Raw genomic sequence first — 72,089 nt, forward strand, 5'->3', positions numbered from 1 at the left:
GATAAAGAGAGAGACTTTAGTGAGTTCAGGATGTCGCCAAAGGGCGAGTGCTGAAAGATGTCCGCGGCGGTGAACTCCATGACCGGCACCCAATCAGATTTGATTGGCAGGGGCGCCGGAGGTTCGGAGTCCGGAGAGGAGTCCGACACCTTGGAGTTATGAGCTTCGCAAAGGATAGGGTTGGTGTTCGGCTCAACCTCCATAGAGATAGCAGCCCCCGAGGCGGCGTCCAGCCACCCGTCCTCGATCGGCGCAGTCGGCTCCGAGCTAAAGGTCAGAGGGGACATTGGTGCGGCCTCCAAGGCACTGTTTAGCGGCAGAGATAGATCATGCCCATCGTGATAGTGCGGCGCGCTTGGCTGTGGCTCGAACCCGTCAAAGATCAAGTCTCCGCGGACGTCAGCCGTATAGTTCAAACTTCCAAATCTGACCTGATGGCCAGGGGCGTAGCTTTCAATCTGCTCCAGATGGCCAAGCGAATTGGCCCGCAGTGCAAAGCCGCCGAATATGAAGATCTGTCCGGGGAGAAAAGTCTCACCCTGGATCGCATCGTTGTTGATGATCGGAGGAGCCATCGGGCCTAAAGATGACGACACAGAGGAACTCTCAATGAAAGCACCAATGTCGGTGTCAAAACTGGCGGATCTCGGGTAGGGGGTCCCGAACTATGCGTCTAGGCGGATGGTAACATGAGACAAGGGACACGATGTTTTTACCCAGGTTCGGGCCCTCTCGATGGAGGTAAAACCCTACTCCTGCTTGATTGATATTGATGATATGGGTAGTACAAGAGTAGATCCACCACAAGATCAGAGAGGCTAAACCCTAGAAGCTAGCCTATGGTATGATTGTTGTTCGTCCTATGGACTAAAACCCTCCGGTTTATATAGGCACCTAAGAGGGTTAGGGTTACACAGAGTCGGTTACAATGGTAGGATATCTACATATCCGTACCGCCAAGCTTGCCTTCCACGCCAAGGAAAGTCCCATCCGGACATGGGACGAAGTCTTCAATCTTGTATCTTCGTAGTCTAGGAGTCCGGCCGAAGATGATCGTTCGGCTATCCGGACACCCCCTAGTCCGGGACTCCCTCAATGGGGTATTAAATTCTCAACAACAAAGTACTGGCAGTACTGAATCTCAGTGTTGATTTTATTCACAACCTGGTGTTTTCGGTTGAGGACAACCCAGAACCCGTGGAGTGACTATGACGGGGAAAGGTATTACTTCATCAGAAATTCATAAGAGGAAGTTCAATGGGTTGATATCCTTGAGATACCAGGGGGTAATACTCAAAGGTAGAGTAGAATAGATGCTTGACAGGTGAAATGAGGTGCCGAAGACAAGTAATTTAACTTGTCCGAGAAACGGGATCAAAGAAGAACAATATGGCCGTAACCACGATTGTAAAAGATCAAATCCTAGATATAAGATGAACTTATACCAAGGGGATAATTAATTTAAGAGAAGCTTCCATGATAAGATCTACATCGTGTCCATGAGCATGAACACAAAGTTCAAAGTCGACTCCCACTTCTTCAATGCATAACCTTTCATTCACTATGCTAAAAAATGATTTGAGTGCAAAGACCTACCCGGTGAATTACCAGAGGAGTATGAACCTTGGAAAACTTTCGGGTTCACACAGATTAAGGAAGGCATAGGTTCAACCCATCGGGTCATCTTAGAAACTTATACCTCAAGCTTCAAGAGAAAATATCACCAACTCGAAAGCAGAGCATGGTTGGCCAAATCAGATAATAGGACTTTTCAATGGCATTATGCATCAGGGAAAGAACTTCTTAAGGTTTTTGTATACGAAGGAGACTATCGGATAACAATCTAACAAAGGATCGGGCGATCCACAACGGAGCCGATGTGAGTATCGTTACTCACTCAGAGGAAGAAAGAATGCAGAGGCATCAGATTCAAGAATCACTAGATTAGTCTAATGCTTAAATAGAAAGAAATTATGGTTTCCAAAATGAAGGATCAGAGGCAGCCGCTCTGATCAAGGATGGATAAGTTGAAAACACTTAGTTGCATAATAAATAAAGGTTTGAAGTGCCGAGAACCAACTGACGTTCGGTATGACGTCTGAGTCGGAAAGATAATTTTTAAAAAGGATAACCTAATGACTGTGTGCGTACGCACATGTTGAATCAATAGGCTCAAGATGACTAAGACAAGGGATGTTATCAAGGACTACTAGTCATATGGAATTAACCATAATGCAAGCAAGCAAGAATTTCAAGAATAATAGGCTGCAGAGGATTTTTGAAAGATCGAAAAGTATTTCAAAGACTTATGTGAAACGCATGAACAACTGGGGATGAGCGGATACTCGATAAGTGGAAGGAATTACTCGCTGGGGTATTAAGGTGGCAAGGGACTGCAAGGCAGTAGGCTCAAAGTATTCTTGGAACAATAGAGAGAATTTCAGGGCATCTTGTAATAACAGCAACAACCGGGAACAAGTGTATCAACGGCAAGTGTAAGTAGTTATCCATAGGGATGCATCGGTGATAGGGAATTGCAAAGCCGTTGAACGCAAGTTCTCGAGAGAACATCGGAGAGTATCTTCAGAATCTTCCAGTGGAGCAGGCGATCATCTGAACTGTAGAGGCTCTCCGGGAGGAAGTATTTACGAGATCCTAATGTTAGAGTTAGCAAAATCATTTAACCCAAATAGAAGAGAGTTCAGAGTCCCAGAGTAAAGATCAAGAAGTAAAAGATTCTAATACCACCCAATGGCGATGTGGGCCCGTAAGGCACACAGCCATGTTAGTAAAAGTTTTGTAGTGACTAGACTTGACTTCGGCCAAGGAGTGTGGAAGGGGGATTCCTACAGGCAGTCGGCTCTGATACCAACTTGTGACGCCCCTGATACAATCGTACACTAATCATACACGCAAACGTGTACGATCAAGATCAGGGATTCACGGGAAGATATCACAACACAACTCTAAAATAAAATAAGTCATACAAGCATCATAATACAAGCCAGGCGCTTCGAGGGCTCGAATACAAGTGCTCGATCATAGACGAGTTAGCGGAAGCAACAACATCTGAGTACAGACATAAGTTAAACAAGTTTGCCTTAAGAAGGCTAGCACAAACTGGGATACAGATCGAAAGAGGCGTAGGCCTCCTGCCTGGGATCCTCCTAAACTACTCCTGGTCGTCGTCAGCGGCCTGCACGTAGTAGTAGGAACCTCTAGTGTAGTAGGGGTCATCGTCGACAATGGCGTCTAGCTCCGGGGCTCCAACCTCTGGTTGCGACAACCAGGTAAAAGGAAAGGGGGAAAAGAGGGAGAAAAGCAACCGTGAGTACTCATCCAAAGTACTCGCAAGCAAGGATCTACACTACTTATGCATGGGTATCTGTGTAAGGGGCAATATCGGTGGACTGAACTGCGGAATGCCAGAATAAGAGGGGGATAGCTAGTCCTATAAAATACTACGCTTCTGGCAGCCTCCGTCTTGCAGCATGTAGAAGAGAGTAGATTGAAGTCCTCCAGGTAGCAATGTATAGCATACTCCTACCCGGCGATACTCTCCTCGTTGCCTTGTTAGAGAGTGATCACCGGGTTGTATCTAGCACTTGGAAGGTTTTGTTTTATTAAGTATCCGGTTCTAGTTGTCATAAGGTCAAGGTACAACTCCAAGTCGTCCTGTTACCGAAGATCACGGCTATTCGAAAAGACAAACTTCCCTGCAGGGGTGCACCACATAACCCAACACGCTCGATCCCCTTTGGCCGGACACACTTTCCTGGGTCATGCCCGGCCTCGGAAGATCAATACATCGCAGCCCCACCTAGGCACAACAGAGAGGTCAGCACGTCGGTCTAAATCCTATGCGCACAGGGGTCTGGGCCCATCGCCCATTGCACACCTGCACGTTGCGAGGGCGGCCGGTGAGCAGACCTAGCAACCTCCATTACAAAGGAAGTTGCGTTACGCGGTCCAACCTGGCGCGCGCCGCTCAGTCACTGACGTCAAGAAGGCTTCGGCTGATACCACGACGTCGAGTGCCCATAACTGTTCCCGCGTAGTTGGTTAGTGCGTGTAGGCTAGTGGCCAGACTCGAATCAAATACCAAGATCTCGTTAAGCATGTAATTTGAAGTATCCGCAAACGCCGACCAGGGCCAGGCCCACTTCTCTCCTAGGTGGTCTCAACCTGCCCTGTCGCTCCGCCACAAAATAACAGTCGGGGCCGTTGGGAACCCAGGGCCACCTCTACTAGGATGGAGCCACCTGCCCCTTCAGCCCCCATCTCCGAACATTATCATAAGTAATGTAACAGTATAAAGTATATAGCATATGCCCGTGATCACCTCCCGAAGTGATCACGGCCCAGTAGTATAGCATGGCAGATGGACAAGAGTGTAGGGCCACTGATGGAACACTAGCATCCTATACTAAGCATTAGGATAGCAGGTAAAGGTAACAACTATAGCAACAATGATAGGCTATGCCGCAGAATAGGATTAACCGAAAGCAGTAACATGCTACACTACTCTAATTCAAGCAGTATAGAGAAAGAATAGGTGATATCTGGTGATCAAGGGAGGGCTTACCTGGAAGCTCAGCCAAGAAGGAGGGGTCGTCAACACCGTATTCGTACTGGGTAGCAGCGGCGTCGGTCTCGGTGTCTAACGAGAGAAGAGGGGGAAGAAACAATAAATATGGAACAAACAAAGCATCTGTAGGACCTTGAAGTATGTCTAGAGGGGGGTGATTAGACTACTTGACCAATTAAAAACTTAGCCTTTTCCCAATTTTAGAATTTGGCAGATTTTAGCTATCTTAGGACTAGTCAAGCAATCATCACACAAATCAAGCAAGCATGCAAAGAGTATATAGGCAGCGGAAATTAAAGCATGCAACTTGCAAGAAAGTAAAGGGAAGGGTTTGGAGGATTCAAACGCAATTGGAGACATGGATGTTTTTGGCGTGGTTCCGATAGGTGGTGCTATCGTACATCCACGTTGATGGAGTCTTCAACCCACAAAAGGTAACGGTTGCGCGAGTCCACGGAGGGCCCCACCCACGAAGGGTCGACGAAGAAGCAACCTTGTCTATCCCACCATGGCCGTCGCCCACGAAGGACTTGCCTCACTAGCGGTAGATCTTCACGAAGTAGGCGATCTCCTTGCCCTTACAAACTCCTTGGTTCAACTCCACAATCTTGTTGGAGGCTCCCAAGTGACACCTAGCCAATCTAGGAGACACCACTCTCCAAGAAGTAACAAATGGTGCGTTGATGATGAACTCCTTACTCTTGTGCTTCAAATGATAGTCTCCCCAACACTCAACTCTCTCTCATAGGATTTGGATATGGTGGAAAGAAGATTTGAGTGGAAAGCAACTTGGGGAAGGCTAGAGATCAAGATTCATATGGTAGGAATGGAATATCTTGGCCTCAACACATGAGTAGGTAGTTCTCTCTCAGAAATGATAAGTTGGAAGTATAGGTTTGTTCTGATAGCTCTCTCCACTAATGAAGAGGAGGTGGAGGGGTATATATAGCCTCCACACAAAATCTAACTGTTACACACAATTTACCAAACTCGGTGGGACCGATTCAACAGACTCGGTCGGACCGATTTAGTAAACCTAGTGACCGTTAGGATTTTCGGTGGGACCGACATGCAACACGGTAAGACCGATTTGGTTAGGGTTAGGGCATAACGTAATCTCGGTAAGACCGATCACACAAACTCGGTGAGACCAATTTTGGTAATAAGCTTTCTAGAGAGTTGGTCAGGTAAACTTGGTGGGACCGATTTGCTCTTTTCGGTGAGACCGAAATGTTACAAAAGGGAAACAGAGAGTTTACATTGCAATCTCGGTGGGACCGATCGTTCACTTCGGTTAGACCGAAACGTTATGAAGGGAAACAGAGAGATTACAATCCCATCTCGGTGAGACCGAGATCCCTATCGGTAGGACCGATTTGCCTAGGGTTTGTGGCAGTGGCTATGACATTAGAACTCGGTGGCGCTGGATAAAAAGAATCGGTGTGACTGATTTTGGCTTTGGGTTTTGGTCATTTGTGGATGTGAGAAAGTAGTTGAGGGTTTTTGGAGCATATCACCAAGCACATGAAGCAAGAGGCTCATTAAGCAACACCTCATCCCTCCTTGATAGTATTGGCTTTTCGTATAGACTCAATGTGATCTTGGATCACTAAAATGTAAATGAAGAGTCTTGAGCTTTTGAGCTTGAGCCAATCCTTTGTCATTAGTATTTTGAGGGATCCACTTTCATCATCCATGCCATGCCATTCATTGAGCTTTCCTGAAATAATAGTCTTGGAATAGCATTAGCTCAATGAGCTATATGTTGTTATGAATTACCAAAACCACCTAGGGATAGTTGCACTTTCAATCTCCCCCTTTTTGGTAACTGATGACAACATATAGATCAAAGCTTCGACAAATGATAATAAGATTGAAAAACATCGTCGCTTTGAGAAGTATGTGATAAGCAAGAGCTCCCCCTAAATTTGTGCATAGTTTAGGATTTGCTTTGGACTGCAAATGCACAAGGAATTAGGCTCATGGGTTACTCTTCCATGTCACATACATCTTGGTGGAGTGCTCAAAATGATAAAGATTGAATGCATGCACTCATCACCAAGCAAAGTGAATGATCACATATGGATAGGTAAGATAATATCATCAAACATGCATAAGTGTAGCTTATGATCAAACACATGATCATCAATGTCTCACAAAACAGCATAGTATCTCAAACAATCAAAAGCAAACAAAGTTTAACCACCAAAGCAAGAGAGAACAAAAGCAACACTCTCTCTCTCTCTCTCTTGAAGCCTATGATCTATACATTTTTCTCCCCCTTTGGCAACAAGTTACCAAAAAGTTCATAGAAAATGCATAGTGCTAGATCGACTCTCAGGCTTGATCTTCAGGTGGTGGTGTAGAGATGGCTCCTTGGACGAAGGCTTCAGTTGAAGTGGATGGAGCTGGAGGAGTTGGTGCTGGAGCTAGTTGCACTAGAGCTGTAGGAGCTGTATCTGGTGCAGATAATGTGGCTCTGGTGTCTGTCACAGGCACTGCAGCTGGCCTCTGAGCTCTAGGCACTCTGGCAAATACATTAGTTGTAGTCTTGCCCTTCCTCTCCTACATGTCATCATGTAGCTGCTCCACAACTGACTGAATCTCAGTTACTTTGACATCTAGATCATAGAATTTTTTTTCCATGATTCTTTCCAAGCTCTTCTGTTTTTGAGTGAGGGTGGCCAATCCCTTCTCAATCCTCAGTGTTGATGCTATCAAGTAACCAGGCTGCTCCTGTTTGTTCTTCAAAAAGTACTCAGATGCCTACTCTTGAGTTGGCATCTTGGCAGCCTTCTCTTTCTTTGCCTTCTCCTTCTTCTCTTGAGCTTGTACTGATGATGGTTCATTCTCATTCATGACAACCTGATTGTCCTCAAAGTCTGGATAGAGAGCAAAATGTTCCTTATCCAATAGATATTTTCCTGTGTCCATCTTTGAGTTAATCAACTCCTGGATCTGTGGGGCATATCCACAACTTCTCTTCTGGTTTGCTGCAGTCCTCTTAATGGTCTCAACCATAAGGCTCATGACCTTGAATTTCTGTGGCACATCAAACAAATGCAACATGTTGATTGCATGCCCTCTAATCATGTTGTGGTCACCAGACTTAGGCAACAGAGTGTGCCTTAGGATCCAGTTGACTATTGGCAGCCCTGATAGAATGTAACACCCCAAAAATTTTAACCTTGTTTTATTAATTAAAATTTTGCCAGGAAACTTAAACTTTTATTTTCTGGATTTTCTTTTGATTTCAGAACCATTCTTTTCCTTATTATGCTGGAGTTTTTAACCCAAGTGAAAACTTCTCAGTCATTATTGGACTTATTTCCCCTCTCAAATAAAACAATTCTTTTATCAGTGGGATTATTTATATAATTATTTTTCCCTGAGCTTTATTTCTCTAAATTGATTTTTCACAAGTTTTAGGGTTCCATTTGCACTGCAACCCTTTGATAAATTTATTTAAAAATCCCACAAAAATTTGGAGATGTCATGTGATGTTTCAAAACCACTTTTATGCAAAAAGATATTTCATTCATTGGATATTTTGAGTTCTACACCAAGTTTTCAAATCTGGTCCAGTGGGCAATTTTGCACTACAACCTATTTAAATATTTCTTTAAAACTTCTACAAAAATTAGAGGATGTCAGTAGGAGTATATTATTCATCTTTATGCAAAAACCCATTGATGTTCTTTGAAAATTTTGAGTGAATCAACCTCATCTTCATTCTGGTCCAACTTGGTGATTTGTACTGCAACCATGCTTTTGCTTGCCCACTTTCCCTTGATTCTTTCTCCTGCTTGTAGACCACCTTACCAAACCCTTAAGTCCAGGAGATTGGACCCATTGGGAGATTTTTGGTCCATGAAATGGTGCCCTTAACTTTCTATCTAGAATTGGTTTTCTTAAAAACTTCCACTAGCAAGTTTCTTCTTTTGCCCAAATGACCTTACCATCCTATTTTCCATCTAAGGAGACACTAGCCTGGAGAATTTGGCCACTCCAAGAAATGCCTAGGTGCCCTTGTCATTTTGTCAAACACCTTGGGTGCATGGCCAGTTTTGGTATGGTTTCTAGTTAGCATTGTGGACTTGACCCACTGACCCAGCAACCTTGTCCACTAAACTCCCAGCTACTCCTAACCTAGGTCTGCTAAGTGCCAGCCTCACCCAAGCCCTGTAGCATGCACTGGCATTCCACGGAGCACCTGGTGCGCGTGCTCTGGGCGTGCCCAGAGCGCGCGTTTTGCACGTGTCGCGCCCGAGCTGCCACGCCCCTGGCCTGTTCCCCAAGCTTATCCAAACCCTCTGCCGCTCGCAACGTAGGGCCAAGCCTCGACCTGTACCCCCTCACGAGCACCACAGCCCCTCGCCACGTCTCCAGCAAGCCAGAAGCTAGCCGCCACTGCCGCCCGACAGCCTCTACACTAGTCGGCGCCGCCCGAGCCACTCCCGCTCGCCAGCTCGCCCCTGGAATAGTGCCCGCTCGTCCGCTAGCTCCTGCCGCCATCCCCAGCCTCGACACGGTGCCCTGCAAGCTATAGAACGGCGGTCGCCGGCATCCTTATCCACCGCCGCGGAACCGACCTCGTCACGCTATAAAAGGAGGCCCCCGAGCTCATCCGAGCACTCAGGCGACCTCAGGCCACCCCCATGGCACCCCCCACAGCCAGCAATCATCGGGGGAAAGCCGTCTTCCCCAACTCCGGCCGGTTCGGCCGCCGCCACGTCCCAACTCCGTTCACCGCAACCAGAGCCCCTCCCGTTCGTCCAACGCCACCACCAGACTCCACATGATCTTGCGGAGCCGCCCAGACCTTCAGCCTCGACGGAGAGCCACCGTAGCGCGGATCCCCAATCGTGCCTGAAGCCATCTCCGCCGCGAAGCTCGTCGCCGGCGACTCCGTCTATTTCGGCGACCATGGCGGGTACCCACGGGTTCGTATCAACCACCTGAGCACACCCATGTGCTCAGATCCCCGAGGAATGCCTCCGTTCGCCGGCGAGCCTCGCCGGAGCTCCGCCTCTGTTCGGTCGGAGGAGACGACGCGCGCGTGGACTGGTCAAACCTGACCAGTGGGCCAGGCGGGCCCACTGTTAGTGACCCAGCGCCGGTCCACGCAGGCGTAAGTGGAAACGTATTTCCAGAGTACGTGTTCGACGTGTACATTTCGAAATGTTTTCTTTTCTTTTTCTGTTTTATTTAAAAACCAGAAATTTGACTAAAGTTTGACTGGCTATATCTTTTTAAATAAAACTCCAAATGAGTTGATTCTTTTTCCTACCTCTCTCAAATTTAGTTTTGTTTATTTTAAGTTTTATTTGAAAAAATTTCAGACAACCTTTTTGTACTGTTTTTAAAGTATGTTTTATTTGAATATTTTTGAAAATAGGAATTTGGAGGGGAGATTATAACTTTCAAAAGTTTGGAGTGCACCTCACCCCCTCCACAACTTGAAGGCAAGCATTCTGAACCCTGGCATAATAATTTTTGTGTGTTAGTTGGCACGCTTATAACACCGCCCTAATACGGAGAACGCGTTATTTTATGTGGTGACGCGATCATTTACTTGAATTGCATATTAGTGATTTTCTTGCTGTTGGAAATGAATATACTTGTGATGATAATCATCCTCATGTGCCTTGCATGCATGCCGGAAAGGAATCCGGGAAAGCCTCTGCCTTGGGTAGGCGTGAGCTTGTCGTCGGTCTCCGTCGGGACGGTTATGTCCGGTATTGGCATAGTAGGGTATAATGAGTGGTGATTCTGTTGGTTGAAATATTTTTGTTACACATATCATGCAGGGAATTTATAAACCTCCTGAGTCGACCGTAGATCGAGTCTTGTTCTAGTAACACCCATACTTGTTTCGTACTACCACTTGCCCTGCCGCAGGTAGGGTGCGGTTCAGTAAGTTGTCAACCCCTTTCTAGCACACACCGTACAGAGAGGCCACGGTGGAAGATACCGACTGCAGCCGGTAGGCAGGCCACCTGGTCCGGGGGCATGGGTGTTTCCGGTTGGGACCGAGAGGGGGGCACCCCTTAGAGCGCGCGTCATAAATTTGATCCCATGCTACGCGAGGTTGTAGCCTGCCCACTTAGAGTTTTACTTGACAGGTGTCGTGGGTGATTCCAGACACCGGTAAGTTAAGCTGGTGTGTGCAAGTCAGGTGTGTTTTCAATTAAAAGACCGTAGACGGAATTAGTCCCGATGGACTAAAGGAATCCGTTACTCGTGGGTAAAGAGTACACCCTCTGCAGAGTTAATATCTATTCGAATATCCGTGCCCATGGGTTAGGACTACAGTCTGGGTTGGGTCAAGTGTCGGTCTTAGTGTCGGTCTTCGGAGGAGAAACTACTAAACCAGAACATTGATTATGACCGGTGACATATGATGATTATGATTATTATTATTGTGGACTAACTATTTTCATTACTTGATTTGTTGAGTATCCCTGGGACGGTTCTACCTCCTGGATATTCACAGTGATTATTTTTCTGATAAGCCCTTTATGTGGTGTCGCTCAGACGCCCGACTGTGGCATGCTTGCCATTTACTTTATAAGCCCTTTATGTGGCGTCGCACAGACACCCGACTGTGGCATGCTTGTTATTTACATTATAAGCCCTTTATGTGGTGTCGCACAGACGCCCGACTGTGGCATGCTTGTCATTTATTTACCTTATAAGCCCTTTATGTGGTGTCGCTTAGACGCCCGACTGAGGCATGCCATGATCCTTTCGAGGCGTCGCTTCAGACACCCGATCGGTGCATGTTATTTCTACTCCATTATTGCATATTCAAGTTGTATATAAATAACCTGCTTGCATGCATCATGGATTTTATTTTATGACTGACGTTATGAGCATAGGATAATTCAGAGCATGATTATCGTTTGTTATATTATACCCGTGTTCATAATGTTTGCGAGTACATTCAAAGTACTCACTGGCTTGTCCCTGGCTATTGTCTTGGCCAGATTTCTTGCATGGAGAGGAGCGTTGTGATGATAGCCCCGGAACCTAAGTAACGGTGATACCAGCCTCGTGAAGATAGGAGTTAACCTGGTCAGCTGTTCCTGTTGGGAAATGGATCCCCATGGACACCGATGATCCACAAACCGCTTCCTCCATCAACCACTAGAAACCATTTGTTGTACTCATAGGCCAGAATGGTCTTGTACTACATATTTTGTATTTTGCTTGGAATTTCTGTATCAAGTTGGTGCCTCATCAGCTAACAGTAATCCTGGGGCTGGTGAGCACAAGGGCCATTTTATGGAAATTGATACCCGGAAAACCGGTCCTGACACAGAAAAAAGTGGACTGACCCAAACTTATGTGTCTCTATAGCTTTGTCTGGGATCTCCTTGTACATGTGTGCCATGGAATTGTGGTCCATCTTATTCTTGGCATAGACATCCAAGTCATCTTCACTTTCCTTTGGGGCATTGATCAGTTTTGCCCATTCCTCAATGGTTGACGGGTACCTTGTACCTTCAGACATCCAAACTATCCTCCCATCTGGATAGAAGTGTGTTGTGGAGTAGAATTGCATAATGAGTTCATCATTCCAGTTAGTGAGCTTTTGCCCAACAAAATCTGCAACTCCACAAGCAACAAAACTGTCTTGCACTCCAGGATAGTGTTCTTCATTTTCTTTCATGTAGGTCCAGTCGACCCACCTCATGTCACACACTATGGGCTTCTTGTCCAACAAGATTGTCTCATAGAAGTCTTGTTGTTCCTTTGTATGGAACCTGTAATCAACAGCAGTCCTTCTCCTTGTGGCATATGGATCTGTCATCCTCCATAGCCTCAACCCTGAGTCTCTTCTGATGTTCATATCCTCAGCCACAGGATGGGCATCATTATGGTCTGGTATCTTGGGCTTGAGCTTCCTCAGGACTTGTCCTTCTTCATCTTCCTCATCAGCAACTTCAGGCACTGGGGCCTTGTTCTTCTCAGCAGCTGGAATACTCCTGGTATTCCTTTTTGGTGCAAGCTTGGGCTTGGGGTCAGCTTTGGGTGCTTCTTTGGGTTCAGACTTTTCAAGCACTTGAGTTGATCCTCTGACCTTCAGCATAGGTGTCCTCTTGGCAGGAACCTTCCTATTGAGTCCAGGTTTAGTGTTCTTTGCTGAGGCATACTCCTTTTTGAGCACTACCTTCTTGGAGGTAGCCTCATCCTCTTCTGCACTATAATCCTCATCCTCAGAATCTGAGGTTCTCTTCTTCCTTGTCCTGGTGGCAGCTTTAGGCAGATTGCTTGGGGTGCTCCTGCTGCCTTCATCTGAAGTGCTAGAGGGACTAGTGCCCTCACTCATGTGATTGTGTTCTTCTGACCTGTTCTGACTATCACTTTGGTCTGACATGTTGCAAATCACTGACTGCTGACCCTGTGAAGAGTTACAGATGAGATAGCGTGGATGAGCATCACAAAATGCAGAGATTTTGCAAAAGAATGATTCAAAAATTCAGTTTTAGTTTTCCACAGAAAGCATTTCGGATCAACCAATTTTCAAACTCGGTGATACCGAAGCAGTTTTGGAACCTAAACTGATGAGCTCGGTTGGACCGAGTCACAGTTCGGTGGCACCGAGACTGCTAGGGTTTCACAAAGTCCTAAAATCGATCTCGCTGATTAGCAATTCTCAGTCAGACCAAGAGTTACTAGTGCAATGGCGTTAGACAAATCGGTGGGACTGAGTTTTTCAACTCGGTGGGTCCAAGATGGTTTCGGCGGAAACCTAACCCTAAATTTTCGAATCCCATCTAATCTAAGGATTGCATTGACTGGATAGGAGTGTTTCAATCGTGGCAAGAATCATTAAGAACACAATGTGCTAGGAATCGGACGAGGATAGCACTGTGATCGAGTCCATACCCTAGCTTGGCGATGAACTCACTACGACGGCAATGGCGGGGGTGAATTCCGTTGACAGCGGCGGAGACCAGCGACAGGAGGCGGCTGGCGACGAGGAGACGATCTGGAGACCCTGATGGCAGAGCGAGCTATTGCATGGGCGAAGAGGTTCAGAGAAATTTCCAAATTTTTACCCGTGAGTATATATAGCCTGACCCTGTCGGTGTGACCGAGTGAAACAACTCGGTGGCACCGAGATGCATAACTGTGTACAGTTACAGAAACTCGGTGTGACCGAAAAGTTCAAATCGGTTGCACCGAGATTGGAAACCTAGATCGACTTAGTGATCTCGGTAGGACCGAATAGAGGAATCGGTCAGAACGAGAATCACAAAGAAGTTTTGGAAGTTTAAGTCTATGACGAATCGGGGACTCCGAGTGCTCCTCACACAGAGTTGTTCAAATCTGACTTGATCAAATTTTGTGATGCAGCATGAATAGAGTTTGAGACGAGAAAAGCATAGATAGCTAGAGAAGGTTCTTAGGCATTCTTGTCCATCCACTTGGCAAAAAGAAAAGGAAGCCAATCACTCAAAACAACAAGTGGATGTCCTTGAATGAGTAAAATATGCACCAACATGCTCACACAATAAGATGGCAAATGAAATATGTGGCAAAACATGCACAACCAATTCTAGCATCTATCAAACAATTGGCGATGACTGGGTCATCTATATATGAGTATATTGACTTAGGAGTCAAATGAAAACATTTGATCATAGGTCATACTCATCGTTTAAGCTCAAGTGGGGTTACCACTTTTACATAATGCATTGATGTGTTCACACCATTAGAGTTTCTTTGACTCAATTCTTAGAGTTAAGCTCCCCCTAGATGTGAGATCCCCTTTTAGAGGGATGAACTAACCTTGGGTTTTGTCAATGATGACTTCATGTAGGTGTTGAATATGTGGATGCTCAATGTTGATGTAGATCATTTGGAGCAATCCTTTGGAGTGAGTTGCACTTTCAACTTACCTACATGGGTTAGTCCCACAAGGAACAAACATGAATATCCATAGACATAGAGTGATGCACACACAAGATGATGTCCATGAAATCATTAGGTTACCTTGTCCCTTGCCTTACCAACATGAGGGTTTGTGACTCCTTGAACTAGTGCATGATGTGAAAGTTGATTGCACTTGTCGTTGCCAAAAAGATATGAGTGAAGAATGTTGGCGGAGTCACCCTCAAGAACTCTCTAGTTCTTCTTCTTCGGGATCCACATCATCTTGATGGGAATCCTTGGAGTTGTAGTTGTACTTGATGAAGTAGAACTTGACGTAGTCTTGGGAACCCACTTGACCGAGGCCTTAGGTGCTTCTTCAAATGCATCAATCTCTTCTTGAAGCTTGTCCTTGCCTTTGTTCTTGTGGTCTTGTGGTGGAAGATCATCATGTGCTTGTGTTCCTTTGAAGAAAGTAGGATCATACTTCTCTTGTTGAGGAACAAACTTTGTCTTGGGGTATTGATCTTCTTCCCACTCAACTCCATTGGCATTGAACTTTCGGTCAAAACCAACACCTTGATTCTTCCGGTGCCTTCCTTGCTTGCATACAATTTCCTCGAATTGCTTACTCCCGGCAAGGCTCTTGTAAACACCTTTCTCTATAATTCCCTTCAATAAGCTATTTTCTTTCTCAAGTGTAAATTGGCTAAGAGAATCATTAGTGGAATCAAGAGAACTACTAGAAGCAACAATATTGGATTTGACATTATTATTGTTACTACTAGAGGAAGGATCTTTCTTGTACTTGTTACTAGACTTGACTTGAGGCATGTAAGTAGATAAGAGTAAATGCTTGGCAATGTAAGAAGAACTTTTCTTACGGAGATCGTCATTGATTGCTTTTAAGAACTCATGCTCTTGCTCAAGATTGAGCTTTTCAAAGCGTAACTTCTCATGAGCCCTTAAAAGTTCTCGATGATCTTCGAAGATAGTTTCATGAGCTAACTCAAGAGTGTTTAGTTCTTTAGTTAGAAGCTCAATCTTCTCCTTATCATTGTCATTCGTTTTATCTTGATTAGCATGATTAATTGACGTTTCATCATAGTATTCATCACTAGAGTTGTCAACAAGTAAATCATCATCCACAAGTAAGTCATCTTCATCACTATTGAAATCAACATACTCGGGATGTGTTACCTTTGGACCTTTGGCCATGAAGCATCTTCCAATTCCTTCATTTGGTAAATCAAATATGTCGTAGGAGTTGGTTGACACAAGTGCTAGGCCGGCAACACCTTCATCTTGAGTATATTCGGAGTTGGAGTGATAGCTTCTCTCGGAGTGATTGTCGGAGTTGGAGCCGGATACCCATTCACCAACATGAGCTTGATGTCTTCGTTTTGTGTAGCTCTTTGATGACTTGTCCTTCCTTTCCGAATCCTTGCTTCTCCGTGAGGGTCTCCGTTCATAACGATCATCTCTACTCCTCCTCTCTCTCGGTGGTGATTCTTCTCTTTTGCTTCTTCTTTTTGGAGAATCTTCTCTTATTTTGTAGGGTGCCGTACACTCATTGGAATAGTGTCCGGGTCTCCCACAATTGTAGCAATTTCACTCTCGACTAGAAGATCTTTTGTCATTGTAAGACCTTGACTTGGAGCTTCTTTCCTTGCTTCTACTCTTGTAGAATTTGTTGAAGTTCTTCACCATTAAGCTCAATTCTTCATTGAAGTTTTGTTTCTCACTTGATGATGTGGGGGCTTCACTTGAGGCTTTGTAAGCACCACTTGACTTGTTGTGAAGTTCCTCCTTATCCTTAAGTGACATCTCATGAGCAACAATTCTTCCAATGACTTCGGTTGGCTTGAGATCTTTGTAGTTTGGCATCATTTGGATCAATGTGCACACGGTATCATACTTTCCATCCAATGCTCTTAGGATCTTCTTGATGATGAATCTGTCGGTCATCTCTTCACTCCCTAAGCCGGCAATCTCATTTGTGATAAGTGCAAGCCTAGAGTACATTTCAGCGACACCTTCACCATCCTTCATTTTGAACTTGTCAAGCTGACTTTGGAGCACATCCAACTTGGATTCCTTGACGGAGTCGGTAACTTCATGCATATCAATCAAAGTATCCCAAATTTCCTTTGCATTCTCAAGACGGCTGATTTTGTTGAATTCTTCGGGGCACAATCCGTTGAAGATGATATCACAAGCTTGAGTGTTGTTTTGCAGCATCTTCAATTCTTCCGCATTAGCTTCACGGTTCGGCTCTCTCCCATCAAAGAATTCACCTTGCAAGCCAATACAAATAATTGCCCAAACGGCGGGGTTATGCCCGAGAATATTCATTTTCATCTTGCTTCCAACTAGCAAAATTAGTACCATCAAAGTAAGGACCTCTACGGTGATAATTTCCCTCACTAGACGCCATACTCTCCTAGGTTGTGAAACCAAGGCTATGACCACCAAAAGCTATGGAAATCAAAGCAAATGGAGACCAATGCTTTGATACCACTTGTTGGACCTTGAAGTATGTCTAGAGGGGGGTGATTAGACTACTTGACCAATTAAAAACTTAGCCTTTTCCCAATTTTAGAGTTTGGCAGATTTTAGCTATCCTAGGACTAGTCAAGCAATCATCACACAAATCAAGCAAGCATGCAAAGAGTATATAGGCAGCGGAAATTAAAGCATGCAACTTGCAAGAAAGTAAAGGGAAGGGTTTGGAGGATTCAAACGCAATTGGAGACACGGATGTTTTTGGCGTGGTTCCGATAGGTGGTGCTATCGTACATCCACGTTGATGGAGACTTCAACCCACGAAGGGTAACGGTTGCGCGAGTCCACGGAGGGCTCCACCCACGAAGGGTCCACGAAGAAGCAACCTTGTCTATCCCACCATGGCCGTCGCCCACGAAGGACTTGCCTCACTAGCGGTAGATCTTCACGAAGTAGGCGATCTCCTTGCCCTTACAAACTCCTTGGTTCAACTCCACAATCTTGTCGGAGGCTCCCAAGTGACACCTAGCCAATCTAGGAGACACCACTCTCCAAGAAGTAACAAATGGTGCGTTGATGATGAACTCCTTGCTCTTGTGCTTCAAATAATAGTCTCCCCAACACTCAACTCTCTCTCATAGGATTTGGATCTGGTGGAAAGAAGATTTGGGTGGAAAGCAACTTGGGGAAGGCTAGAGATCAAGATTCATATGGTAGGAATGGAATATCTTGGCCTCAACACATGAGTAGGTAGTTCTCTCTCAGAAATGATAGGTTGGAAGTGTAGGTTTGTTCTGATGGCTCTCTCCACTAATGAAGAGGAGGTGGAGGGGTATATATAGCCTCCACACAAAATCTAACCGTTACACACAATTTACCAAACTCGGTGGGACCGATTCAACAGACTCGGTCGGACCGATTTAGTAAACCTAGTGACCGTTAGGATTTTCGGTGGGACTGACATGAAACTCGGTAAGACCGATTTGGTTAGGGTTAGGGCATAACGTAATCTCGGTAAGACAGATCACACAAACTCGGTGAGACCGATTTTGGTAATAAGCTTTCCAGAGAGTTGGTCAGGTAAACTCGGTGGGACCGATTTGCTCTTTTCGGTGAGACCGAAATGTTACAAAAGGGAAACAGAGTTTACATTGCAATATCGGTGGGACCGATCGCTCACTTTGGTTAGACCGAAACGTTACGAAGGGAAACAGAGAGATTACAATCCCATCTCGGTGAGACCGAGATCCCTATCGGTAGGACCGATTTGCCTAGGGTTTGTGGTAGTGGCTATGACATTAGAACTCGGTGGCGCTGGATAGAAAGAATTGGTGTGACCGATTTTGGCTTTGGGTTTAGGTCATTTGTGGATGTGAGAAAGTAGTTGAGGGTTTTTGGAGCATATCACCAAGCACATGAAGCAAGAGGCTCATTAAGCAACACCTCATCCCTCCTTGATAGTATTGGCTTTTCCTATAGACTCAATGTGATCTTGGATCACTAAAATGTAAAATGAAGAGTCTTGAGCTTTTGAGCTTGAGCCAATCCTTTGTCATTAGTATTTTGAGGGATCCACTTTCATCATCCATGCCATGCCATTCATTGAGCTTTTGTGAAATAATAGTCTTGGAATAGCATTAGCTCAATGAGCTATATGTTGTTATGAATTACCAAAACCACCTAGGGATAGTTGCACTTTCAGCATCACAAAACATAACGAGGCAATACGCGGTGCTAGGTATGCCCTAACGCAGTTGGAGGTGATACCGGCGAAGGGGGAAACATCCGGGAAAGTATCCCCAGTGTTTCGCGTTTTCGGACAGATGAACCGGAGGGGGAAATGTGCGTGTTCGCTATGCTAGGCATGTGTGGCGGACAAATGGGCTGCTTATTTGGAATCGTCTCATTGTTCTGAGAAACTTTCATGTACAAAGTATTTTCATCCGAGTTACGGATTTTTTTATTAATTTTTAAAGATTTAATTCATTTTTAGAATTAACAAAAATAAATTAATTAGAAAATGTAATTATTACGTCAGCATGATGTCAGGGTGATGTCAGCAGTCAACTAGTCAGTTGACCTAGTCAAACTGACATGTGGGTCCCATTCGTCATTGGCTAAGACTAACTAAACATGTTTAATTAGTTCAGCTAAATAATACGTTAACTAATTTTAATTAGTTTAGTTAAACAAAATTAATTAACTTAACTAATTAATTAATTAATTATTAATGATTGATTTTGTTAAATTCATTTCTTTAAACGTTCTAGGGGTGGGCCCCGGCTGTCATGGGCACATAGGTCAAACCACGCGCGGTTGCGGGCGCCCGATGGGGCGAGCCTGGGCGACGGGCGCTAGTCGCCCGACAAGGCACTGCAGGGAGAGGCAACCGGGGCAGCAGCGGGGTGCGCCGTAGCTGTCGGCGAGTGGAGGCGGGCAGCAGCGGCATCAAGCAGCATCAACAGCAAGCTGCGGGCCCGCGCGGCGCACGGGTGCTGGCGGCAGCGGCGCAACAGTAGGCAACAGCAGCACGAGGAGCGAAAGGCAGCAACTACGGCAGAGCTAGTGGCAACCAGTGCTAGAGAGCACGGGGAGGAGGGGGAAAAGGCCGTGGTGGGCCGGAGGCTCACAGCGGAAGCGGCAGGGTGCTCGGTGGATGATGATCAACAAGTGTAGGGGATCTATCGTAGTCCTTTCGATAAGTAAGAGTGTCGAACCCAACGAGGAGCAGAAGGAAATGATAAGCGGTTTTCAGTAAGGTTTTCTCTGCAAGCACTGAAATTGTAGGTAATAGATAGTTTTGTGATAACATAAATTGTAACGAGTAACAAGCAATGAAAGTAAATAAAGTGCAGCAAGGTGGCCCAATCCTTTTTGTAGCAAAGGACAAGCCTGGACAATTTCTTATAATGAGAAAAGAGCTCCCGAAGGCACATGGGAATTATCGTCAAGCTAGTTTTCATCACGCTCATATGATTCATGTTCGGTACTTTGATAATTTGATATGTGGGTGGACCGGTGCTTGGGTACTGCCCTTACTTGGACAAGCATCCCACTTATGATTAACCCCTAGTGCAATCATCTGCAACTACAAAAGAAGTATTAAGGTAAACCTAACAACATCATTAGACATATGGATCTAAATCAGCCCCTTACGAAGCAACGCATAAACTAGGGTTTAAGCTTCTGTCACTCTAGCAACCCATCATCTACTTATTACTTCCCAATGCCTTCCTTTAGGCCCAAATAATGGTGAAGTGTCATGTAGTCGACGTTCACATAACACCACTAGAGGAAAGACAACATACATCTTATCAAAATATCGAACGAATACCAAATTCACATGACTACTAATAGCAAGACTTCACCCATGTCCTCAGGAACAAACGTAACTACTCACAAAGCATATTCATGTTCATAATCAGAGGAGTAATAATATGTATTAAGGATCTGAACATATGATCTTCCACCAAGTAAACCAATTAGCATCTACTACAAGGAGTAATCAACACAACTAGCAACCCACGGGTACCCATTTGTGGTTTTGATACAAGATTGGATACAAGATATGAACTAGGGTTTTGAGAGGAGATGGTGTTTGTGAAGATGTTGATGGAGATTGACCCCCTCCCAATGAGAGGATCGTTGGTGATGACGATGGTGATGATTTCCCCCTCCCGGAGGGAAGTTTCCCCGGCAGAACGGCTCTACCGGAACTCTAGATTGGTTCCGCCTCGTGGCGGCGGAGTTTCTTCCCGTAAGCTTGCCCACGATTTTTTCCAGGGTAAAAGACTTCATATAGCAGAAGATGGACACCGGAGGGCCACCAGGGGGCCCAGGAGACAGGGGCGCGCCCAGTAGGGGTGGGCGCGCCCCCACCCTCCTAGCCAGGATGTGGGCCCCTCAAGTGTTTCTTTCGCTCAATAATTCTTATTAATTCCAAAAATAAGTTCCATGGAGTTTCAGGATTTTTGGAGCAGTGCAGAATAGGTTTCCAATGTTTGCTCCTTTTCCAACCAGAATTCCAGCTGCCGGTATTCCCCCTCTTCATGGTAAACCTTATAAAATAAGAGAGAATAGCCATAAGTATTGAGATATAATGTGTATTAACAGCCCATAATGCAAAAAATATTGATATAAAAGCATGATGCAAAATGGACGTATCAACTCCCCCAAGCTTAGACCTCGCTTGTCCTCAAGCGAAAGCCGATATCTAAAAATATGTCCACATGTTTAGAGATAGAGGTGTCGATAAAAATAAAATACGGACATGAGGGATCATGATCATTCTGATTACAGCAACATATATAGATTTTATCATGTAATTTCTTATGCTCAAGTAACGATCAATTCACAATGTCAAGTATGGTTCAGAAACTTCATTGGGAACTAACAAACTATAATCTCAGTCATTGAAGCAATTGCAATTTATCATAACATCAGAAAGAGTCAAGAATAGAGCCTTTCAGCAAATCCACATACTCAACTATCATGTAGTCTTCTACAATTGCTAACACTCACGCTATACTTGTGTTTATGGAGTTTCAACCGGACACTGAGAAAGATAGGGGCTTACTGTGTTGCCTCCCAACGTATTCACCTTTAGGTGATGTCAACAATAATAATTCATGCTAACTTACATCCAATTGGATATATATATATCATGATCTTTCAAACACGAGGAGCTTGCCAAAGGATAAAATGAAAAAGGGAAAGGTGAAGATCACCTTGACTCAAGCATAAAGTAAAAACATAAAGTAAAAGATAGGCCCTTTGCAGAGGGAAGCAGAGGTTGTCATGTGATTTTAGGGTTGGATGCATGAAATCTTAATGCAAAAGAACGTCACTTTATATTGCCACTTGTATGTGGACCTTTATTATGCAGTCTGTCGCTTTTATTGCCTGCACAACAAGATCGTATAAAGCTTATTTTCTCTGCACTAATAAGTCATACATATTTAGAGAGCTATTTTTATTGCCTGCAACATGACAACTTACTTGAAGGATCTTACTCAATCCATAGGTAGGTATGGTGGACTCTCATGGCAAAACTGGGTTTAAGGGTATTTGGAAGCACAAGTAGTATCTCTACTTGGTGCAAGGAATTTGGCTAGAATGAGGGGGAAAGGCAAGCTCAACATGTTTGGAAGGTCAATGACAATATACTTTAACTGAGATGTGAGAAAACATAAACCATTACGTTGTCTTCCTTGTCCAACGTCAACTCTTTTAGCATGGCATACTTAATGAGTGCTTCACAATCATAAAAGATGTCCAAGATAGTATATTTGTATGTGAAACCTCTCTTTCCTTATTACTTCCTATTAATTGCAACGATGACCAAAACTATGTTTATCAACTCTTAACAACTTTTATGCCTCATACTTTCTATGTGTGAAGTCATTGATATCCATAAGATCAATATGAACTTTTTTATTCTTTTTATTCTTTCTACTTCCTCGAGATCATGGCAAGAAAGAAAAGCCCTTGACTCAACACTAATCTTTATTATAGATAGCTCACGGACTCGATTACATAAAGAGATCACAAAGCAAAACTCAAAACTACTTGAAATCAAAACTTCAATCTACTAGATCAAGATACTACTAAAAGGACCGAACTAAATAAAACGGTAAAGATAGGAGTGTGATGGTGATACGATACTGGGGCACCTCCCCCAAGCTTGGCAGTTGCCAAGGGGAGTTCCCATACCCATGTGATTATGTCCTCGGGGGTGATGGAGGTGGTGATGATGATGGTGGATAATCGCACATTGAGCGTAAAAGCTCCTCCAACTTGCGGATAATGCCCTTGAGTCCGGCTATATGATCCTTCAACAAAATATTCTCCTGTGTGAGATACTTATTCTGAATGCGAGCTAACTCAATCATCTTGAAAGCTTCAATCTCAGTTGGAGTAAAGAGGTTAGGTAAGGGTTGAGGGATGTCTTTTTCTTCCACCGCCGGAGCTTGGACCTCCGTAGCCTTCTTGATCCCTTCCTCCTTGTTGATCTCTCCCGGTTCTTCTCTCTTCAGCTCTTTCTTCAATAGCCAAGCATCCTTGTCTTCATTGTTGGAGGAAGGTGACGTCATGGTGCTCTAGATCTATAACAAAAACAGCTTGAAACGAAAACAGAGGATATTTGCGTGATACTGTGGTCAAAACCTTCGGGAAGTTATATAATGAATTTTTACCGACCAAAATATGTAATGTGCAAGAAAACAGAGTCCGAGAGGCACATGAGGTGGCCACGAGACAGGGGGCGCACCCAGGAAGGGTGGGCGCGCCCTCCACCCTCGTGGAGGCCTCGTGTCCTTCCCAGACTACTTCTTTCTTCCTAAAATTCTTAAATATTCCAAAACTGATAAAAATTGCCATTAGAATTGTTTTGGAGTCGGTTTACTTACCGTAGCACATACCTATTCCTTTTCGGAGTCTGGAACATTATGAAAAGTGTCCCTTATGTATTCCTCCGGGGTTACAGTCTCAATAATATTAGTTTCAACATTGATAGGGTTACCTGAAATGTAATGTTTAATTCTTTGACCGTTCACCACCCTCGGACTTGTGCCTTTGAAGTTGTTGATTTTTATGGCACCAGAATGATAGACCTCCTCGATAACGTAAGGACCTTCCCATTTAGAGAGAAGTTTTCCTGCAAAAAAGCTTAAACGAGAGTTGAATAATAACACATAATCACCTACGTTAAACTCACACTTTTGTATCCTTTTATCATGCCAGCGTTTGACTTTTTCTTTGAATAGCTTGGCATTCTCATAGGCTTGGGCTCTCCATTCATCAAGTGATCTAATGTCAAATAACCTCTTCTCACCGGCAAGTTTGAAATCATACTTGATCTCTTTAATAGCCCAATATGCCTTATGTTCAAGTTCAAGAGGTAAGTGACATGCTTTTCCATAAACCATTTTATATGGAGACATACCCATAGGATTTTTGTATGCAGTTCTATAGGCCCATAATGCATCATCAAGTTTTTTGGACCAGTTCTTTCTAGATCTATTCATAGTCTTTTGCAAAATTAATTGGAGCTCTCTATTGCTCAACTCTACTTGACCACTAGACTGCGGGTGATAAGGAGATGTGATTCTATGATTAACATCATACTTAGCAAGCATCTTACGGAAAGCACCATGAATAAAATGTGAACCACCATCAGACATAAGATATCTAGGGACTCCAAACCTCGGAAAAATAACTTCTTTAAGCATTTTAATAGAAGTGTTATGATCAGCACTACTAGTTGGAATAGCTTCTACCCACTTAGTAACATAATCAACCATAACTAAAATATGTGTGTAACCATTAGAGGCAGGAAAAGGTACCATATAATCAAAGCCCCAAACATCAAACGGTTTAATAACAAGAGAATAATTCATAGGCATTTCTTGACGTCTACCAATGTTACCAATTCTTTGACATTCATCACAAGATAAGACAAACTTACGAGCATCTTTGAAGAGAGTAGGCCAATAAAAACCGGATTGCAATACCTTTTGTGCAGTTCTATCTCCAGCGTGGTGTCCTCCATAGGATTCAGAGTGACACTTGCGTAGGATCTGTTCCTGTTCATGCTCAGGTACACAACGTCTAATAACACCATCTACTCCTTCTTTATAAAGGTGTGGGTCATCCCAGAAGTAATTTCTTAAATCATATAAGAACTTTTTCTTTTGCTGGTATGTGAAACTAGGTGGTATAAATTTAGCAACAATGTAATTAGCATAATCAGCATACCAGGGAGCAGTATGAGAAGCATTAATGACCGCTAATTGTTCATCCGGAAAGCTATCATCAATAGGCAATGGGTCATCAAGAACATTCTCTAACCTAGACAAGTTGTCTGCAACGGGGTTCTCGGCTCCCTTTCTATCAATAATATGCAAATCAAATTCTTGGAGCAAGAGAACCCATCTAATGAGTCTAGGCTTAGCATCTTTCTTTTCCATAAGATATTTAATAGCAGCATGATCAGTGTGAATAGTAACTTTGGAATCAACAATATAAGGTCTAAACTTATCACATGCAAACACAACTGCTAAGAACTCTTTTTCAGTAGTAGCATAATTTCTCTGGGCAGTATCAAGAGTTTTACTAGCATACTGGATAACATTCAATTTCTTATCAACTCTTTGCCCTAGAACAGCACCTACAGCATAATCACTAGCATCACACATAATTTCAAAGGGTAAATTCCAATCAGGTGGCTGAACAATAGGTGCAGTGATCAAAGCTTTCTTAAGTATTTCAAATGTTTCTACACAATCATCATCAAAGACAAAAGGAATATCTTTTTGCAATAAATTAGTCAGAGGCCTAGAGATTTTAGAAAAATCCTTAATGAACCTCCTGTAAAAACCAGCATGACCAAGGAAACTTCTTATACCTTTTATGTCCTTGGGACATGGCATCTTTTCAATAGCATCAACTTTAGCTTTATCAACTTCAATACCTCTCTCGAAAATCTTATGCCCCAAGACAATGCCTTCATTAACCATAAAGTGGCACTTTTCCCAATTCAAGACGAGACTAGTGTCTTCACATCTCTGCAAAACTCGATCAAGGTTGCTCAAGCAATCATCAAAAGAGGATCCATAAACGGAGAAATCATCCATGAATACCTCACAAATCTTTTCACAAAAGTCAGAGAATATAGACATCATGCATCTTTGAAAGGTAGCAGGTGCATTACATAAACCAAAAGGCATACGTCTATAAGCAAAAGTACCGAAAGGGTAAGTAAAAGTAGTTTTAGATTGATCCTTCGCTGATACAGGTATTTGAGAGAAACCAGAATAACCATCTAGAAAGCAGAAATGTGTGTGTTTGGATAGTCTTTCTGGCATTTGATCGATAAAAGGTAAAGGGTAATGATCTTTCATAGTAGCTTTATTTAATTTACGAAAATCAATTACCATCCTATAACCTGTAATAATTCTTCGCGGGATCAACTCATCTTTATCATTAGGAACAACGGTAATACCTCCCTTTTTAGGAACACAATGGACAGGGCTTACCCAATCACTATCAGCAACGGGATAAATTATACCTTCCTCAGGGAGCTTTAGTATCTCCTTTCTTACCACTTCTTTCATCGTAGGATTCAGTCATCATTGAGGATCTCTAACTGGTTTGGCATTGTCCTCCAAATTAATCTTGTGTTGGCATAATGTGGAACTAATGCCCTTTAGATCATCCAGAGTATATCCAATAGCAGCACGGTTCTTCTTCAGAGTTTTCAATAATCTTTCTTCTTCTTGCTCTGAAAGGTTAGCACTAATAATAACAGGATATATTTTCTTTTCATCAAGATAAGCATACTTAAGATTATCAGGTAATGGTTTGAGTTCAAACACGGGATCACCCTTGGGTGGAGGGGGATCCCCTAGAATTTCAACGGGTAGGTTGTGTTTCAGCATAGGTTCCTGTTGAAGGAACACTTCATCTATTTCCCTTCTTTCCTTCATAAACATATCATTTTCATGGTCTAGCAAATATTGTTCTAACGGATCAGTAGGAGGCATGGAAATAGAAGCAAGACCAATAATATCATCCTTACTAGGTGATTCTCTATCACGAGGTTGTCTATAGAACTTAGCAAAATTAAACACATGAGACATACCCTCTAAGCCAATTGTAACAGTATCCTTTTCACAATCAATCTTAGCATTAACTATATTCAAGAAGGGTCTACCAAAAATAATGGGACAAAAGTCATCTTGTGGGGAACCAAGAACAAGAAAATCAGCAGGATATTTAACCTTCCCACACAATACTTCAACATCTCTAACAATCCCAACTGGTTTAATGGTGTCCCTATTAGCAAGCTTAATGGCAACATAAATATCTTTCAATTCAGTGGGTGCAATATCATGCATAATTTATTTATATAAGTCATAGGGTATTGCACTTGTACTAGCACCCATATCACATAAGCCATGATAACAATGATCTCCTATTTTAACAGAAATAACAGGCATGCCTACGACAGGTCTATGTATCTTAGCATCTGGTCTAGCAATATTAGCAGCCTGTTCACAGAAGTAAATAACATGCCCATCTAAATCATCATCCAAGAGATCTTTAACCATAGCAATACTAGGTTCAACTTTGATTTGCTCAGGAGGTGTATAAGTCCTAGTATTACTCTTACGAACAACAGTCAAAGTTTTAGCATGATCTTTTATCCTAACAGGAAAAGGAGGTTTCTCAACATAATTAGTAGGAACAATAGGATCACTATAGGTGACAGTCTTTTCTTCAACTGTAATAGGTGCAACTACTTTTACTTCAATGGGAGGACTATATTTAAACCACTTCTCCTTAGGGAGATCAACGTGAGTAGCAAAATATTCACAGAAAGAAGCTACTATCTCAGAGTCAAGTCCATTTTAGTGCTAAATCCACGAAAGGCATCGGTATCCATAAAAGATTTAACACAGTCAAACTTAGGTTCATACCTGACTCCTTACCATCATCGGAACCCCAATCTTCAGAGTTGCGTTTAATTCTTTCCAATAAGTCCCACTTGAATTCAATAGTCTTCAACATATAAGAACCAGCACATGAAGTATCAAGCATGTTGCGATCATTGAGAGAAAGCCGAGCATAAAAATTTTGAATAATCATTTCTCTGGAGAGGTCATGATTGGGGCATGAATATAACATTGACTTAAGCATCCCCCAAGCTTGAGTGATGCTTTCTCCTTCGCGAGGCCAGAAATTATATATGTAATTACGATCACGATGAACAAGATGCATAGGATAGAACTTCTGGTGAAATTCCAACTTCAATCGTTTATAATTCCAAGATCCCGTATCATCACATAGCCTATACCATGTCAACGCATCTCCCTTCAAATATAAAGGGAAGACCTTACTTTTGACAAAATCATCGGGAATACCTACAAGCTTAAATAATCCACAAACTTCATCCACAAAGATATGGTGTAAATCGGGATGCAATGTTCCATCTCCTGCAAATGGATTAGCTAGCAGTTTCTCTATCATACCCGAAGGAATCTCAAAGTAAATATTTTCAATAGGTTTAGTAGGTTGAGGAGCAACTCTTTGCTCTTCTGTTCGGGGTGAAGATACCCAGAACAAGCCCCTCAAAGGATTAGTTTCCATAGTAATAAGTGACAGAAAATTTCAGCACACCATATAAATGTTTCCTTACCAAGTTCCACTCACCAAAGGCGCTTCACTCCCCGGCAATGGCGCCAGAAAAGAGTCTTGATGACCCACAAGTGTAGGGGATCTATCATAGTCCTTTCGATAAATAAGAGTGTTGAACCCAACGAGGAGCAGAAGGAAATGATAAGCGGTTTTCAGTAAGGTTTTCTCCGCAAGCACTGAAATTGTAGGTAATAGATAGTTTTGTGATAAGATAAATTGTAAAGAGTAACAAGCAATGAAAGTAAATAAAGTGCAGCAAGGTTGACAAATCCTTTTTGTAGCAAAGGACAAGCCTGGACAATTTTTTATAATGAGAAAAGAGCTCCCGAGGACACATGGGAATTATCGTCAAGCTAGTTTTCATCACGCTCATATGATTCGCATTCGGTACTTTGATAATTTGATATGTGGGTGGACCGGTGCTTGGGTACTGCCCTTACTTGGACAAGCATCCCACCTATGATTAACCCCTATTGCAAGCATCCGCAACTACAAAAGAATTATTAAGGTAAACCTAACCACAGCATTAGACATATGGATCCAAATCAGCCCCTTACGAAGCAACGCATAAACTAGGGTTTAAGCTTCTGTCACTCTAGCAACCCATCATCTACTTATTACTTCCCAATGCCTTCCTCTAGGCCCAAATAATGGTGAAGTGTCATGTAGTCGACGTTCACATAACACCACTAGAGGAAAGACAACATACATCTTATCAAAATATCGAACGAATACCAAATTCACATGACTACTAATAGCAAGACTTCACCCATGTCCTCAGGAACAAACGTAACTACTCACAAAGCATATTCATGTTCATAGTCAGAGGAGTAATAATATGTATTAAGGATCTGAACATATGATCTTCCACCAAGTAAACCAATTAGCATCAACTACAAGGAGTAATCAACACTACTAGCAACCCATAGGTACCAATTTGTGGTTTTGATACAAGAGATGAACTAGGGTTTTGAGAGGAGATGGTGCTGGTGAAGATGTTGATGGAGATTGACCCCCTCCCAATAAGAGGATCGTTGGTGATGACGATGGTGATGATTTCCCCCTCCCGGAGGGAAGTTTCCTCGGCAGAACGGCTCTGCCGAAGCTCTAGATTGGTTCCGCCAAGGTTCCGCCTCGTGGCGGCGGAGTTTCGTCCCGTAAGCTTGCCCATGATTTTTTCCAGGGTAAAAGCCTTCATATAGCAGAAGATGGACACCAGAGGGCCACCAGGGGCCCTGGAGACAGGGGGCGCGCCCAGTAGGGGTGGGCGCGCCCCCCACCCTCCTGGCAGGGTGTGGGCCCCCTTAGGTGTTTCTTTCGCTCAATAATTGTTATTAATTCCAAAAATAAGTTCCATGGAATTTCAGGATTTTTGGAGCAGTGCAAAATAGGTTTCCAATGTTTGCTCCTTTTCCAGCCAGAATTCCAGCTGCCGGCATTCCCCCTCTTCATGGTAAACCTTGTAAAATAAGAGAGAATAGCCATAAGCATTGAGATATAATGTGTAATATCAGCCCATAATGCAATAAATATTGATATAAAAGCATGATGCAAAATGGACGTATCAGTGGAGCCAGAGGAGGTCGGGGCTGAGCGGCTCAACGGCGCGGTTCGCGATGACGTCCGACGGCGTTGTAGGAGGGGGGCTTCAGTTGATGAGGGGGAGGAAGGCAAGGGAGGCCGGATCCGTGATGGGACCTCCGGGATCCGTCCCTCTCCGGCGAGGAGGCGGCATGGCGCGGCACGGACGCCGAGAACAAGGCGGCGGCGGCCATGGCAGGATCTTCGCAAGGTGGTGGCGCGAGGACGGTGGTAGGCGGTGGTTCCATGGGCGCGGGCGCGCCGGCGAGGTGGGGCTCTAGTGCGGCAAGGGATCGGGCGCGGGGTGCTCGGTGACGCTGGAGAATGAGAGGGGGTGGGTGTCTCGATCGGGAGAAGTGGGGGGTTCGTGCGGGAGGAGTGGGGGGATCGTGCGAGGCGACGGGATGGGCGCCGTCCAGATGCAGGGGGCGAGGGGGAGTGAGAGGGGATCGGGGAGGGGTGAGGCTAGGGTTTGAGCGTCGGCAGGCCATATAGGCCAGGGGCGCAGTTGGGCCGGTGGGCCGGCCGGCTGGGTTGTGGCCCAGTTAGCCACGGGGTTTCTTCTTTTATTTCTCTTTTGTTTCTTTTTAGTTTTCTTCTATTTTTAGTTTTGGTAAAATACTAAAGTGGCACCCAAATAGATGTTACAAATTATGCCACAGCCACAAACAACTTAGCACTGGAATAAAATAGTTTTGAAATTGCTTATCACTTTAACAACATTTAAATAATTATTATTGCTACTATTTTATTCATTTTAGAGTGTTTAAATATTTTATAAAGGTGTGGTTTCTCCACCATAATTACCTATGTATTATTTGGCTCACTCCGAACATTTTAGTTTTAATATTTGAAAACTTTTATCATTTGACTTGATTTTGAATTTGAATTCGAACGAGGTTGAATCATCGTGAAACTAACAACAGTAATCGTGGTGACGTGGCCTCATTAGCAGAGGTTTACTGTAGCTTTACTATCCGGGCGTCACATTCGCCCCGGCCTCTCCTCTTCCTACCCCCTACTCTGCCCCGCACTCTGGCCGCCCACTCGCCGAAGTCGCTCGCGCCCGACCACCGTATGCATCGCGCGCCCGTCGCCCCTATTGTCGTCGTCGCGCCGCGCCACCGCCCAGCGCTGCCTCGCCCCGGCCAGCTGTTGCTACTGCTATGGCACCTTGACGACGCCCACCGGCCCTGCGTGCTATGCCGGCCATGCCCGCAGCCGGTCGTCCTCGCCCGCTGCCTACGCCCGCGTGCTCCCGCCCGTTGCTGCTGCCGCTCGCCTGGCCGCCGCCACGACCAGCCAACCGCGCGCCCCCGCTCCTCTGCCTTGGTCGCCGCTCACCACAGCAGCAAGCTGTGGCTGCTACTATTGCTCCCCCGCATTGCCCCGCTCCGGCCCGCCTCCTCCGCCCCGCCGTCAACCGTCACCGTTGCTGCTCGCTCCACGCCGTCGTCGGCTGCTGCCTGGACCTGCCTGACGCCTACACCCACGGCGCCCGCACCCATGCCCGTTAACCCGCGTGGTGGCCTTGTGTCGCTGACCACGGGGGCCCGCCCCTGAAAAAAACAAAAACAAAAACGAAAATAAAAAATGAAATAAATAAATAAATTAGCTTAATTAAATTAACTTAATTAACCTAATTACCTACTTAAAATAATTGAACTATTAATTAGTCATTGCGACAATGGCAGTGGGTCCCACACGTCAGTTTGCCAAGTCAACACACTGTGTTGACTGATGATGTCATGCTGACGCAACAAATGAATTTCTAAATTCGGTTAAATCTGTAATTCCAGAAATTGTATAAAACTTTGAAAATTAATATAAAATTATTTGTAACTTTGATGAAAATACTTTATACATGAAAGTTGCTTAGAAAAATATGATGATTCTGAATACGCACTCCACTCATCTGTCACATGCGTCTAACATAGCGAACATGGAACCGTCCCCCTCCGTTTCATCTATCCGAAAATGCCAAACACCGGGAATACTTTCCCGAATGTTTTCCCCTCTTCACCTGTATCGCGTAGTACCGCCTTAGGTCACCTCTAGGACCGCATATTGCCTTGTCATGCATTGTGATGCATCTGTTTGCATTGTATTTATTGTTTCTTCTCCCTCTTCCCTCGTTAGACACCAAGACCGATGCCGCTGCTACCCAATACGACTACGGTGTTGACGATCCGTCCTTCTCCGCGGAGCTTCCAGGAAAGCAAAAAACCCTTGATCATCCTGATACCACCTACTCCTTCTCTCTATTGCTTGCATTAGAGTAGTGTAGTTGTTACTGTTTCATAGGTTTGATCCTATACTGCTGCATAGCCTGTCTTTGCTACTAATGTTGATACTTTTACCTGCAATCCTAAATGCTTAGTATAGGATGTTAGTATTTCATCAGTGGCCTTGCATTCTTGTCCATCTGCCGTGCTATACTATCGGGTCGTGATCACTTCGGGAGGTGATCACGGGTATATACTATATACATATACATGATACAATGTTGTGACTAAAGTTGGGTCGGCTCATAGAGTACCCGCGAGTGATTCACGGATTGGGGGCTGAAAGGACATGTTTCCCGATGGTCCTCTGAGTGGATCTTTGTGGCGGAGCGACAGGGCAGGTTGAGACACCCAGGTGAAAGGTGGGCCTGGTCCCTGGTTGTTGTCTGCGGTTGTTTCATAATAACACGCTTAACGAGATTGGGTATTTGATCTGAGTTGGTATTTTGGCCTATACGGGCACTTATGGGCACTCGGGGTCGTATGTATCAGCCGAAGCTTCCAGACGTCAGTAGTTGAGACTTGAGCGGCGCGCGCTCGGGTGGTCCACGTAAGCACCTGCCTTGTAAGGGAGGTTGCCAGGACTGATCCCAGCGGCCCACGCAACGTGCAGGAATACAATGGGCGATGCGCCCAAGACCCCTATGCGCTTAGGATGTACGCCGGTGGGCTGACCTCTCCATTGAGCCTAGGTATGGCTACGACGTGTTGATCTTCCGAGGCCGAGCATGACCCAGGAAAGTGTGTCCAGCCAGAGTGACCGGGCATGTTGGGCAATGTGGTGCACCCCTGCAGGGAAGTTGATCTATTTGAATAGTCGTGTCCATAGTAACAGGGCGACTTGGAGTTGTATTCTGACTTCTTACTGCTAGAACCGCATACTTAATAAAACACACCCAGATGAGTTCCAGATACAACCCGGTGATCGCTCTCTCACAGGGTGACGAGGAGAGAATCGTCGGATAGGATTATGCTATACGATGACACTTGTTACTTTACTTGCTACTCTCTTCTCTTGCTTCAAGATGGAGGCTGCCAGAAGTGTAGTCTTCGATAGGACTAGCTTCTCCCCCTCTTATTCTGGCATTCTGCAATTTAGTCCATAGATCCAACCCTCTTTATTGATACAGATGCATATGTAGTGTAGATCCGATGTCGGTCTTACGAGTCCTATTGCTTTGGATGAGTATTGACGGTTGCTTTGCTCCCCTTTATCCCTATACCCGATTGTTGCGATCAGATGTCGGAGCCTAGGAGCCAGATGCCACCATCGACGACTACTACTACCCCGAGGGTGCCCTGCTACGTGCAGGTCGTCGACGACCAGGAGTAGATAGGAGGCTCCCAGGCAGGAGGCCTTGCCTTTTCGATTGTTGCTACTTTTGTACTATCATCTTAGGGCAACTTGTTTAACTTCTGTCTGTACTCAGATATTGTTGCTTCTGCTGACTCATTTATGATCGAGTTTATGTATTCGAGCCCTCGAGGCCCCTGCCTTGTAATATGAAGTTTGTATGACTTTAATTTATGTCTAGAGTTGTGTGATATTTTCCCGTGAGTCTCTCTTCTTGATCGTACACATTTGCATGTATGATTAGCGTACGATTGAATCAGGACGTCACACTTGGTTAATTTTCTATTAAGATAAATCCATACAATTATTTATTTAAGATAAAACAAAGTACAAGTGTACAACGCCCCCTTTTAGGTAAGGAGGAGATCAAATGGTATCAGGGCTCAAAGGCGCAATTTCTAGTCCAAGCTTCCATTTGTTGGCCATTGGCAAACATAGCAAGGAACGTAATTTCATGCTAAACCAGGATGAGGGCCGAATGGAGGGGACGACCCTTCAAACATTACATCACCAATTATTACAAGATTTGTTTCTTGGACCTGCAGTCAAAAGTAATTTCTCTCTAGACAAATCATTCATAGATGACATCCCGCGGCTCTTAGAGGCAAAAAAATGAGTTTTTAACAGCTATGTTCTCTCAAAACAAAATTTGGGATGATGTCTTTTATACAAAACATAACAAGGCTCTTGAGCAGGATGGTTTCTTGGCCAAATTTTATCAAGCTTTTGAGATGTGGTTCAGGGGGCGTCATACAATTTTAACCAACTGCAGTCACAAAACCTTAACATCGCTCATTTAAACTTCACGAAATTATCTTACTACCTAAAATCAAGGATGCAAATCTGATACAAAAATATAGTCCATCACGTAATACATTTAATATCATATCAAGATTAGACTAATGCCCGTAATAATTCACGATTAGTTAGTGTTTTACGTCCAGTCCAATTCATGTAATTACATGTTTCCGCATATGTACCAAAGAGCGCCCCTATGTCTCGCTTACAGCGAGACAGAGGGAAGCCTCGCATCGGGAGCGCACCAGATGGGCTGGCCCTTTTTTAAATATTTTTTATTTCATTTATTTTTTGATTTATACTTCTAAGTATTCTAAATGACTATATTACACAAAAATAATTTACATTAAAAAAATTCAAAAAATTCTAACCAAGCATTTGAAAAGTGTTGAATGTGTATCGAGGATGTTTCACATGTGTATGAAAAATGTATACCAGATATATACAATGTGTGTGAATAAAATTTGATTGTGTACTTTAAAATTTTAGTCAAACATTTGGAAAATGTTAAAAAAAGTATTTTAAAAATGTTGATCAAGCATTTGAAAAATATTAAATGTGTATAGAAAAAATATTGACTGTATTAAAAAATATTGTATTTTATTCAAAAAATGTTAAACTTGTATTTAATTTTTTTGAACCAAACATTTGAAAATTTAAAATTCATATAGAAAAAGTCTTGACCAATGTATTAACAAAATTAATACTGCATTTGAAAAAAATGTTAATCAAGCATTTGAAGAATGTTCAATGTGTATATAAAAAATGTTGACTATGTGTTAAAAAATGTTTATATTGTATTTAAAAAATATTAATCAATCATTTGAATTTTTTTAAAAGTGTGTATAGGAAAAATGTTGACCTTGTATTAAAAACTGTTAATCTTGTATTTCAAAAATGTTAATCAAGCATTTAGAAATGTTTAAAGGTGTGTGTACGGAAAACGTCGACCATATGTTCAAAAAATGTTAAATTTGTATTTGAAAAGTCAAGCATTTTATAAAAAGTAAAAAATTTGTTTAGAAAAAATCTTGACCACGTATTAAAAAATGTTTAACATGTATTAGAAAAATATTTTTGACGTATACAAAAAATGGAGAAGGAAAACCAAAAGAAATAAAGAAAACCCAAAAAAGAAGCAAAGCCGATAAAAACAATAAAAGAAACAAATACAAACAAAAAGAAAAAAGACAGAAAAGAAAAGAAAGGAAAAAACGAAAAAAGAATAAAACAGAAGAAACAGAAATAAAAGAGAAAAAATAGTGAAAACAAAAAAAGAAACGAAGAAAAACCGGTGAAAAAAGAGTGATTAAACAACAAAAAAAAACCAGAGAAACCAATGAAAACTGGCCCTTTTACCCTCAAATAGGTCGCACCCTAGTAGTTTACACGAAGGTGAAGCTAGCTTAGTGTCTAGCAGCGGCATTTCCTAAACGGCGCCCGTAGCGCCCATTTTAGGCTTAATGGTAAAGGGCGCACACCCCTTTCACCGCACTGGGCCGGCCAACGTTACTTTTTTTAAGGACGCAAAAAACAGCGTCCCCACGGTTACTCGAACTGGCGATCTCCTTGCTCAGAGTTCGTTGTCACAACCAACCAGCCAGCCTACTTGACGTGTTTACTACTGGCCTTTTTCTTCTTATAATAATTTTTTTATTTGCTGGAATGGTTTTCTTTTTTTTCGTTTTTGGAACAGTTTTTTCTTTTTCCTTTTTTATTGGAATGGTTTTGTTCATTTTTTCTTTTCTGCAAAATGCGTGAACATTTTCTGCAAAATCGATGAACTTTTCTCACCAAATTCCATGAACTTTTTTCAAAATTTATGAATTTTTTTTCAAATTCAATGAACTTTTTTTGAAAACCAATGAACTTTTTTAAATTCGATGAACTATTTTCGAATTGCATGAACTATTTTCAATATCCAAAATATGTTCAGATTTTTCGAAATTCGTTTGAATTTTCATAAAATGTTTTTCGAAATTCCAAATTTTGTTCATGTTTTCAAATTTTGTTCACGTTTCAAAAATAGTTCTGAATTCCAAATTTTTGTTAACCGTATTGAAGAAAAATGTTCACCATACATTGGAAAAATGTTCAGTGTGTATAAAATATGTTCATCATGTATAGAATTTTTGTTCAACATGCATTCAAGAGGAGTTCATCGTATTTAAAAAAAGTTCTACGTGTATTTGAATATTGTTCACTATACATTGAAAAAAATGTTCAATGTGTATTAAAAATGTTCATCGTGTAGAGAAATTTTGTTCAGCATGTATTCAAAAAAAGTTCAGCGTATTTTAGAAAAATGTTCAGTGTTCTTTCAATAATGTTCACCCTATACTAAGAAAATGTTCAATGTGTATTCAGAACTATTTTTGAATACGCGGACCTTTTTTTGCATGCCCAAGAACTCCATCCGTAATATTTGAACATATTTTCAATAATTGAAATGTATAAATGCCACAGTGTATTGTGCAATAAATAGCGCGTCTATTTGCTGTTTATTTGAACTTTCGTGGTGGGAATATCCGCTAGCAGTTAGGTGGTGGAGTGACTAGCCTCACCGTGTGGAATCGGGAGGGCACGAAGTCGAATCCCGGTCGGGAGGTATCTTTGGCTGTCATTTTTCTCGTTGCTTTGTTGCGTGATCGTGGGCCGGCCCATCCAACCGCTGCTGGGCGCCAGATCCCTTGCGCGGTGCTGAAGGCGCCCTATAGGAGGTCCCTCTAGCAGCGTTGCCCGTCAGCCAGGATTGAATCCTGGGTTCTCACCTTTTTCTTCTCCCTTTCTTTTAAGCATGTGTTAACGGGTCGGCCCAGTAGCTACAGTGCTAGGCATTTGCTTCAGCGAGACGGAACTAGCTCTTGCATGAAGTGAGATATAGTCACCGTGTGTACCAAAGCCCAACTAAACAAGCCCATGATCAGGCCACGTGGCTAAGCATATTTTTCCATCTCGTTGCCCCACGACCTAGCACCGCACGTCGTCTTGGATGGATCGGCTGATTGACGTGGTGGGTTTTCACTTCATTTGCGCATGATTGGCCACCACCGTTGTCCATCGACTACAAGTCGTTAGGCTTTAGGGCATCTCCAGCCGCGCCCCTAGGAAGGCCTTCCCAGGCGTTTTTTTCGCGCCGACGCTCGAAAAACGGCCCAGTCGCGCCTTCAGGAGCCCGATTTTCGCCGGCTTGGGCCGAAAACAGCGCCGGTGGACCTAGCCCGAACCCGGTGCTGGGGGGGCGCCCGGGGGCGCCGGGCGAACTGTTTTGGCGCGAAAAAGCCGCGGGCCCTCCGCATCAACGACACGGCTCTCTTCTCGGCCCTTCGTCGTCTTCATTGCCTCGTTCCCTGTGGTGAATCAATGCCAAAGCTGCCGCGCGCTGCCGCGCCGGTCAGCCTGCGCCATTGATGCCTCACGGGCGGTGCAGTGAAGACCGGACGACGCGCGTCCCTCGCCCTCCCTCGCCCGCCACGCGTACACACGGTGGCACGCGCGCGGGCGGCGCCTCGGCCTATATATGACGCGCCCCGGCGCACTCGGCGACTCACACTCTCCCGCCGTCGTCGTTCCTCCCTCTCCTCTCCTCTCTTTCGCCGTCTCCAGTTGACACCCATGGCCGTCCTCGAGTACATCGAGGGCGGCAACACGCCGCGCCTCGAGTACCCCGCTCCCCCTTCCTTCTCACGCCGCCGGGGAAGCTCCTGGACCCCGAGGCGCATGGAGACCGGGGGGTCCTCCTCCTCGTCCGGCGGCTCGCCTTGCCTCCGCCCCGTCAAACCGGAGCCCCAGGGCACGCCGGTCAGCGCGCGCACCCGCAGCTCCGGCGTCCGCATCGGCGCCAACGCCTCGACACCCACCGGCCGCTTCGTCCTCGTCGAGCCCAAGCCGGAGCCCGGCCTCCCCGCGGAGTACGAGGAGATAGCCCGGCGCTGCTTCTCCGACGAGGACGCCATGCGGTGGGCGCGGAACGACTACCTCCGCGACGAGATGGTCCGGCAGCGCCGGGCCCTGGAGGAGATCGCCGCCCGCAAGCGTGGGCGCGAGGACGAGCACGACGTCATGGTCCTCGACAGCGACGACAACGACGACGTCGACGCCCCCGGACCGTCCAACCCGCCGCGCCAACCGGGGGAGGGATGCAGCAGGGACGGCGGAGGCGTAGGCGGGGCCGACAACGACGACGACGATGATGACGATGACGGCGGTGACTACACGCAGTTCTACAGCCTCCTCGGCATGTAGAACCGCGTGGGCGGGCGGCGAGGCGGGCGGCGAGGAAGACGGCGGGGGTAGCCCGCGGTAGTTTTTTTTTTGTAAAATATGTTTAAGTTTGAACGAACTCGCCGATGTTTGTGTTAAATTTGAGTCGTTTTTGCGCCGTATTTGACTTTTTTGACTAACCGTGGGCGCCGCGACTGGGGGACATCACGCCCCCAGTGCGCAGTTTAGCGCCGGTGCGCCCCAGGGGGCGATTTTTTGCCCCTCCTGGGGGCCAAGGGCTGGAGATGCCCTTAGGAGACATGCACACTACCGGCTACCGGGTTTCTAGTGTGCTACGGTGTTAATCAAGGGTGCTCGATCTATCTCGATTGCTTCTGCGGAGGTGTTTCTCAAGTTCACCACTGCATGTACTTGATATGTGCTCTAAATCTGAAGGTAAATTGATACACAAACTACAATTAGGAGGAGAGTAGCTCCCTCCCCACGTCGTCCCTTCTCTGGCGACATAGGAGCGCCCCTGTCGCGCCGCCGCCCACCTCCCTCCCTCACACCCAGTCTCGGCGCCACCTGAGGAGGCCGCCGGCAAAGGGCGCGCGCGCTCCGGGGAAGGTGGCGGCAAGGGCTTTTTCCTGCTCTGCGCGTCCATCGTTCCATCAGAGGAGGGGCGACGGGATGTGTCAGATTGGATCGGGTGGTCGGGCTCGGAGGCGGCGCTCGTCCCGGTGTCCCTGCCGGCCAGTCCCGTCCCCCTGTGTGCAGCGGCTCGTCGCTGCTTGCTCGGGCGCTGACTGGTCTGGGGCGGGCGCGGATCTGGGGCTCCATTCTCAGATCCGCCTGGTGTTGGCGGGGGCGCGAGGTGGGGTCAGCCGGGTGGGTTCTGCGGGCGGTGGTGGCGGGCGACAGGTATGGTGGGGTGCGCGCGATCTGGGCGCCGGCCGCGGTGGAGTCGGAAGGGTGGTCGACGGCGCTTGTGCGGCTGTGTGGCGGGCCGCCCATTTGGTCCTGGTGGTGGCTGCATCGGGCGGATCTGGAGCTGGAGCTCGTGTGGCAGCTTCGGGTGGATCTGGTGGTGTCAGCTCGTGGTGGCATCTTCGTGCGGTTGGATCCGGAGCTTCAGGGTGGCAGCCCGTGCTCCTCGCGCTGGTGATTTTGGTCTGGTGGTGTGCATCACGCCGGATGCGGCTCTTTGTGGGAGGTGCTGCAACAACAAGGTTCGATCCCCCCGCCTTCAGTCTGCACGGCGGGCGCTTCGGTTCTAGCCTCCGATAGGCGTGCGGTGGCGCGCGTGGGGCGCGTCAGCGTGCCTGATGTATGGCTGCAGCCCGGAACCATGGTGGTTCTTTGCCTCAGGCAGCGCCCCTCTGCTCCTTGCCGGCTTGGTACTTGGTGGGGCACGGTGGCTCGCGTTGCGTCCGGTGGCTCTGCATCCGGCCGGCCATTGGTGGATCTGTCGTCTAGTGTTGAGTTTGGCCGTCGGTGGTCTCCGTGAGGTGTGGCTGGCTGAGGCGGTTCGTCGTGCTTCTTCATCGTTGGAGGGTTCAACGGCGGTGGTGGTCGGTTGCCGTATTGCTGTAGGGATGTGCACAAACTCCGGGTGAGAACCCTACATTGGCTCTGCTGATGCCAGCGGCAGTGGCGTCTACGGACGTTGTTCTCCTCGTGGAGCTGCCGTTGTGGAGCTACAACACCTACAGTTCTTTGTTTGTGGTCTCCGGGTAAAAACTCAAGATCGGGCTTGCCGGATCGGATGACGGTGTTGTGTGCTCGACAACAGTACCTCCTTGGAGGCGTCGTCTTGGAGACCCAAACAACGGCGTCTGTTGCTGTGTGTGGTTGTGGGTGGTGCGGCCTGCTCAGGCCGAGGGTGGTGTTTCTTCTTCAGGTGTTTCTCTTCGGCTGTCCTACGTGTGGTCTCCGGCCTGCTTCTATGCATGCTCATGACCCTGTTTTGTTGAGGCGAGACTCGGGCTCTTGGTCTCATCTTGGTTCACCTTTGCTCAAACGACGAAGCAATGATGCCTCCCCGCCTTGCTAATCGTCTTGAACTTCCGTGGCGGAGTGCTCAGTCAAGGTTCGTGTTAAGCTTTGGCACAAGGTTCGTGTTAAGTTTTGGCACTCGTTGATTGTGGATGCTCCTCCGATGTGCTATGGGGTTTGATATGCACGCCGGTGCGGTGCATTAGGCTGTTTGTAGAGTCTTGGTATTGTGATCCCTCGACGCACCCCTCATCTACCTGGTCCTGTTAGTATGCTAGCTAGGTCTTGCCTTATGTTGGGCGTCTTGTTCCTCTTCTTTTCTTGTAAGACTTGTTACTTGTCTGGTTTTCGGCTCGGTTTTCCTCATAAACGGGGTCAATTTGTTAAGGTTTTTGATCCGGTTTTCCTGATAAACTGGATCACTCTCCTGACATTATGGCCACTTTGAGCAATATATTCAGATGGAGGGACTCCTCTCCCCATGATTCTCAAAAAAAAAAACTACAACTAGTAGCTAGATCATTTCTGTACGGATTACAATCTACTACTAGTTCGGTTTTCTTGGTATGAGCACTCAAGCCAATAGATTAATTCACTAATCAGGTGTGTATTCTTTTTAGTTTTCTTTTGCTAATTTCAGTTGCCTAAATTTTTCTTAAATCTGATTTAGTTAAATTTGCACATTAGTTAGCATGCAATTCATTGTTGAAAGTGCAATCCAAGAGCAACTTTAGTCTATGATTAATGTGTGGGAGATGCCCGCGCAAAAAGAGAGTGTGCGAGAGGTGAGATGAGGATGGTTGGATGTCAATTCAAAGACATGGAAAAATGGTCGAGATAAGAATATGCACTTTCTAACAAAATTATGGTATGACACAAGAACACAGGGGACTCTTCCAAACTTCCAAAGTCCAAAGTCAAGAGACCATCATCAGGTTCGCATTTGCACGGCTTGACTTGTCGCCGGCAATACCACACCTACCCTCACATATTGTTAGACTGTATTTACATGTGTATATTGTAACGTTGTATACCACCTCATTATATATATATATATGTGATAGGCCATCCCTAGAGGGTTGTGCCGGTTCCCTCCAAAGCCTATTGTCTTACATGGTATCACGCTAGGTTACGTTCGCTTCCGCCTAAAAACCCTAAACCGCCGCCGCCGCCGCCGCGCCCGCCGTCGCCGTCGCCCGGCTGTTATGACGTCCGCCGCTGCGTCCGGCTCCACCGCCACCGGTTTTCTGCCGGCCTCCCTCGCGGCACTTTTCTCGAGGCCGCCGGATGCCGCCTCCCTTCAGGCGCCGATCGGGACACGGAGCGTCGGCTCCCTCTTCGCGCTCCCGCCGGCTGCTACTTCGCCCGGGCAGGCGCTTGTGGCCCACACCGCCGCCGCCCCGTCAACCGCGGCTGTCGCGCCCTCGGCCACTGCGCCGCTGGTGGCGGAGGACGTCGCGCTGGCAGGCTTCGCGGCGTCAACCGCGGCCATCGCGCCCTCTGTCACCGCGCCGGCTGCCCCTCTGACTGTCTCCACGGTGGTCTCACCTCAGCCAGTCTCCTCGATGGGATCGCAGCCGCCGCCGCCGTTTCACTTCGGCCATCTCATCACCATCAAGTTGTCGTCGGACAATTACATCTTCTGGCGCGCGCAGGTTCTTCCGCTTCTTGGGAGTCACTATCTGCTTGGCTATGTCGACGGCTCTCTCCCTTGCCCTCATGCGCTGGTTGACAGCGTGCACGGTCCGGTCTATAATCCGGCTCACCGTGTCTGGACAGGGCAGGATCAGGCGAACCTCTCCTCCATCCAGGGGTCGCTCTCTCCGGCCGTTGCTGGGCTTGTTGTCTTCGCCAAGACGTCCCACGAGGCATGGACTATTCTTGAGCGCTCGTTTGCGGCACAGTCGCAGGCTCGTGTATCTGGGCTCCGTCGCCAACTTGGGGAGTGTCAGAAGCTTGACTCCACCGCCACTGAGTTCTACAACAAAGTCAAGAGTCTCGCCGACACGCTGGCCTCCATTGGACAGCCCCTCACCGACTCCGAGTTCAACTCGTTTATTGTCAATGGTCTTGATGAGGAGTATGACGCCCTAGTCGAGATCATCAATGAGAGAGGCAACTCCACGCCCATGCCAGCACACGAGGTCTTTTCACGCCTCCTGCTTACTGAGCAACGAGTCGAGACGCGCCGATCCAGGGGCAACGGCGCCCTCTCGGCAAACGCCGCCACCAAGGGTGGTCGCTCCTCTGCTTCATCCAGGGCTCCTTCGGGGCAGTCACCACCACCCGCCTCGGTCCCTCCTCCTACTGCGACGCTACCAGGGGCTGGCGGTCCACGTGTGTGCCAGCTTTGTGGTCGCGATGGGCACTGGGCCTCGAAGTGTCACAAGCGCTTCCAGCGGGGTTTTCTTGGTCTCGGCAATGACGGGAAGGATACACGCAACTTTGCTCGTCAGGTCGCCATGGCTGATCGTCCGCCGCCGCAGAAGCCACAGGGACACACTCAGTCCTACTCCATTGATCCCCACTGGTACATGGACTCTGGGGCGACAGAGCACCTGACCAGTGAGATGGGGAAGCTTCACACTCGTGAACCCTACCATGGCTCCGACAAGATCCACACCGCCAATGGAGCAGGTATGCACATCTCTCATATTGGTCAAGCATCACTTCTCACTAGACATGCCAATAGGAGTCTTCAACTTCGCAATGTTCTTCGAGTTCCATCTGTGACACGTAATCTTCTTTCAGTTCCTAAACTCACTCGTGATAATAATGTGCTTTGTGAATTTCATCCTTTTGATCTTTTTATTAAGGATCGGGGCACGAGGGACATTCTTCTTAGTGGGCGGCTCTGCCAAGGTCTCTATCGTCTAGAGCATCCTGGCGTCGCTCGCGTCTTCAGTGAAGTTCGGGTATCTCCGTCACAGTGGCATGCTCGTCTTGGTCACCCAGCCACACCTATTGTCCGGCATGTTTTGCGTCGTCATGAGCTTCCTAGTGTGTCTAGTAATAAAGATGTAGCAGTGTGTGATGCTTGTCAGCAGGGGAAGAGTCATCAACTTCCTTTTTCGGAGTCCAGTCGTGAGGTGAAACATCCTTTAGAACTTGTGTTTTCAGATGTATGGGGTCCTGCTCAGACTTCTGTTAGTGGTCATAATTACTATATCAGTTTTGTTGATGCTTACAGCCGCTTTACCTGGCTTTATCTTATCAAACGTAAATCTGATGTGTTTGACATTTTTGTTCAGTTCCAAAAACATGTTGAACGCCTTCTCAAGCACAAAATTGTTCATGTTCAGTCGGACTGGGGTGGCGAGTATCGCAACCTCAACTCCTTCTTTCAGTCGCTTGGGATCACTCACCGTTTAGCATGTCCACATACACATCAGCAGAATGGTTCAGTAGAACGTAAGCATCGTCACATTGTTGAAGCTGGTCTGACTCTTTTGGCCCATGCATTTATTCCGTTTCGTTTTTGGAGTGATGCTTTCACCACTGCATGTTTTCTCATCAATCGTACTCCCACTCGTGTTTTGAATATGAAGACTCCCATTGAAGTTCTCCTTAATGAACAACCGGACTACACCTTTCTCAAGGTGTTTGGGTGTGCTTGCTGGCCCCATCTCCGTCCATATAACAAGCGTAAGCTCGAGTTTCGTTCCAAGAAGTGTGTTTTTCTTGGTTATAGCTCTCTTCATAAAGGATACAAATGTCTTCATGTGCCCACTAATCGTGTCTACATCTCTCGGGATGTTGTGTTTGATGAGCATGTTTTTCCCTTTGCCAAACTCCCTGTGTCCACTACCGAGCCACCTGTCATGCATTCATCCTCTGTTGCTTCTGACCAATTTGATGATGTTGCATATTCTCCTCTATTGTTGCCTAACCATGGTGCAGGCACTGGTCGTGGGGCTCGTTTGGAGATTCTGGAAGTGCCATCTTCCTCTTCGTCGCCATCGCCTTCATCCTCGGCACCTTCTGTTGTGCATGAGGAGCACATGGCGCCCCTGCATGGCCTCGGTTTCCGTGCTCATGCACGGCCGATCGACGTCCTGGCCCGGTCGCCTCTGGCTTCTGGGCTGCCTTCGCCATCGTCGCGCCCTGCAACCCCGCCGACTGGGCCGGCCTCCTCGGTCCCCGTCTCGCCCAGGGCGTCGGGGCAGTCATCACCAGGCCTGGCCTCGCCTGCCCCTGCCTCGCCCAGGGTGTCTGGGCCCTTCTCATCAGGGCCGGCCTCGCCTGCTCTCGCCTCGCCAAGGCCGTCTGGGCCGGTGTCACCGGAGCTGGCCTCGCCCACTCTCGGTTCGCCCATGGCCTCTGAGCCCCTGTCGTCGGGCCAGTCTTCGCCATGCAGCCCGGAGTCGTCTGTCCCGAGCTCGCCTGAGGTGATTCCTGCATCTCCGGCGACCGTCACGTCTCCGTCACCTTCACCTCCGCCGGCTCCTGCTGCTGCTCTACGTCCACATACGCGCAGTCGGAGTGGCATTTTTCAGCCTAAGCAACGTCACGATGGCACAGTTGCTTGGTTAGCAGGCGTGCATGTCTGCTGCTCTCGCAGATCCATCCTCTGAGCCACGCATGTATCAAGCTGCTATGCGCATTCCTCATTGGAGAGAGGCCATGGAGCAGGAGTATCAAGCGCTTCTTCGCAATCAGACATGGACTCTTGTTCCTCCACAATCACGGGTAAATGTCATTGATTCCAAATGGGTTTTCAAAGTGAAGAGGCATTCTGATGGGTCCATTGAGCGCTATAAGGCTCGTCTGGTTGCTCGTGGTTTTCGACAGCGTTTTGGACTTGACTATGAAGACACCTTCAGTCCAGTGGTCAAGCCTACTACCATCAGACTTCTTCTCTCTCTGGCTGTTACTCGAGGTTGGTTTCTTCGTCAGCTTGATGTTCAAAATGCTTTTCTTCATGGTGTCTTGGCGGAGGAGGTTTACATGCGCCAGCCTCCGGGTTTCTCTGATCCGGATCGCCCTGATCATCTCTGTCGTCTGTCCAAGGCAATTTATGGTCTGAAGCAGGCTCCTCGTGCTTGGCATGCTCGTCTTGCAATGGCTCTTCGTGCTCATGGTTTTGCATCATCAACTGCTGACTCCTCATTGTTTCTTCTTCAAAGACCTGAGGTTACTATGTACCTGTTGGTCTATGTAGATGATATCATTTTGGTCAGCTCCTCTCAGTCGGCTGCTACTGCGCTTGTTCGCTCACTTGGTGCTGATTTTGCGGTCAAGGACCTTGGGAAGCTTCATTACTTTCTTGGTGTGGAGGTTACTTCTCGTGCTGCTGGTCTTGTTATGACGCAGAAGAAATACTCTCTGGATTTGTTGCAGCGAGCTGGGATGCTTAAGTGCAAACCGACGACTACACCCATGTCTACCACTGATAAGCTCAATGCTGTTGATGGTGTGCTTCTTTCTTCTTCTGATGCGACAGAGTACAGGAGTATTGTTGGTGGGCTCCAGTACTTGACGATCACGCGACCAGACATTTCCTATGCTGTTAACCGAGTCTGCCAGTATCTGCAGTCACCCCGTGACACTCATTGATCTGCTGTTAAGCGGATTTTGCGCTATATTCGTTTCACGGTGGCTCATGGTTTGCATATTCGGCCGTCTGACTCTGGTTGTCTTTCAGCATATTCTGATGCAGACTGGGCTGGCAATCCGGATGACAGGCGATCCACGGGGGGTTATGCTGTCTTCTTTGGCTCTAACCTAATTGCCTGGAGTGCTCGAAAACAGGCTACTGTCTCGCGTAGCAGTACTGAGGCTGAGTATAAGGCTGTGGCCAATGCCACATCAGAGATCATCTGGGTACAGTCCTTGCTTCAGGAGTTAAGTATACCCCAATCACAGTCTCCTGTTCTTTGGTGTGATAACATCGGTGCTACATACCTTTCTGCAAATCCGGTATTCCATGCCCGAACGAAACACATTGAAGTTGACTATCACTTTGTGCGTGAACGTGTCTCTCAGAAGCAACTACAGATCAAGTTTATTTCTTCCAAGGATCAACTTGCTGACATCTTCACCAAGCCATTGCCTTTGCCACAGTTTGAGACTTGCAGGCGCAATCTTACCCTTCTAGATTCATTAGAAAGTGGCTAAGATTGAGGGAGGGTGTTAGACTGTATTTACATGTGTATATTGTAACGTTGTATACCACCTCATTATATATATATATGTGATAGGCCATCCCTAGAGGGTTGTGCCGGTTCCCTCCAAAGCCTATTGTCTTACACATATGTTGCTGTCAGGAGCCAACCCTGTGCGACTCCCTTGCATCCTGTCTATATCATGTAGCACTACATTTCCTTTTTTCCTTCTTCGTTCGTCAAAGCACCGGCAACAGTATAGTTCGTACAATTTTAGGGCTCCTCTTGTGCTATGCAATAGCGTATAATCTGTACAACAACGGTGATCGACACCGTGACGAGCGATCCCAGTAGGCCACAGCTCGAAACATCTCAACCCTACACAATCCATCTGCGTGTCTACAGACACAGACACTTGGCACACACATGGCTCACTCAAACTAATAGGAGAAAGCAATCACCTCCCTTCCTCGATGGTGCTGATGGTCACGTCGTTGGTGCTGCAGGATCCGGTGAAGTGCGTGGACCGTGTCCGCGTCCCAGACCCGCCCACGCCGTCCTCCTCATCGTCGCTGGTGACCCGGAGGTGGAAATGCGGCGGCCGCCTCGGGTCCGGCAGCGGCACCCCGTCGTTCCCCAGCATCGCCGTCACGTCGGTCATTGTCGGCCGGTCCATGGCGTTGTCCTGCACGCAAAGCAGCGCCACCTTGACGCACCGCATGATGTCCGCCACCTCGCTGCAGTGGCCCAGCGTCGGGTCGACCAGCTCGAACGCTCTCCCATCCCTCCACAGCTGCCATGCCTGTCGTCCAAAAATCATACGGCGCATTAGTTAATGGGGTTCTGCAGACAGTTGCTGTCAGTGGCTTACATTGCTGATGTGAACACTAGGAGCGACATTTTTGACCGTATGCTAACGGATAAGCCGCTCGTTTTGTATTTAGTCTTGGAACAAGAAAGCTAGGGTTCAACCGTTTATGAAATGTCTAAGTTCGTCCGAAGCGTGTGGTATGTTCTTGTTAACTCATGCAACTAAAAAATTGAGCAGAAGCTTACGTAGCCGAGGAGGTTGACGAATTCTCCGTAGTGCTGGCCGTGGCCGCTGCTGTTCCTCTTGCCGCTCACTATCTCGAGCAGCAACACGCCGAAGCTGAAGACGTCAGACTTGACCGAGAAGAGGCCCTCGGAAGCATACTCAGGTGCCATGTAACCGCTGCGGCACAGCACAAAACGTGGATCATTAGTATAATCCAATCAGCACGCCATTGCATTCGATATTCATCAGGGTTTGCCTGTTAAAAAATGGGTTTAATTAGTTTTTTTTCTCTTACTAGGTGCCGACCACCCTGTTGGTGTTGGCCTCCGTCATGTTGGAGCCGAAGATCCTGGCCATGCCGAAGTCGGAGATCTTGGGGTTGAGATCCTTGTCCAGCAATATGTTGCTGGCCTTCATGTCCCGGTGAATGATGCGCACCCGGGAGTGCTTGTGCAGGTACAGGAGCCCCTGCGCGATCCCTTCCATTATGTGCCGCCGTTTCTGCCAGTCCAGCAAGGGACCTCGCTCTTGGTCTGCATTGCAAAAGGTTACCATATCATATCAGCTTTTTCCCTACTGGTAGCATTCACGGGAAGAACTGGAGATGGTCTCAAGAAAAGCTTCTGCACGTAGTAATTTATGTGTATATATACCGAAGATAAAGAAGTCTAGGCTTCGGTTGGGCAGGTACTCGTACACCAGCATCTTCTCCTCCTCCTGCACGCAGCAGCCCACGAGCTTGACGAGGTTCGTGTGCTGCAGCTTGGCGATGAGCTGGATCTCGTTCTTGAACTCCACAAGCCCCTGCCCGGACTGCGCCGCCAGCCTCTTCACCGCCACCTCCGCCCCGTCGGAAAACTTCCCCTGAAAAGAAACACAACGACAACGGTAACAAAAAGATTAGCGTTCGATCCATTGGTCAATCGCATTACATGGTAAAGAGTTGGCGTATCCGCTTGCCTTGTAAACCGGACCGAAGCCGCCTTGTCCGAGCTTGTTCTCTTCGGAGAAACTGTCCGTGGCAGCGGCGAGCTCAGGGAAGTCGTACAAGGTGAACTCTGAGCTGCTCTCTTCGATCTTCCACAGCTTCAGCGCCTCCTCTGTCTTCGAGTTGTTCCTCTTATGACCTTGTTCTAATTTCGTGTTTCCTGAATTGATTATATTTGCATCTAATGGGTTAAATGGTGTGGGGAAAAAGGCTCGAAATTTTTCTTGCAGTGTGTTGTCTTGGCCTTACCAGCTCCTTTTCTTAGTCTTCTGATGAGTAGAAGGCAGCCAACCAACATAGAACAGAACACCGTAACGGACACGCATACAACGATTATTAGGGTCCGCCTGTGCTTGCTTCCTGAGCGATACAAAGCAAAATATATATGAAACAATAGTAGTATAACTACAAAACCAAAAATAGTTAAACAAATTAAGTACAGCTAGCTCTTCATGTTTTTATGGCTCTTGAAATAAATAAAACAAAAAGGATGTACACTGTACACTCTCCCTTACCATTGCTTTCTGTTGGTGAAGATGAGTCACCGTGTGTGCCGATCCTGACGTCGGCCATGCCGTCGTAGAACTGGTAGCCTTCATAGCGAATATTGCACCGGACGCCGACGATGCGGCCGCCCTCGCGGCCATCGTACCACTGGCGGGTCTGCTCCTGGAGGCCCAGGAAGCAGTGCCAGCACTGCCCCGGGGAGAGGTCCGGCGTGCACTGCGCCAGGCCGTACACCGTGGGCAGCTGCGGGTTGATGTACATGATGGCGCTGGCAAACCGGCGCACCGAGGAGTTGTACGCGCCGTACATGGACATCTCCCCGAACAGCGTGCCAACCAGGGACAGGAAGAAGCTCCGGGACGTGGCGTTGCGGCTGTCCCACGCGGCGTACGTCGACCCGTTCACGTCCATGCCGTTGATCACCGGGTTGTTGTCGTCCGGCCGCGCCAGGAAGTCCTCGCCGGAGTAGCGGAGGGTGCAGAGGTCGTTGTAGAACGTGGCGTCCCTCTCGCCGGCGCAGAGCCCCCGTAGCTGCCTGAACGCGTTGTCCAGGCAGCCGGAGCACGTCCTGGCGTCCGTGATGTCGCCGCGGCAGAGCGCGAGGGCGAAGACCTTGTCAGGGGAGGCGCCGATGGCCGCCGAGGCGTAGAGGGACGGAGAGGCGGAGGCGGAGGCGGGGAGCTCGGCGGTGAGGCGCGCGAGGTTGGCCCCGAAGGCGTCGCGCGCCGTGTAGTTGCCGGTGGTGCCATTGCACGAGTACTCGGAGTAGGCGGCGGCGGCGGCAGCGTTGGCGCGCGGCTTCAGGAAGAGGAGGAGGAGGAGGAGGCAGGGCAGGACGCCAACCATGCCGGCCTCTTTCATTGTTCTGGTGAAAAAGGAGAAGGCTGGCACTTCCCCGTAGCTTGTTGCTCTCGTTTTAAAATTTAAACGGGTTGGCAAAGTCAAAGGCTACAACAAGATGGTGGTTGTTGGTTGCTGTCATTTGTTCTCTCCGATTTTTCTGTGAGGGTTCCTTCGGTCCAATTGGCCGGGTTGACAGTCGACAGGAAGATCGCAACAAAGGAAACTTCTCTTGATAGTGCGGCAGAAAGAAAGCAAAACTCGTCAGGTAGCAAGAATTTGATTACGTAGATAACAATTGACGAGCATTCGTTTTTACCCTGCACGTGTAAATACCAACGACCCCGCTGTGACCTGGAGCAACCATGCTGAGCTGAGTTTGAAACACAATTCTTTGTAGTAGTATCTCGGTCTGCGTCTCAGCGTGTGAAACGATCGTGCCGCCGGTTGATGTTCACCAGATATACACACTCCAAAGGTTACTGTCCGATGACGGCTTGGATGGACGCATCACACTAATTATATCTACCAGAATGCTTTTCGCAGACGACTTTGAGGCTATTACTGCAGGCTTGCCTGTTTTCAAAACCGTACTTGCTTCTAGTTTCTACCTAGTTCAGACAAAATCAATGAACTACACCCGAAAAGTGTTGTAGTGCTATCTGCCATGTCCTAGCCTTTTGAACCATCAATGCATTTCTCATAAGCCACTTGTCAGTTGCCCGTCCCACCAAAACAGCCACATGTCTATATCCTATCCTGAAGGGTTATTTTTTCCGAAGCAGAGGCATAAGATTCGCCTCATCACTTAATTAAGAGGGAATAGAGTTTGTTTGTTTTATAACCGACACACATGACCATCTTCCAGCTGATGGTGTTGGATCCTCCTGTGTGGCTCTTAAAAAAGGTGAACAAATTACGCCGTGGTTTTCTCTGCGCGCATGACTAAGAGGCGAGGCTGGCAAATGCCCGGTGAATTGGTCCACTGTATGCCGCCCACGGGAATTCGGTGTCCTCGGCATTCTAGACTTACAGAAGCAAGGGAGAGCGATGCGATGCCACTGGCAATGGCTCTGTTGGACAGACCGCTCCAAGCCATGGCATGACTTCCCCTGCTTGCGGACAACTCTGTCGATGAGCTCTTCCGAGCATCAACAAAAATCTCCATTGGGGATGGCAAGTCCACCTCCTTCTGGGACTCGCGCCGGCAGAGGGACTGCGTCCCTCGACAGATGGCCAGAGCTATTGCGGCACTGCACCAAGCGTCAGCTCTCTTTGCGAGAAGCAATAATAGGCAATCAATGGATGCGCCTTGTCAAGCCGAATCCATCTACTCTGGTGCTCAGACAGCTCTGTTGCCTATCAGAGATGGCGGCGGGTATCAGTTTCAATGACGCAGCAGAGGACACGGTGACTTGGTGCTGGACGGCGGATGGCAACTACACCGCCAAGTCGGCGTGCCTATGCCAATTCGAAGGAGCTGTGCGGTCGGGCGATAAAGCACTCATATGGTCCACCAGGGCGGCGCCGCAAGCCAAGACGTTCCTTTGGCTTGCTGCCCGCAAGCGCTGCCTCATGGCTGACAACCTGCCTATCAGGGGCATCGCACGCAACCCAGTTTGCTCGCTCTGCTGCGTTGCACCGGAGACGGCCACCCATTTGCTCGCGGATTGCAATTTCTCCAAGCAGCTCTGGATGATGGTCATCAACAAGCTTGGGGGCCCTTTTCTCAACCTAGCGCCAACGGTAAACTCCCATCAGCAATGCCTTCTTCTCAAAAACAATTGGATGATGCAGCTATTGTTGCTCCCAGCTGATAAGATGAAAGAATGGAAGTCGGTCACTTGCTTGGTCTCCTGGATGATATGGAAGGAATGAAACGGCCGTGTGTTCAATGCTGACATATGCTCGGTTCCACAACTCATGGGACGAATCATGGATGAGGCAAGATGTTGGTCAGGGGCTACGCTTAGCTTGCTCGACAACATATTTGAACCACCTTGATTTCCCCCTTGTTTGTTGATGGGTGTTTTCTTTCTGGATGCCAGCTCCATCCTCTTTTTATCTCTAAGACTTTGTATTCTGCCTCACCTGATTAATTAATAAAATTCGGCCCTAGGGTTGTCTTTTCGTCAAAATAAATAAATAACCGACACACATACAACACGTCACATGGCGCCACATGACAATTATTTGCACACTAGAATTTTCCCTAGCTTCCTCGCCCTTGCCGTGGCCCATAACTGAGCCTCGTGGATGGCATGATGCAGCAGCACCATGTGCTGAAGGCAAGGCCCCAGTACACCGGCTCACCGCCGTTGCACCCAGGCAGAGTGATCCAGTTCACTCTGCAGATTTTCCGGGGGTACGTCGCCCACGCCCATAGCCTAAGCATCGTGGTCTCCGTCTTCTGCCTATCTGATGGTTTTCACAGGGTTGTAAACCAATGACAACAATGTTTTTTAAAAGATATAATAGAAGCTAAGTTGGTTGTTAGATACTCCTATACAAAACAGTTTGTCCCCTCCATCACAAAAAAAAAACAGTTTGTCCCCATAATTTTGTTTAAACAATTTGTGCATATAAAAGTAAATTACAGACTTGCATGGCGCACCCCTTCTCCCCCACGCGCGCTATTGAGCTGTCCCATGAGCGGGGTTGGACGCCCACTGTTTTTTTTTACTATTTGTCTTTTGTTTTCGTTTTCTGTTCTTTTTTTACTAAAAATAATTTAGGATTCAAAAAGTTTATTTTTTTTAAAAGTAAATTAAAACGGTGTTCCAGAAACCATAAAATGTTCCTGGGTTAAAAACAATGTTGATTTTGAAAAAATATTCACCTATTCAAAAAATGTCTGTGAATTCAAAAATGTTCATGCTTTTTTAACTGTTCACAAAAATAAAATAAATGATCATTAATTACAAAAGAAGTTCATTGATTCAAAAACTGTTCGCTGAATTAAAAAATGTTCTTGAAAAATGTTCCTGAATTTCAAAAAAATGTTCGCTGAGTCAAAAGATGTTCATCGATTCAACAAATGTTCGCCGCTTTCAAAAAGTGTTCATCGACTCAAAAAATGTTCACCAATTTAAGAAATGTTTGACGATTCAAAAAAAATTCGCCATTTCAAAATAAAAAATCACCAATGGAGAGAAATGGTCATCAGTTCCAAAAAGAACTCACGAGTTTCAAAACAAATGTTTGTGATTTGACAAATTGATCACAAATTTGTAACACGAATTGGAAATATGTTCATGATTTAAAAAAAAATGTGCTTGAATTTGCAGAAAATGTTCGTGTATTTTAAATTTTACATGATTTCAAAAGTATGCTCATGAATGCAAAAATGGTTCATAATTTCATAAAAATGTTGACAATTTCAAAAATTGTTCACAAATTAGAAAGATATTCGCGAAATATAAAATAAAAAGAAAAATATCAAATAAAAAACGGAATAAACAAATAAATAACAAAAAAGGAAAGGGAAAAACAAAGAAAAAAACAAAGAAAAAATAAAGGAAAAAAAGATAAGCCCAGTCCAGGGAAGGTTCTAGATTTTGTTTTGAGCGGAAAGGAAGGGTCAAAAGAAAGTCTCATCCCTAATAAATAAATGAAAGTAGATTAACATTATTTTGTATTTCTAGGGGGAATGTTGAGGCAAACATACGATGCTGACAAGCTGGTTAGGTGCCGAGTTGGATTAGACATCGCAGGTTTCAGTTTTAGAATTGGGAAGAGGTTAAGAACCTAGTGGAATCCATTGCGAGGGGACGTGCTGAAGTGAAGAAAAGCCCCAATTTTGAAGAGGACTACATAACTGAAGAGTGGAATTGGAGCAAAGCCGTGATCTGGTAGGCGACTGGTACAAGTGCTAGACTAGAGCTAGACAAAAAGCGTAGAACCTTCTTAAAACCGGTACGGGGAAAACCCGGGAATGGGCCGGCCCAACGGAGGACCAGGTGCGTGATGAAGGTACGCGCTAGGTGGTCAAGTAGCGACCTATGCGCGAAATAGTGTTCCCCCGCAACGTCCGCCAGGGCTATATGCCGCCATCCCGATTCCAAAAATAGGAATCGCCTACACGTGACATCGAGCGAGCTAGCCTAGTAGCGGGGTTCCTTCGCTGTGCGATGTAGGTTCATGTAGGTACGGTTTTCCTTGTTTTCTTTAGTTTTCCTTTTTCTCTTTCTTTCTATTTGTTTTTCCATGGTTTTCTTTAGTTTCCATTTATTTCTTTAGTTCGGTTTAGTGTTTCTGTCTTCTCAATGTTTTTTTTGGTTTTTCTTCGCTGTAGGTTCGTGTAGAACAGTTTTCTATGGTTTTCCTTTTCTTTTTTTTCTTAGGTTTTATTTCTCTTACTTGTTTTCTTTTATTTTCCTTGTTTTGTCATTTTCCTTTGGTTTTCTTTGTTATACTCTGGTTTTCTTCTGGTTTTTTGCTTTGCTATTTTGCTTCTTTGTCAATTTTTCACACATATTTTCCTTTTTTAGTACGCAATGTACATTTTTTTAGCACACGTGAAACATTTTTAAGATACATTTTGAACTTTTATCAAATTCATGATGTACATTTTTTCAAATAGATGTTTTGAACAACTTTCTGAATACAAGATATTTTTTCCCAAATAGAAGTTGTACATTTTTAATGAAAATAAACATGTTCAACCTACGAGAACATTGTTTTGAATCGACCTAATTTTTCTTCATAATAACATGTTCCTTTTTTAATTGTATGGAAGAATTATATAGTACGAAACATTTGTTTACATCTTATACATTTTTTTGACAATGTCTGATAAATATTTTGGAAACTAGTGAAACATTCTTTAAGTGATACCTAAATTTTTCTAAATGTATGAAACATTTTTCTATATTATGTGAACATTTTTTATAGTCTATAAACATTTTCTTATTATGGCACTTACATTTTTTAAACACATGAATTGTTTAATGTAACAAACATTTATTGTTCACATGATTAACATTTTTCTTTACACATTTAACATTTTTAATTGCTTCAGTAACATTTTTTATTTTTTTATGTAAAGTACATTTTGTATCATATATATTCAAATTATTATGAAATCTAAGCAAAAGTAAAAAAAGGAAAATAAAAATGTGAAAAAAACCCGAAAAAACATGCATGATGTCAGCACGGCGCCGCAACTTTTCTACTGCAACTAATTCTACATACACAAACAACATGTTACACACCTTACGAATTAACTTTTTTTTAGAAGAACCAAAGCTTTATTGATCAAAGTTCACCACAAGGGGGATACAGTTTAAATCGTGGGGTTGGCCCAGCCACACGTGGCAACCTGATTCGACGACATAGCAAACTTGGCTAACAAATGGGCTTCGGTAGTTGATGTCCGGCCGACAAAACTAAAAGATATATTAAAATTCTCTGATCCATGAACTATTTCTGCTACTATCTGACCATATTATCCACCAATTCTCTTTTGGATGCCCCTTGCTACTTGTTTTGAATCGGTTGCCACCATAAAATTATGAATAAGAACATTATCTTCTAAGGCGAGGGCCTCTTTGAATTCAATAGCTTCCAACGCTGCCACCTCTCGAACTCCATGAATTACTAGGGCCAAAGACCCTAGGTAGTTTCATGTGTGATCTCTACACACTGTCGCGGTAGTTCCTCCAATACCATCTCTCCTTACACCCGCATCAACATAGATTTTTGCAAAGCCTAGCGGTGACGCTGTCATCCGGGCAGGCTCAACTATGCATGTGAATGTAGTCGGGCAAGTGCTTGCAGGTCGTGACATACCCCCTAGTTATGCAATAAGTTTTTTGATAAAAATATTTGTTGATAGCGGGCTCCAGAATTCCCCTTCACGTATCGCCTTCCGTCGTGCTCACCATATCGCCCGTAAGGTCATGACCAACTTCAGAAAAGATTCATGGGGCATTGCCTCCATCATTTGGGAACAACCACTGCCTTGCACTAGGCTCCGTGGTAGCTATCATATGATTAACAATGTCCTCATCAAATAGTGCACAGATGCAACGCGACATCGAGTACTCTATAAGTGAATGTCTCCAGGAGCCCTTCATCCCACAAATACAACATGCACTGGAAGTGGCCATACTGCATCGGCAGCGGACATCTTCAGTTAGCAAGGATTGTTTTGCCAAACGCCACAAGAACATTTTGATTTTTCTGGGTACTTGTGTTTTCCATAGATTTTTCCATGCAGCCTCATCTTGTCCTGAACTTGAAGATACCGCCGTTCCATCAATCCATGCCTCTCTTCTGAACTTGGTACAAATCATCATTTTGTAAGCCAAATGCATACAAAATTAATCATTCTTCTCGAAATTCTAGGCCCAACAATCACTAATGTTGCTTGTGCACATTGGTATGAATACTTCTTCCACACGTTCCCTGATCCACTTGGCAATGTTGTGGTCAATCAATTTCGAAACTAACTCAGGTGGATCAGCCACAAGACAGCCATAGGGCCTCATCATCTCCGGTCTCGGCAACCAATTGTGGTTCCAGATCTCGGTAGTTTCTCCATTACCAATCCGCCTGATCAACCCCTGCTTCAAAATGCCCTTTCCCTCCATAACGGATCTCCAGATCTGTTAAGGGTGACTACCCATCTCAGCCTGCAAATTTGTTGTAGCAGGAAAACAGACTGACATCAATAGCCCTGCGCTCAACGAATTAGGATTTTAAAGAATTCGCCAGGCCTGTCGAGCTAGCAATGAAAGGTTAAAAAGCCCAAAATCCTTGAAGTTCAAGCCACCCATACTCTTTGGCTGCGTTATGGCCTCCCAAGATACCCAGTTAGGCTTCCTTTGTCCATCCTTACTGCCCCACCAAACTTTTCTTATTAACATATTAAGATGCTCACACATGCCTTGAGGGAGCTTGAGACAAGACATAGAATATACGGGTACCGCTCGCACCACTGCCTTGACCAAAACCTTCTTCCCTGTTGAGGACATAGTCTTTTCAATCCAGCCTTGCACTTTATTCCAGAGGCAACCTGTAAGGTATTTGAGGCACCCCATTTTTTGAAACCCCCACTTGGGACGGCATACCTACATATTTTGCATTCAAGGTCCCATTCTGTACTTAGAGATTTTTTTACCTCATCACATATATGTCCAGGACAACCCTTGCTGAAATATATGGATGATTTATCATTTTAATAAGCTGACCTGACCCCTGACAGTAAATGTCCAACACCTGGTGCATCTCCCTTGCCCCATCACCATTTTCCTTGAAAAACAACAGGCTGTCATATGCAAATAAAAGATGGTTAACATGTGGTGCTTGAGGCACCACTTGTAGTCCATAAAAATTTGATGATTGTTCTCTTGATTTTAAAAGGCACTAAAGGGCCTCCCCTACAAACAAGAAAAGTGAAAGTGCAACTATCCCTGGGTGGTTTTGGTAATGATTAACAACATATAGCTCATTGAACTAATGCTATTTCAAGATGAATATTTCAGGAAAGTTCAATGATTGGCATGGCATGGATTAGGAATGTGGACCCCTCAAAATGCTAAGGACAAAGTATTGGCTCAAGATCTAAAACTCAAGACTCTACATTTTACTTTTAGTGATCCAAGATCACATTGAGTCTATAGGAAAAGCCAATACTATTAAAAGGGGATGAGGTGTTGCTTAATGGCTTGCTTGCTCAAAATGCTTAGTGATATGCCCCAAAAACCCTCAACCACTTTCTCATATCCACATATGTCCCAAGCCCAAAGTCAAACTCGGCCCTACCGATTTGATCTATCCGGCGCCATCGAGTTAAGTTGACATAGCCACTGCCAGAAACCCTAGTCTTTTCGGTCTCACCTATAGGGATCTCGGTCTCACCGAGATGGGATTGCGAACTCTCTGTTTCCCTTCGTAACGTTTCGGTCTAACCGAGATGAGCGATCGGTCCCACCGGGTTCGCAATGCAAACTCCCTGTTTCCCTTTCGTAATGTTTCAGTCCCACCGAGATGAGCGAATCGGTCCCACCGAGTTTGCCTGACCAACTCTTTGGTTAGCTTATTACCAAAGTCGGTCCCACCGAGTTTGTGTAATCGGTCTCACCGAGATTACGTTATGCCCTAACCCTAACAAAATCGGTTCCATCGAGTTGGCGGGTCGGTCCCATCGAAATGCCTAACGGTCACATTATGAACTAAATCGGTCCGACCGAGTTTTATGATTCGGTCCCACCGAGTTTGGTAAATTGTGTGTAACGGTTAGATTTTGTGTGGAGGCTATATATACCCCTACACCCTCTCCTCATTCGTGAGGGAAGCCATCAGAACATGCCTACACTTCCAGCATTCATTTTCTGAGAGAGAACCACCTACTCATGTGTTGAGGCCAAGATATTCCAATCCAACCATATGAATCTTGATCTCTAGCCTTCCCCAAGTTGCTCTCCACTAAAATCATCTTTCCAGTAAATCCAATCCTATGAGAGAGAGTTGAGTGTTGGGGAGACTATCATTTGAAGCACAAGAGCAAGAAGTTCATCATAAACACACCATCTATTACCTTTTGGAGTGGTGTCTCCTAGATTGGTTAGGTGTCACTTGGGAGCCTCCGTCAAGATTGTGGAGTTGAACCAAGGAGTTTGTACGGGCAAGGAGATTGCCTACTTCGTGAAGATCTACCCTAGTGAGGCAAGTCCTTCGTGGGCGATGGCCATGGTGGGATAGACAATGTTGCTTCTTCGTGGACCCTTCGTGGGTGGAGCCCTTCGTGGACTCGCGCAGCCGTTACCCTTCGTGGGTTGAAGTCTCCATCAACGTGGATGTATGATAGCACCACCTATCGGAACCACGCCAAAAATCTCCGTGTCAACATTGCGTTTGATCCCTCCAAACTCCTCCCCTTTACCTTCATATGCAATGATTTACAGTCCACTGCTATACTCTTAGAATTGCATGTGTAGGTTGATTGCTTGACTTGTGCTAAGTTGCTAAAATCTGCCAAGAACTAAAACTGGGAAAATGCTAGCTTTTTATTTAGTCAAGTAGTCTAATCACCCCCCTCTAGACATACTTTCGATCCTACAAGTGGTATCAGAGCTATGGTCTCCATTTTCCTTGATTTCCATAGCTTTTGGTGATCATAGCCTTGGTTTCACAACCTAGGAGAGTATGGCGTCTAGCGAGGGAAATTACCACCGTAGAGGTCCTTACTTTGATGGTACTAATTTTGCTAGTTGGAAGCATAAGATGAAAATGCATATTCTTGGACATAACCCCGCCATTTGGGCTATTGTGTGTATTGGCTTGCAAGGTGAATTCTTCGATGGGAGAGAACCGAACCGTGAAGCTACCGCGAAAGAGTTGAAGATGCTGCAATACAACGCTCAAGCTTGTGATATTCTCTTCAATGGATTGTGCCCCGAAGAATTCAAAAAAATCAGCCGTCTTGAGAATTCAAAGGAAATTTGGGATACTTTGATTGATATGCACGAAGGTACCGACTCCGTCAAGGAATCCAAATTGGATGTGCTTCAAAATCAACTTGACAAGTTCAAAATGAAGGATGGTGAAGGTGTCGCTGAAATGTACTCTAGGCTTGCTCTCATCACAAATGAGATTGCCGACTTAGGAAGTGAAGAGATGACCGATAGATTCATCATCAAGAAGATCCTAAGAGCCTTGGATGGAAAATATGATACCGTGTGCACATTGATCCAAATGATGCCCAATTACAAAGACTCAAGCCAACGGAAGTCACTGTAAGAATTGTTGCTCATGAGATGTCACTCAAGGATAAAGAAGAGCTTCACAACAAGTCAAGTGGTGCTTACAAAGCCTCATGTGATGCTCCTACATCATCAAGTGAGAAACAAACCTTCAATGAAGAGTTGAGCCTAATGGTGAAGAACTTCAACAAGTTCTACAAGAGTAGAAGCAAGGAAATAAGTTCCAAGTCAAGGTCATACAATGACAAAAGATCTTCGAGTCATGAACGTAATTGCTACAATTGTGGAAGATCCGGACACTACTCCAATGAGTGTATGGCTCCCTACAAACGGAGAGAAGTTTCACCTAAAAGAAGAAGTAGAAGAGAGGAATCACCACCAAGAGAGAGAAGGAGTAGAGATGATCGTTATGAACGAAGACCCTCCCGGAGAAGCAATGATTCGAAAAGGAAGGACAAATCATCAAAGAGCTACACAAAGCGAAGACATCAAGCTCACGTTGGTGAATGGGTATCCAGCTCTGACTCCGACCATCACTCCGAAAGAAGTTATCACTCCGACTCCGAATATAATCAAGATGAAGGTGTTGCCGGTCTAGCACTTGTGTCAACCAACTCCTATGACATATTTGAATCACCAAATGAAGGAATTGGAAGATGCTTCATGGCTAAAGGCCCAGAGGTATCACACCTCGAGTATGTTGATTTCAATAGTGATGAAGATGATTTGCTAGGTGATGATTATTTACTTGTTGACAACTCTAGTGATGAATACTATGATGAAACGTCAATTAATCATGATAATCAAGATAAAACGAAGGAAAATGATAAGGAGAAGATTGAGTGTCTAACTAAAGAGCTAAATACTCTTGAGTTAGCTCATGAAACTATCTTGGAGGATCATCGAGAACTTTTAAAGACTCATGAGAAGTTACGCTTTGAAAAGCTCAACCTCGAGCAGGAGCATGAGTTTTTAAAGGCAATCAATGATGATCTTCGCAAGAAAAGTTCTTCTCACATTGCCAAGCGTTTACTCTTGTCTACTTACATGCCACAAGTTAAATCTAGCAACAAAAGTAAGAAAGATTCTTCTTCTAGTAGTAACAATAATCATGTTAAATCCAATATTGTTGCTTCTAGTAGTTGTCTTGATTCCACTAATGATTCTCTTAGCCAAGTTACACTTGAACAAGAAAATAGCTTGTTGAAGGGAATTATAGAGAAAGGTGTTTACAAGAGCCTTGCCGGAAGTAAGCAATTTGAGGAAATTGTACGCAAGCAAGGAGGGCACTGGAAGAATCAAGGTGTTGGTTTTGAACGAAAGTTCAATGCCAATGGAGTTGAGTGGGAAGAAGATCAATACCCCAAGACAAAGTTTGTTCCTCAACAAGAGAAGTATGATCCTACTTCTTTCCAAGGGACACAAGCTCAAGATTCACCACAAGACCACAAGCAAAAAGGCAAGGATAAGCTCCAAGAGGAGATTGATGCATTTGAAGAAGCTCCCAAGGCCTTGGTCAAGTGGGTTCCCAAGACTACATCAAGTTCTACTTCATCAAGTATGACTACAACTCCAAGGATTCCCATCAAGATGATGTGGATCCCGAACAAGAAGAACTAGAGAGTTCTTGAGGGTGACTCCGCCAACACACTTCACTCATATCATTTTGGCAAGGACAAGTGCAAACAACTTCCACATCTTGCACTAGTTCAAGGAGTCACAAACCCTCTTGTTGGTAAGACAAGGGACAAGGTAGCCTAATGCTTTCATGGACATCATGTTGTGTGTGCATCATTCTATGTCTATGGATATCCTTGTTTGTTCCTTGTGGGACTAACCTGTGTAGGTATTGAAAGTGCAACTCACTCCAATGGATTGCTCCAAATGATCTACATCAACATTGAGCATCCACATCTTCAACACCTACATGAAGTCATCATCGACAAAACCCAAGGTTAGTTCATCCCTCTTAGGGGGGATATCACATCTAGGGGAGCTTTGCTCTAAGACTTGAGCTAAAGCAACTCTAACGGTGTGAACACAACAATGCTTTATGTAAAAGTGGTAACCCCACTTGTGCTTAAAAGATGAGTATGGCCTATGATCAAATGTTCTCATTTGACTCCTAAGTCAATATACTCATATATAGATCACCTAGTCATCGCAAATTGCTTGATAGATGCTAGAGTGTTTGTGCATGCTTTGCCACATATTTCATTTGCCATTTTATTGTGTGAGCATGTTGGTTGCATATTTTACTCATTCGAGGACATCTACTTGTTGTTTTGATTGTTTGGCTCTTTCTCTTTTGCCAAGTGGATGGACAAGAATGCCTAAGAACCTTCTCTAGCTATCTATACTTTTCTCGTCTCAAACTCTATTCACGCTACATCACAAAGTTTGATCAAGTCAGATTAGAACCACTCTATGTGAGGAGCACTCGGAGTCCCCGGTTCATCATAGACTTAAACTTCCAAAACCTCTTTGTGCATTTAGGTCTGACTAAGACATCCATTTCGGTCAAATTGAGTTCGTTAAGTAGATCTAGGTTTTCATCTCGGTGCAACCGATTTGAACACTTCGGTCACACCGAGTTGCAGTAACTGCTTGCATTCTGCAATCTCGTCCCACTGAGTTGTTCCACTCGGTCACGCCGACAGGGTCGGGATATATATACTCACGGGTGAGATTTTGGAAAATTCTTTGAAACCCCTCAGCCCGCGCGTGTCCTGCTCTGCCTCCTCGGGTCTCCGGATCGCCTCCTCACCGCCAACTACCTCCCGCCGCTGGTTTCTGCCGCCATTGACGGAATCTGCTCCGCCGTCGTTGCCGTAGTGAACACCCGCTGAACTAGGGTATGTGTTCGACCCCTTGTGCTCTCTATTCACCTCCGATTCTAAGCGCGAGGACAATGCCATGTTTCTTGCCATAGATGAAACCAATCTATCTAGAGAAATCTTCCTTAGGCTTAGTTTGATTCGAAAATTTTAGGTTAGCTCTCTGCAGAACTCATCTCGGACCGACCGAATCGTAGAAATCGGTCGCACCGGTTTGGCTTAGGCCATTGCACATGCGCTTTTCGGTCTGACCGAAAACTGCAAATCGGTGTGACTGAGTTCAATACTCTGTGAAACCCTAGCAATCTCGGTGCCATCGAAATGTGACTCGGTCTGACCTAGCTCACTAGTTTAGGTTCCAAATGTTGCTTCGGTATCATCGAGTTTATCAATTCGGTAGCTCCAAGATCAGTTCTGTAGAGAACTAAAACTAAGTTTTTGACTCATCTGTTTTGCAAAATCTCTGTACTTTGTGATGCTCATCTACTCTACCTCATCTACATCTATTCATAGGGTTTGCTGTCAGTTTGCCTGCCAGGATGTCTGACCAAAGTGATAGCTAGAATAAGTCTGAAGAGCAAGTGCAAATAAGTGAGGGCACTAGTACCTCAAGCAGCTATGATGAGGGCAGCAGGAGCACACCTAGTAATTTGCCCAAGGCAGCCACTAGAGCAAGGAAGAAGAGAACCTCAGACTCTGAAGATGAGGATTATGTTACAGTTGAGGATGATGCCACCTCAAAGAAGAAGGTGATGAAGAAGGAGTATGGCATTGCTGCTACCACAAAGCCTGGTATGAACAAGAAGGCACAAGCTAGGAGAGTGCCAACATCCAAGCCAAGAAAAGTTGCCACAGGAGAAACCATGAAATTCACACTAGAATCTGAAGATGGTGAAGCAGTTGGTGATGGCAAGAAGAAGAAGAGGGCAAGAACCACAACTACAAAAGTTCTTGGAAAGTCAACTATGGTGAGAGATTCTGAAGAGGAAGAGGAAGAGGATGCTGCACCAGCACCCAAATCCCAAAAGCTTTTGGGAGATGCAATCAAGTGAGGGGCTGCTTCTAAGCCCAAACCTGCTCCCAAAGCTGCTGCTCAAACCACCAAGACTGCACCCAAGAGAAGCACCAGAAACATCCCAACTGAAGAGAAGAACAAGGCCCCAGTGCCTGAAGTTGAAGAAGAAGATGCTGAAGCCCAAGTGTTGAGAAAGCTCAAACCAAAGATCCCAGACCACAATGACACTCATCCAGTGGTAGAGGACATGAGCATCAGGAAGGATGCAGGTTTGAGACTTTGGAGGAAGAGTGATCCTTATGCTGTGAGAAGGAAAATTGCAGTGGACTATAGGTTCCACACCAAAGAACAACAAGACTTCTATGAGACCATTTTGCTTGGCAAGAAGCCAATTGTCTGTGACATGAGATGGGTTGACTGGACATACATCAAAGAGAATAAAGATCACTTCCCAGGAGTATATGATAGCTTCAAGGCTTGTGGAGTTGATTAGTTTGTTAGACAGAAGCTCACCAAGTGGAATGATGAGCTGATCATGCAATTATACTCAACTGCTCATTTCTATCCAGATGGGAGGACGGTATGGATGTCTGAAGGTACTAGGTACCAATCAACTGTTGATGAATGTGCCAAATTGATCAATGCTCCAGAAGACCGTGAGGATGACTTGGATGTGTATGCCAAGAAGAAGAAAGACCACAACTCCATGGCAAGTATGTACAAGGAAATTCCTGATGAAGCCTGGTGAAAGGATCGATATGGTCGACTAGAGGGGGGGGGGGTGAATAGGAGACTACAAATATTAATCTTTCTTGTCGTTTTTAAGGCTTAGCGGATAAATAGAGTTCACTAGATATGCAACTAGGTGAATGCAACCTATATGACAAGCAAGCTCCAAGATAAATATGCTAGATAACAAACTAAGTAGCAAGCCAACAAGCATACAACAACAAAGTAAGGTGCGGGAAAGGATTAACCACAAGTGAGACAAGGACGCGGATTTTATCCCGAAGTTCACTCTTCCTTGGGGAAGAGCTACTCTTTGTTTGGAGCGGTGCCGGAGCCAAAGCTTGCGGAACACCACCGAAGGCACACCGTGATCTCCTTCGAGTCACCCCCAACGGATGAGCCTCGAATCACTCGGGGTTTGTCTTGAAGGCGACCACCACACCTTTACAAACTTCTCCGGAGCACATCACAAGCAAGGAAGCTTCTAGAGGAACCTCTAGCCGCCTAGGAGCCCAAGCTCCAAGAGTAACAAGTCAATGGGGGAAGAAATGTTGCGGGGAACGCGATTTGGTTTGGTCAAGTTGTAGGTCGGGTCTTGCTCTCCCAATCCCCAAAGTTTCAACATGTTTGGGTGGAGGGATTGAGAGTATTGAGCAAAATGGGGTGTAGCAATGGTGGAGCTCAACAAGATATTAGGGTTAAGGGTTGGAGGTGGAAGAAGAGGCTTTATATAGTGTTCTTGGTCGGGTGGGGGAATCTGCCCGTTGGACCCCGTGCGCACGGGCTAAGTCAGCCCCGTGCACACGGGGTACTCAAAGAGTTTCACACAATCCCATGCGCACGGGGGTCAAAAGACCCCGTGCACACGGGGTACTCAGAGAGTTTACACACTACCCCATGCGCACGGGGGCCAAAAGACCCCATGCGCACGGGGTACTCAGAGAGTTATGCAGTACCCCGTGCGCACGGGGGTCCAAAGACCCCGTGCGCACGGGGTACCCAATAAATTTCTGTCACAAACAATCTGAGTACCACAAGCACACACACTAGGATTTGAGGTGGTAGGAGTGGGTAGGCTAAGTGTACAAGGTTAGGCAATGGCATTCCCACACAACTTTCATCCACACAAACCCCTCTTACTAGTGCGGTCTTTCCTACGACTCGAAGCAAACCAAAAACTAAAAACCTTCGAACCGCCGGAAGACCAGGCCTTTGTCTTTTTTGAAATAGGGGGGTCACACACCTCCATCAAGGAGCACTTGGAACCAATATCCTGAGATAAACTTTAGTAACCGATATTAGTTCAACTAACCACATTGTCATCACACCAAAATATAGTATAAGTGCCACTTGCACTTTCAATCTCCCCCTTTTTGGTGTATTGATGACAATGTGGTTAGAGCATGGAAAAAGGGGTAAAAAGATAGAAAGCCATGGGACAAAAAAATGATCATGGTAGCTCCCCCTATATGTGTGCCCGGATAAAAGGAATGCTTGAGAATGCATCAAGTACACACATAGGAGGCTCCACCAAGATCATTATTGTCAAGACATGAGATCAGTCATAATAAACCTATAACGGTGCCTAGATCTCATGACAGGTGAGCAAATATTGTGAGACACATAATAAGCAAGATGTGATAAACACAATAAGTTCACTAAGAAGGCTAGGGTCTCGCAGACTAAGGCATAGCCTAGTGGCAGGAAAGAGCTGATGCCTTCCCACCCACCCAGGTTCAAGGCATGGTACTTGCAATTTGGGTTTGTTGCACCAATTATACTGTATGGGGTTCCCTTACAGTCTTTCTGTCAAAAAAAGAAGGTTAGAGTCTCACAACCAACTGAGTAGCTTACACAACCACACAACCGGAAAGAAAATAAGAATATCTCAAGCCAGCTAAAACCAACCAACGACGAGAAACACGAGGCTTGAGATCTCAACACACACAAAGCACACCCACGAACACACCACTTCTCCCCCTTTGTCATCAAGACAACAAAAAGGAGACAAATGGCGACACTCAGACCCGCTAGACAAGAGGAGGAGCGCTCGAGGCATCATCATCATCAAAACGCCACCCAGCCATCAGGAAAGATCGAGCAGTGGCCTCACTGTCATTGTCCTCTCACCCTAGACCGACCTCCTCACCGGCTGCGGCCTGAGCCACCTTTTGCTCATGCCGCATAAGCTTCTCCTTGTTGATTTCCTTAGTCTGACGGCGCTGGATAGACTGGCACATCTTGAACATGTTTCTCAAGGTCTTGAACAGAGACTTCTTCTCTCCCCTGGCAAAGATGGCCTCAGAACCAACAGACTTGGCCTTACCACGAGGGATCCGTGGAGTAGAGGATATGCCTGGAGTGAAAGTAGCACGATCCTCAGGCCTAGGGTTGCGCCCCTTCTTGATAGGCACATAAGGAGCAGGAGCAACTAGGGTCCAGTTAGAATTGCGCTTGGGAACAGAGGTCTTGAATGAGGCAATGTACTTGGCAGGACAGACGGTCTCAATCAAAGCCTGTATGAATGGAGCATAGATCAAGGACTTGTTCTCCTGCACACACTGACGGAGCTCATAGAACATGAAATCCAGAACATCCACTTTCTTCTTCTGATGAAGATACACAAAGATATCTAGCATGGAACTCCGAATGTTATGGGAATCGCCTGCCTTTGGAGTGAGGGTGTACCTCAGGATATGGCGCATGGTGTCATAGAGGGGTGTCGGTGTCAAAACCGGCGGATCTTGGGTAGGGGGTCCCGAACTGTGCGTCTAGGCGGATGGTAACAGGAGACAAGGGACACGATGTTTTACCCAGGTTCGGGCCCTCTTGATGGAGGTAAAACCCTACGTCCTGCTTGATTAATATTGATGATATGGGTAGTACAAGAGTGGATCTACCACGAGATCAAGGAGGCTAAACCCTAAAGCTAGCCTATGGTATGATTGTTGTAATGTATGTTGTGTCCTACGGACTAAAGCCCTCCGGTTTATATAGACACCGGAGAAGGCTAGGGTTACACAGAGTCGGTTACAATGGTAGGAGATCTACATATCCGTATCGCCAAGCTTGCCTTCCACGCCAAGGAAAGTCCCATCCGGACACGGGACGGAGTCTTCAATCTTGTATCTTCGTAGTCTTGGAGTCCGGCGGACGATGATAGTCCGGCTGTCCGGACACCCCCTAGTCCAGGACTCCCTCAGTAGCCCCTGAACCAGGCTTCAATGACGATAAGTCCGGCGCGCACAATGTTCGGCATTGCAAGGCGGGTTCCTCCTTTGAATAATCCAGAGAAGATCATGAACACCAGGATAGTGTCCGGCTCTGCAAAACAAATTCCACATTCCACCATAGAGAGAATAAAATGTACACATGCTCAATCTGCTGACGTACTTTGCGGCACGACGTCACACCACTACCAAGCCTTTACTTGAATCGTTTTTTATTATACCACCTCAGCGCGTTTAGCGAGGCGGTTTCCTTGGCACGTCTTGTCGAAGCAGAGATCGTGTTCCCCTTATTCCGGGATTCTCATCAATACGGACATGGGTAACCCAACCGCGCCCCTCGCCACGCCTCCTCTATCGAAGGCGAATCCCGAACGGTCACGGAGACGGCTCTTGGTATTCTCCCTCTTTATAACAGGACCAAGGCTCGTTTCTTTTCTTCAATCTTCCATCGAATCCTTTCCTTGCTCCGAGTTCCAACACCCAGAGCCCCAGATTCGAGTGCTTCGGACCTTCAACAATGTCCGGCTCTGACCTCCAGGGCCGGTGGATGCCCTCCTCCATCACGGAGGGGGACGTGCTAAAGCTGCGTGAGGCCAAGTACCTGTCTTACGAGATTTCACACAGGTTGCCCGCCCAAGGGCAGGCCATACCCACTCCCGAGCCCGGTGAGTGCATCATCTTCGTATCTCACCTCCGTCGGGGTTTAGGCTTCTCGACGGATCCCTTCGTGAGAGGGCTCATGTTCTACTACGGGCTGGATTTTCATGACTTGGCTCCGGAGTCCATCCTCCATATTTCCGCACTTATCATCGTCTGCGAAGCCTTCCTCCGCGTCACCCCCCACTTCGGCCTGTGGCTAAAGACCTTTGATGTGGAGCCGAAGATGATCGGGGGGCGTCAAGCAGAGTGCGGCGGGGCGGCCATAAGCAGGAGGGCCGATGCCCCGTGGCCCGCGGGCTCCTTCCAAGAGGAGCTCGGCTTGTGGCAGCAGGAGTGGTTTTATATCACCGCTCCGAAGGGCAGCAGGCAAAAGCCGCCGCCTTCATTCCGCCCGGGACCTCCACTACGGTTGATGTCGTGGGTCAACCGAGGGCTCAATTGGGGGCCGTCAAAAGACGTGCCCCTATTGCAGGGCCGGATTCGAGACCTCCAGGCGAGGGAGATCAATCTGGTTGTGGTGATGCAGGTCATGCTAATCAGGCGTCTTCTGCCCTGCAAACGCCGTCCTCTTCGGTTATGGGAGTTCAATCCGGAGGGACCACGGATTCTCCAACACTTCATGGGTACGAGACCCGTGGAGATGTATAAGTTGTTCTTCGGACCGCAGGTGGCGTGTCCGTAATTGACCGAGGATGCAGGCTTAAGCTGCAATCGCCCGGATACTCAGGTAAGCAGCTCAGTGTCCGGACGTACCATTTGCCTGTTTATCTATAATCCGCCTTTTAACCCGTTATCCTTCAACAGGAGTGGGTAGCGCAAGCAAAGCTGATAAGGTGTCCGGCCCCCCTCCCAGAGACCGCACCGGAGCCCGTGCTGGTCAGAATGTTGGAGGCCGCGCCTTTAGAAGAAGGCGAAGGGGAAAATAGAGGAGCTATCACCTCGCCCAAGGGGGCGCTTGAAGAAGGGGGGATCGAGAATCCCACCCTCCAGGGGGAGAAGAGGACCGCCTTCGAATACCCGGAGGCCAAAGTCTCTAAGCGGGGGAAGAAATCTTTACCAGAGGGTCCTGCGTCCGGGGAGATCCCGGTCGTACAATCTTCTCCAAAGAATCAGCCCTCCAGCGAGCCGTGAGTAGGAAAAGGGGAGTTCATAAATAAGAAAACATCCCTATTTGTGCTTCTGAGGATAACCGAAATTTTTTACCTTGTAGTTTGGATCTGCGACCTTCTCAGATGAGCTCATCTTCGGGGGATCTTCGTCCGAAGATGATGGAGAGCGAGACGCCTCCGTCCGCCGCGCCGTCGGATAGGGCGGACGAGCCTGAAGTGTCGTCACGGAGGGTATCCCCGAGCCCGGCAGAGCCGAAGAGTTCGGCGCCGACTAGTGTCCGACAGGGGGAGCTGAAGGATCTGCTTGAGAGGGCGTCCGTCTCAGAAGATCACCATGCATTGATGAGCATGGTGATAGGAAGGATTTCGTCCGCCGAAAGCGGATTGCATAATGCCGTCAGGAGTTTGCTGACGGGGTTTGAGGTACGTAAAAACGACGCACCTTTTTGACAGTTTTGCACATGAAAGTGCGCCCTGTGTAGATAGTAGCCCCTGAGACTCGGTAGGTTGTCGAAAGCGACAGCGTGCCGAGGATCAAAATCGCAGGTATTGAATGTCGCCCTTCCTATGCAGGTGGCGGACAGTCCGGGGGCTAGCCGGACTAGTGGAGTTGTCGAGTTAATGCGGCAACTTGATGTGGCGGATGCGGACATCGCGCTTGTCAACCGGCGACTTGACGAGTCGCAAGGTAAATGAATTCTCCGCAGTCACTTATTTAAGGGAGCCAAAGCCCGCCTCTGACAATATATATGCTGTGATACAGACGGTGCTGCTGCTATGGAGAGCCTTCGGGCCGAGCTTGCTCAAGCTAAGGAGCAAGCCCGAAGGAGTGATGCGGCTGCCTCGAGGGCGGCCGAGGAGTGGAAAGCCGAAAAGGCTGCACACTGCCTAAGTAGGGAAGAGATGGCCGAATTGGCCGTGAAATGGAAGGATGCTACCGACCTCCATGAGGCTCTTGAAAAGGAGCGCCTGTCGGAGCGAGAGGACCTGGGGAAGGCCACCGCCGAGGCCAAGGATGCCCGTTCTGCAATGCGGGCTATGAAGGAGGAGCTGCGCCAAGCCGGAGATATTGTGGCTGGCAGGCCTTTTCTGCTGCGTCGCCGGTTTACGGATCCAAAGTATGCCCAACTTGGCCAGCTGTGGGGTCCGGAGGATCCATATATGGAGTTAGCGGCAAGTGCGGCGGATGCCGTTGTGCACTTCCGGAGTCAGGAGGATCACAAGACGGAAGAGCTATTTTGGTCTCAATTCCATAGTCCGGATCGTTCACTTCCGTTGACCGATCGGTTGGCCGAATGGGCTGAGCTGAACAGGTTGTCCGGACTTGCCATGACTGATATCGTGGCTCATGTCTGGCCAGAGAGGCCCAAGGCGACGAGCTATTTTGGCTTATTGCAGCAATTTCTTGGAGCGGTGCCACATATCAAGGAGATGAAGCGGTCGGCCTGCATAGAAGGCGCGCGGATGGCCCTTGCCCGTGTGAAGACACATGGGGCAGAGATGGATGCCACCGCTATTGCAGCCCAGGGTTCGGACGAAAGCCGGTTACCCGCCGAGCACTATTTTGGGGAAGTTATGCGTGGCACTCGTGTAATAGAGTCGCAGTGCTTGAAAAATGTCACGTTCAAATGAACGTTTTATCTTGTAAAACAATGATTATGATGTAACCGCTTTTTATACTTGTGCGTTCCAAGTATTAAAATATCTCCTGTGCGGCCGTTTATGTATACATTTGTATAACCTGAAAGATGGCAGTCTTCGGCTTCAGCCCCCACACACAAGGTGCGGGGGTGTTTGCAAAAAATAGCGCATTTTCACACTTAATCCGACGTCTCGGTCCTGTTAAGGAGGTGGTAGCGTAGCAAACAAGGCAATCCAGACTATGATGCTTTATCACTTTCACTTAGCCATTGGAGTTCGAGGGTGGGGCTACGATATAGCCCCTGGGGGCACCGCGCTTCTCCGGATTCGGGGCGCGTGTGTGCCTGACCGGGAAACGGCCCTTCGTCAAAGCGAGGAATTCTAAACATTCCGGTGGTCGATCGAGTGGTTAACCAGTCTCTCGCTGTATCATGACAGTCAGTTTTCGGCTTTCTCTACTGAGGTGCTTCGCCCAGCCGAACTGGGGCACAATCGTAGTAGTTCTCCTGGTGCCGCGTTAGCCGATGATACGGAACGTAAGGCAGCAAAACACAGGAGCCGGGCAAACCCAACATTTGACCAAAGACATGATTCGGAGCTGATGCATATAAGGCCTAACTCGAGACGCCGAACACTCCCTAAGGTGATCGGTCTCTATAATAATGGGCAGAACAATGCCCTAAGCCCCTAGTGTCCAGGTACGGGCAAGGTCGTCTGACGCGGCCGATGCCAAAACGTCAGGCTCCACTCTGGTTATAATGAGAAACCAGGGGATTATACCAACAAGAGACAGTAAAAAAGGTTTACGCAGGGTCTTAATCTGAAAAGAATCCTTGCGACGGGTCCCTATTGCACGTCTGCGCCTGTGTCTCCGTTGTGCCGTTATCCTGGACAGGTGTGCATGTTGTTCGTCTGCAAAAAGAGAGGAACTTAGTTTGAAAGGAAATCATGCGAAAAAAAGTATATGAAAAATATTAATAAATAAGTAAAGCGGAGTCTATATGAGCTCGTTGTTGCTTATATGCACAGCCCCTTGTGAAGGGGTGTGCGGCTAGGGATCCCCTAGCTTCTTTGTGCCGGACTCGTCTAGCCGTGTCCGGGGTCTTTAAATGACCCTCGTAATGAAATGATGCCACGTGGACCGGGCATTTTAAGTGTAAGAGACGCGTAATGTGGTATGGCGTTGAAGCGGACAAAAGCTTCTCGTCCCAAGAGTGCTTGATAGCTACTTTTAAATGGGACGATATGAAAGATTAGTTTTTCACGTCGAAAGTTGTTCGGTGACCCGAACACGAC

The 72,089-nt window shown here is 46.3% G+C and overlaps 1 protein-coding gene across 1 annotated transcript; it reads right to left on the bottom strand.

Moving 5' to 3' along the window:
• Positions 1-46,614: 46,614 nt before the first annotated feature.
• Positions 46,615-49,885, bottom strand: LOC119363429 (putative cysteine-rich receptor-like protein kinase 20). The gene is made up of 7 exons (XM_037628782.1): positions 49,034-49,885; positions 48,768-48,878; positions 48,491-48,678; positions 48,184-48,394; positions 47,826-48,063; positions 47,551-47,707; positions 46,615-47,296 (listed from the first exon to the last, which is right to left on the bottom strand). The coding sequence occupies exons 1-7, from the start codon at positions 49,869-49,871 to the stop codon at positions 46,952-46,954; spliced, it is 2,088 nt and encodes a 695-aa protein (XP_037484679.1). The 5' UTR covers positions 49,872-49,885; the 3' UTR covers positions 46,615-46,951.
• Between the last annotated feature and the right edge of the window lie 22,204 nt (positions 49,886-72,089).

This window comes from Triticum dicoccoides, chromosome 2B, assembly GCF_002162155.2.
Source record: "Triticum dicoccoides isolate Atlit2015 ecotype Zavitan chromosome 2B, WEW_v2.0, whole genome shotgun sequence".
In the NCBI taxonomy this organism is placed as follows: Eukaryota; Viridiplantae; Streptophyta; class Magnoliopsida; order Poales; family Poaceae; genus Triticum; species Triticum dicoccoides.

Coding starts and splice junctions, on each gene's coding strand:
- LOC119363429 (XM_037628782.1), bottom strand. CDS start 49,871: ATGGTTGGCGTCCTGCCCTGCCTCCTCCTCCTCCTCCTCTTCCTGAAG. Junction 48,395..48,490: donor GCTTCGGTCCGGTTTACAAG/GCAAGCGGATAC, acceptor GTTTCTTTTCAG/GGGAAGTTTTCCGACGGGGC. Junction 47,708..47,825: donor AACAGGGTGGTCGGCACCTA/GTAAGAGAAAAA, acceptor GCTGTGCCGCAG/CGGTTACATGGCACCTGAGT.